The sequence below is a fragment of the Cricetulus griseus genome, chromosome 2 (genome assembly GCF_003668045.3).
Source record: "Cricetulus griseus strain 17A/GY chromosome 2, alternate assembly CriGri-PICRH-1.0, whole genome shotgun sequence".
Lineage (NCBI taxonomy): Eukaryota > Metazoa > Chordata > Mammalia > Rodentia > Cricetidae > Cricetulus > Cricetulus griseus.
In genome coordinates this window covers 144,855,434-144,926,995 of record NC_048595.1, presented here as the reverse complement: position 1 = coordinate 144,926,995, position 71,562 = coordinate 144,855,434, and the positions used below count along the sequence as shown (strand labels likewise).

At 43.7% G+C, this 71,562-nt stretch overlaps 2 protein-coding genes across 2 annotated transcripts; one reads left to right on the top strand and one right to left on the bottom strand.

The window, feature by feature from the left end:
• Positions 1-23,431: 23,431 nt before the first annotated feature.
• Positions 23,432-26,919, bottom strand: Rpl7 (ribosomal protein L7). Its single transcript, XM_027398815.2, has 7 exons — positions 26,771-26,919; positions 25,972-26,080; positions 25,582-25,748; positions 24,872-25,009; positions 24,665-24,774; positions 23,873-24,082; positions 23,432-23,496 (listed from the first exon to the last, which is right to left on the bottom strand). The coding sequence occupies exons 1-6, from the start codon at positions 26,782-26,784 to the stop codon at positions 23,874-23,876; spliced, it is 747 nt and encodes a 248-aa protein (XP_027254616.1). The 5' UTR covers positions 26,785-26,919; the 3' UTR covers positions 23,432-23,496; position 23,873.
• Positions 26,920-27,707: 788 nt separating this feature from the next.
• Rdh10 (retinol dehydrogenase 10) lies at positions 27,708-55,705 on the top strand. Its single transcript, XM_027398814.2, has 6 exons — positions 27,708-28,717; positions 30,243-30,478; positions 51,079-51,177; positions 52,220-52,365; positions 54,183-54,314; positions 54,399-55,705. The coding sequence occupies exons 1-6, from the start codon at positions 28,429-28,431 to the stop codon at positions 54,520-54,522; spliced, it is 1,026 nt and encodes a 341-aa protein (XP_027254615.1). The 5' UTR covers positions 27,708-28,428; the 3' UTR covers positions 54,523-55,705.
• The last annotated feature ends 15,857 nt before the right edge of the window (positions 55,706-71,562 follow it).

Genomic DNA, 71,562 nt, shown 5'->3' with positions numbered 1-71,562 from the left:
GCCTCAAAAGCCACAGAGAAACCTTGTCTCGAAAAACAAAAACAAAACAAACAAACAAACAAAAAAATTTAGTTAGCCAGGTATGTCGGCACACACCTTAATCCCAGCACTCAGGAGGGAGAGACAAGCCAATCTGTGAGTTTGAGGGCAGCCTCGTCTACATAGAGACTTCCTGGAAAGCTGGATCAACAGAGTGAGACCCTAGCTTTAAAAAAAAAAAAAACAAACAAACAAAACTCTTAGAATCACAATTCAGACTCCATTCTAAGAACTTCCTGTTTATCTATAGAAGTAGAGATGACTGGAGAACTTTGAGCTTCAAGCCAGCCTCCTGTTCCCTTTCAACAGCCCCAGGACTGGCGAGGCAGAGACTTAACCCTGCTTGTTGCCAGTGGCCGGTGGGAGAGGCGCTCAGATGGACTTCTGAATATCTCATACTGGAATGGCCTCCTTGAGGCATTTTCTCCTGCTGGGGCCGAAGCAAATGTTCTTAAAACTGGATTTTTCTAGAACATCCATTAATGAAGACCCATTACACCATAATCTATAAATTTGTATCTATGTTTGACATTTTTATGATAAAAAGTTTGTCTGAAGGTCCACATTTGAGAGCCTGGCATTATGGTGAACAGCTTTAACCCCAGCACTCGAGAGACAGCGGCAAACTGGTAAATTCAAAGCCAGACTAGTCTCCATGGGGAGTTCCAGGACAGCGAAGGCTACAGAGAGAAAGAGAAACTGTCTACATGATATATGCTGTAATCCCAGTACTGGGAAGGTAGGAGGACGAGGACTTTAAGGTCATCCTTGGCTAATTTGAGACCAGCTTAGGTGGTATAAGACTGTCTTCAAAAAGCTTTTTTTTTTTTGAATAAAGAAAAAGAAATTTAAAAATACAAATTAAAAAATAATAGTTGGGTAGTGGTGGCTCAGGCCTTATTTAATCCCAGCACTCAGGAGGCAGAAGGAGGTGGATCTCTGAGTTTGAGGCCAGCCTTGTTTACAGAGTGAGTTCCAGTACAGGCTCCAAAGCTATAGAGAAACCCTTTCTCGAAACCTGGCCCCCAAAAGTCCACACTTGCAAGTATCTACAACTTCAAGAATCTATTGATATAATAAAAAAAAAAAAACACTAGTCCAGCGGTGGTGGAAAACCACCTTTAACCCCGGCATTTGGGAAGCAGGGAGAGGTGGGTCTCTGTAAATTCAAGGCCAGCTAGGTCTATTTAGAAAGATTCTATCTCAAACAAACAAACAAACAAACAAAAACCTGCACATTCCACACCATATATGTAGAGGTCAAAGAAAAATCTGTGGGAATTGGTTCTCTTTCTGCTTTGTGGGTCTCTGATATCTAATTTAGGTCAGTAGGCTCCTTTATCTGCTAAGCTGTCTCACTGGACCCAAACCAATGCTTTTTCTCATGTTTCTCATAAACATAATCTCTGCCAAGGTAGGCAAGCAGAGGAAATAGTTTAGTGCTCTAGGATTCCTCATTTGCTTTGGGGTTTGCACACACCCCCTCTTGTTTGTTTTGTAATTTTTGTTTTTTTTTAAATCATTTTTTTATTTGAATTAGAAACAAGATTGTTGGGCCGGGCGTTGGTGGCGCACGCCTTTAATCCCAGCACTCGGGAGGCAGAGGCAGGCAGATATCTGTGAGTTCGAGGCCAGTCTGGTCTTCAGAGCAAGTGCCAGGCAGACTCCAAAGCTACACAGAGAAACCCTGTCTCAAAAAACAAAACAAAACAAAACAAAACAAAACAAAACAAAAAAAGAGAGAGAGATTGTTTTCTAAAACCCTACCTATCACATATTCTTTCTTCTATTCTTTCCCTGACTCAACCTTTCTTCTCCCTCATGACCTCTGCATCCTTCCCCTTCTGCTCCCTCATGACCTCTGCATCCTTCCCCTTCTCATTCTCATAGCTCCACCCCCCTTCCCATGCTGCCAATTTGCTCAGGGGATCTTGACCCTTTCCCGTTCCTTCTCCAGGGGACCATGTATGTCTCTCTTAGGGCCCTCCTTGTTTACTAGTTTCTCTGGCAGTGTGGATTGTAGGCTGGTAGTCCTTTACTCTATGTCTAAAATCCACATATGAGTGAGTACATATCATGTTTGTCTTTTTGTGATTGGGTTACCTCGCTCAGTTGGTTTCTTCGAGTTCCATCCATTTGCCTGCAAATTTCAAGATTCCATTGTTTTTTTCCACTGAGTAGTACTCCATTGTGTAAATGTACCACATTTTCTCTATCCATTTTTCAGTTGAGGGGCATCTAGGCTGCTTCCAGTTTCTGGCTATTACAAACAGTGCTGCTATGAACATCATTGAACAGATGTCCTTGTTCTATGAGTGTGCTTCTTTTGGGTATATGCCTAAGAGTGGAATTGCTGGATCTTGTGGTAGACTGATTCCCCTTTTCTTGAGGAGTTGCCATACAGATTTCCAAAGTGGCTGTATGAATTGGCACTCCCACCAGCAGTGGAGAAGTGTTCCCCTTTCTCCACATCCTCTCCAGCATAAACTGTCATTGGTGTTTTTGATTTTGGCCATTCTGACAAGAGTAAGATGGTATCTCAGAATTGTTTTGATTTGCATTTCCCTGATGGCTAAGGATGTTGAACACTTTCTTAAGTGTCTTTCAGCCATTTTAGATTCTCTATTAAGAATTGTCTATTTAGATCTGTACCCCACTTTTTAATTGGATTGTTTGGTGTTTTGGAGACTAGCTTCTTGAGTTCTTTGAATATTTTGGAGATCAGCCCTCTGTCAGATGTGGGGTTGGTGAATATCTTTTCTCAGGCTGTGAGCTGCTGTTTTGTCTTGCTGACTATGTCCTTTACCTTACAGAAGCTTCTCAGTTTCAGGAGGTCCCATTTATCAATTGTTGACCTCAGTGTCCATGCTACTGGTGCGGAAGCGGTCTCCTGTACCAATTAATTCAAGGGTATTTCCCACTTTTTCTTCTAAGAGGGTTAGTGTGGCTGGGTTTATGTTGAGGTCTTTAATCCATTTTGACTTAAGTTTTATGCAGGACGAAAGGCTTGGGTCTATCTGTAGTCTTCTACATGTGCGCATCCAGTTATGCCAGCACCATTTGTTGAAGATGTTCTATTTGTTCCATCGTATAAATTTGGATTGTTTGTCAAAAATCATAAGTGTGTGGGTTAATATCAGGGTTTTCATCTCTATTCCATTGGTCTACCTATTTTTGTACCAATACCAAGCTGTTTTCAGGACTGTTGCTCTGTAATAGAGCTTGAAGTCAGGCATGGTGATGCCTCCAGAAGTTCCTTTATTGTACAGGGTTGTTTTGGCTATCCTGGGTCTTTTGTTTCTCCATATAAAGTTGAGAATTGTTCTTTCAAGGTCTGTTAAGGATTGTGTTGGGATTTTGATGGGGATTGCATTGAATCTGTAGATTGCTTTTGGCAAGATTGCCATTTTTACTATGTTGATCCTACCTATCCAAGAGCATGGGAGATCTTTCCATTTTCTGGTATCTTCTTTAATTTCTTTCTTTAGAGACTCAAAATTCTTTTTTTTTTTTTTTTTTAATTTTATTTTATTTTATTAGTTCTAGTTAGGGAACAAGCTTATTTCAAGTCCCTTCTCCCTCTCCCTCCCCTCACCCCCAAACTTTCTCCCCCACCCCCAGCCCATCCCCCCAACCCCATCCACCCACTACTCCCCAGGCAGGGTAGGGCCCTCAACGGGAGCTCAGCAAAGTCCACCAAGTCTTCCTATGCTGATCCTGGGCCCTTCCCCATGTGTCCAGGGCCAGAGTGTAACCCTTCATATGGGATGGGCTCTCAAAGTCCCTTTTTGCACCAGGGAAAAATACTAATCCACTACCAGAGGCTCCCTGGAGTGCAGAGGCCTCCTTATTGACATCTATGTTCTGGGGTCTGGATCAGTCTTGTACAGGCCTCCTGGACAGCATCTGGGGTCGATGTGCTCTCCCTTGTTCAGGCCAACAGTTCCTGTGGGTTTCTCCATCCTAGTACAGACCCCTTCGTTCTTCATTCCTCCCTCTCTTCAACTAAATTCCCGATTTCGGCTCATTGTATATCTGTGGATGTCTGTCTCTGTTTCCATCAGCCACTGGGTGAGGGCTCTAGGATGGCATAAAGAGAAGTCATCAATCTCATTTTAGGGGGAGGGTTTTTAGGTTATCCTCTCCACCATTGCCTGGATTGTCAGATCGTGTCATCCTTGTAGGTCTCTGGAGATCTCCCTGGTTCCTGATCCCTTCTCGGGCCTACAGTGGCTCCCTCTGATATCGTTTCTCTCATCTTGCTCTCTTTCCTCTATTCTTCCCCCAACTCAATGTTTCTGCCCCTCCATTTCCTCTCCTCTTCTCCTCTTCTCTTGCTCTTATTGTAGCAGCTCCTTCCCCCCCCACCCTCATGCCCCCAATTAGTTCGGGAGTTCATGCCATTTCCATTCCTGGGGACCATTTAACCCTTAGAGTCCTTCATGTTTCCTAGTTTCTTTGGTGAAGAGCATTATATACTGGTAGTCTTTTGTTCTATGTCTAAAATTCATATATCAGTGAGTACATACCTTGCTTGTCTTTTTGTGACTGGGTTACCTCACTCAGGATGGTTTCCTCTAGTTCCATCCATTTGCCTGCGAATTTCAAGATTCCATTGCTTTTTTCTGCTGAGTAGTACTCCATTGTATAAATGTACCACATTTTCTCAATCCATTCTTCAATAGAGGGGCATCTAGGTTGTTTCCAGGTTCTGGCTATTACAAACAATGCTGCTATGAACATGGTTGAACATATGTCCTTGTTGTAAGTACATGCCCTATTTGGGTATATACCCAAGAGAGGAATGGCTGGATCTTGAGGTACACTGATTCCCATTTTTCTGAGCAACCGCCATACTGATTTCCAGAGTGGTCTTACAAGATCGCACTCCCACCAGCAATGGAGGAGTGTTCCTTTTTCTCCACATCCTCTCCAGCATAGATTGTCATTGGTGTTTTTTATTTTAGCCATTCTGACAGGCGTGAGATGGTATCTCAGAGTTGTTTTGAGTTGCATTTCTCTGATGGCCAATGATTTTGAGCACTTTTTTAAGTGTCTTTCAGCCATTTCAGATTCCTCTGTTGAGAATTCCCTATTTAGTTCTGCACCCCACTTTTTAATTTCGTTGTTTGGTGTTTTGGTGGCGAGAGTCAAAATTCTTACGGTACAGGTCTTTCACGTTTTTGGTTAGTGTTACCCCAAGGTATTTTATGTTGTTTGTGGCAATTGTAAAGGGTGCGGTTTCTCTGATTTTTTTCTCCACCAATGTGTCATCAGTATATAGTGGGGCTACAGATTTTTTTTTTAAGACTTTTTTTTAAATCAGATTTATTATGTTTACAGTATTATGCCTGCATGACAGAAGAGGGCACCAGATCTCATTACATATGGTTGTGAGGCACCATGTGGTTGCTGGGAATTGAACTCAGGACCTCTGGTAGAACAGACAGTGCTCTTTTTTTTTCTCTCTTTTTATTATTATTAATTCAAGTTAGGGAACAGGCTTGTTTCACATGTAATTCCCCTCTCCCTCTCCCTCTCCCTCCCCTTACCCCCATTCCTTCTTCCCCCAGACAGTACTCTTAACCTCTGAGCCATCTCTCCAGCCTACAGATTTTTTTGATTAATCTTGTATCCTGCCACTTTGCTGAATGTGTTTATCAGCTGTAGGAGTTCCCTAGTAGAGTTTTTCTGGTCACTATCATATCATCTGCAAATAGTGAGAGTTTGACTTCTTCCTTTCCGATTTGTATTCCCTTGATCTCCTTTTGTTGTCTTATTGTTCTAGCTAGAACTTCAAGGACAATATTGAAGAGGTATGGAGAAAGATACATACCCTCTTGTAATAACACAGTTAGCAGCCTTTTTCTTCACTTGCATATAACTATGCTCACACACACCCCTCTCTATCAATGCATCTAGAGACTTCAGAAGCCCCATGCCCCACCCATCTGCATCAGACTACATGTACTCCCATCTCTGAAGTTTTCTTATTTGGACAGTTTCGATCAAGTGTACACCCAATGAATCTGGTATGAAAATAGAAGGGCCAGTAGGGTCTGAACTGGTTTGGGGTACATGTGCAGTAAGGCAAAAAAAGAAAACTGTCTTCTAGTAACTTTATAGGAAGGATGCACCATTTACCATCTTATACATATGCATAATTGCATGTACATATGATTAAAATTAGATGCATTATGAGAAAGGGTGCGTCCAATGGAGAAATCATTACATAACCTACCAATCAAAATAGATAGCCAACAAGAAAAGCCCTTTAGTAACCAACTCTTCCTCTTGAGCTCCTTAAAAGGAAGCTCAGAACAATAATCAATGCCCTGTCACTCATGTTGTCCCACCTCAGTGTTGACAGTGTTACTCCTATAATCTACAGTGTTGCTTTGCTCTTCTGAATAAAATCATTTCACTTTTGCAGACACATGTAAGCCCTATGTTCAACTCTTGGATAAGAGGCCAAGAACCTGAACTCACCTGACCCAGGTTTAATATGATGGTCTCTATTCATCCTGCAAATGACATCATTTCATTCTTCTGCTTGTCTGAATAATATGTGCCTTATTTTATTTATGTATTCAGCCACTGTTAGGCTTCTAGGCTGATTCATTCATTGCGGCTGAATGAATAGTGACATACATAATCAGCACAGCATTGCAGGTATCTCTAGTGTATGATGACTTTGACTCTCTCAGGTACGGGTAGATCTGGGGAGCAAATGCATCCCTGTATGAATGAGCAGTCATGGCATGAGCACAGTCATGTTGAGAACCCTGATACCTCAGACCTATGGGAATGTCAAGGCCTTACCCAAGCCAGGCTCAGGGAGTGACAAGGCCTTTCCCTGATCTCTGTGTGGATGCTGACTTCAGGCAGAAAGCTTCATCCTCCCAGACTGAAGCCTGAGACCACCTGCCTGCAGAGACCTCCCACCAAGACTGGTTAATCTACTCATTCACTGTAAATACTTATATGGCTGCTTTGTTTCACACAGCCCACCCCAGTCCCAGCTTTTCTGTATGTGGGTAGCTTAGCGCCTGTTGTTTCTTCATTCACTGTTACCCCAGTCAGGTCAATCCCAAAGCCATGCCAATCTTGGCAGGTAGACATTGCAGTAGTTCTATTTTAAGTTTATTGAAGAATTCTTGGTAAACTTGTTGGATTTCTGTCTATTGTATTATAATATATTGCTTTTCTTTTTTAATTTTGTTTTTAAGATTTTATTTTATGTGTATTGGTGTCTCATCTGAATGTATGTCTGTGTGAAGGTGTCAGGTCCCTAGAATTGGAGTTATAGTTGTGAGCTGTGTAGATGCTGGGGATTGAACCTGGGTCCTTTGAATGACAGCCAGTGATTTTAGCCATTTAGCCATCTCTCCACTTCCACTATCTTGCTTTTCATCTCTATCAGTTTATATCTTCTCTCTTTCTTTTGGTTAGTATGGCTAAGGGTTTATCCATCTTGTTAACCTACTCACAGAGCCAGCTCCCTATCTTGCTGGTTCTTTGTATTGTTCTTCTGGCCTCCAATTCACTGAGTTCAACTCTGACCTGTATTCCTTCTTTCATTCTTCTGGTGTTGGGGTGGTTGTTGTTTTTCTAAGTCCCAGTGTGGATACATCATCAGAATATCTGAGAACTCTCTGTTTTGTTTTTTTTTTAAGATTTTATTTATTTATTATGTATACAACATTGTACTTCCATGTATATCTGCACACCAGCAGAGGGCACCGAATCTCATAATGGATGGTTGTGAGCCACCATGTGGTTGCTGGGAATCAAACTCAGGACCTCTGGAAGAGCAGTCAGTGCTCTTAACCTCTGAGCCATCTCTCCAGTTCCTGTTTTTGTTTTTTAATGTAGGCTTTCATAGCTATACATAACTGCCTTTGCTATATTTCACATACTCCGATAGATTGTGTCTACATTTTATTTTAGTTTTTATTTTATTTATTTATTTATTTATTTATTGGTTTTTCAAGACAGGGTTTCTCTGTGGCTTTACAGGCCGTCCTGGAATTAATTAGCTCTTGTAGACCAGGCTGGTCTCAAACTCACATAGATCCACGTGTCTACATTTTAAATTTTACTCTAGTAGCTTTTACATTTTTCTCCTTATATCTCCAATGACCATCTCACTGTCCAAAAAGGCATTGTTGTCTACACATTTATGTGGTTTGTGTAGTATTTATTGCTGTTGGTTTCTAATCTCATTTCTTTATGACCTGATAAGGTGCCAGAAATTATTTAAAGGGTTTTTAACTTCTTAGGATTTTCTTTGTGGCCTAAAAATAACTATTTCAGATATATATTTTTGAGGAAATTTCCATAAAATCTGTGAAAAATGTGTGTGGTATGAAGTTGTTAGATGAAGCTTCGTAGAGTCTGTTAGCTCAATTAATCTATCATATAGTTCATATCTGAAGTTCCTTCAATTAAAGGGCATTTTCATGGGGCATTTCTGGGTCACCAACCTATTGGTGAGAATAGGGTATTGAAGTCACCCACTATAATTACACTGGGGCCTCCATGTCTCTTTAGTCCAGTAATTTTTGTTTGATTGTTTTGTTCTAGTTTTCTATTTTTTTTTATAATAGGTACATCAACATTTGGTGCATATATTTACACTCATTATATCCTCCCGATGATTTCCCTGCACTAATGCTAAATGGTCTTCTTTCTTCTAATTTTGCTTTTAAGTAAGTCTACTTTATTAAACATGAACACAGTTTATTTTGCTTCCTTCCAGATTCCAGTTGCTTAGATGCTTAGAGTATCATTTTCCATTCTTTCAGCGTGTGTGTGTGTGTGTGTGTGTGTGTGTGTGTGTGTGTGTGTGTGTGTGTGTGTGTCTTTGCTGGTGAGGTATGTTTCTGCCAGAAACAAACAGTTGAATGTTGTTTTCAATCTAATTAGCCAGTCTGTATCTTTTGTAAAAAGATTTACTTATCTATTTATTTATTTATTTGTATATGAGTGCTCTATCTGCATATATGACTTTATGCCAGAAGAGGGCTTCAGATCCCACAATAGAGGGTTGTGAGCCACCATGTGGGTGCTGGGAGTTGAACTCAGCACTTCTGGAAAAGCAGCCAGTGTTTTTAACCGCTAAGCCATCTCTTCAGACTGAAGTCTATATCTTTTAATTAGAGAAATAAAACTATTTACACTTAAGGCTATAATATAAAAGTGTGTCCTAGTTTCTATCATGTTTTTTATCTTTCTAATGTTTGGTGCTCTTTAATTTTTAATTGCTTATCTGTCTTTCTAGTGGGATTTATTCTTTCCTGTTCATTCATGGTTGTGGTTGTTTTCTTCTAAACTGGAATTACAGGAAGTTATGAACCACCCAGCCGAGGTTCTGGGATCTGAACTTGAATTCTCTGGGAGAGCAGTCTCTCAAGTCTCTGCTTTTTATTTTGGGACAAGGTTAAGTTGCTTGGGCTGGTCTTGAACACACTCTGTAGGCAGATAGGCTTCAAGCCTATGATTTTCCCACTCTAGTTTCTCAATCACTTCAGATTAAAGGCTTGCACTTTCTTTTTCTTTGTTCCTGTTTGAATAGTTTAACTCATGAACCTTTATCTTCAAGCCCAGAAATTCTCCCTTCTTGATTTCTTCTCTCGGGGAAGCTTTCCACTGAGTTGTTTTAATTTTGACTTATTCAGTTTTTCATTCCTAAAACTGTGTTTGTTTTCTTTTCAAAAACCTATCTTTATTGAACTTCTTATTCATTTCCTATATTATCTTCCTTAATTAATTCAGGTCCCCCCCTTGGGATTCACTGATGCTTTAAATTTTTTACATTTATTTATTCTTCTCTCTGTGTGTGTGTGTGTGTGTGTACATATGGAACATGTGTGGAGATCTAGGATGACTTGGAGGAATCAGTTCTCTCCTTGTGACACGTGGCTCCCAGGAATCAAACTTGTGTCGTCAGACTTGGTAGCAAATGCCTTTACCTGCTGATCCATACCTCCAGTCTTCATTGGTCTTACATTTTGTTATTTTGGTTTTTTCGGGACAGGGTTTCTCTGTGGCTTTGGAGGCTGTCCTGGAACTAGCTTTTGTAGACCAGGCTGGTCTCGAACTCACAGAGATCCGCCTGCCTCTGCCTCCCAGTGCTGGGATTAAAAAGGCGTGTGCCACCACTGCCCAGCAAAATGTGGGTTTTTTTTGTTTGTTTGTTTGTTTTTGTTTTTGTTTTCTGGTTTTTTGTTTGTTTGTTTGTTTTTGTTTTTTCGAGACAGGGTTTCTCTGTGTAGCTTTGGAGCCTATCCTGGCACTCCAACTCACAGAGATCTGCCTGCCTCTGCCCCCCACCCCCAGTGCTGGGATTAAAGGTGTGCGCCACCAACGCCTGTTCATTGGTCTTTTAAAAAGTCATTATTTTGAGGTTTTTAATCCAGTATTTCATCCATTTCAATAACTTTGGAGCCAGTTTCTGGGGAAATATGAATTTTCAGAGGAGTCTTCTTGCCCGTTTTTTTCCTGTTTCTCACATTTCCATGTTGGATGGAGATATTTCCATTTTTAGGGAAGAGATTTCCCTTGGTGAGATAGCCTATGGTATGAGAATGTTGAAGTGGCAAATATATTTCCTAATGGATTTAGTAGTATAATTTCCCTGTTTATGTCTTGGTTAAGGATTAGTGTATTTTATTTATTTATTTATTTTGTTATTCTATGGGGGGTTTCTCTGTATAACAGCCCTGGCTGTCCTGAAATTTTCTCTGTAAATCAGGCTGGCCTCAAACCCAGAGATCCGCCTGCCTCTGCCTCCTAAGTGATGGAATTAAAGGCATGCACCACCACCGCCCTTAGGATTAGTGCATTTTCAAACAGTGCATACTACTTAGAAATAGTATGCTTTCTCTGAAGTCTCACAGGAGTGGTTCCAGAAGATGTAAACACTGGAATATACAACCTCCTCCTTAGTCACTGCTCTATCTTGGTAAGAATGTGTGTTCTGAAGGATGTGGGCTCAGCCTGTGCTGTGCTCCTTACAGGAGCAGGGTCCATAGACTTTTCAGCTTTTCTCTGCTATTGCTGATGCCAAGGAGCTGGTCTTCTGTACAACTGTCTGTGACAGTTAAAAATCCCTTCCGTTTTATGGCCACCTTGGTAGCCACTAGCTGTTTGTCTCTGACTCCATTCCCTGGAAGATAAATTCCCAGTAACTCTTACTGAACCCCCACCCCCACACACACCCTGAAATGTACAGTTGTGACCATCTGCTGGTTATGCTGTGACTGTTTCTTGGCTTCTGTAACCTTCTTCTGCAAACAGTCAGAATCTTGGCAGAGCAAACAGCTCCTGGCTTGCTTGTACAGATACTCAAAACTCCAGGTCTTCTTGTGGATTTTGCCTTTAAAAATCCTTACCCACTCCCTTCTCACAGCAATCTCAAATCTACCTAAGGGACCGTTGTCCTGCTAGAAGTAATTAATAAATCCTTTAACTATAATTGAATTGAATCTATGGTATTTTCCCAGGGGTCAGGAATGGGATAACACACACAAACATATTTACACACATAAACACACACACCACATGCTTACCCAGAGCCTGGTCCCTGACTTAGAATGTTTACCTCTCCTATTATTTGAGTTTACCTATTTGCTGAAGTTTGAGCCAGGGGAGGTTACGTGTAGGGCAACATATGCTGACTCTCAGCCGGGCTGGGTGTGTACCCTTAGCAGCATATACGCAGCATATACACAACATCTACACAGCATTCTCCAAACACTGTGGGAAGGAGAAAACCAAAACAGTAACAACACCTAGCAATGAGCCAGATGCAGAGATAAAGTAAAAACCAAGCACCAATGAGACAGCACCCAAAACTAAGAACAACAAGTGGGAGGGAGGAGAAACAGTATAAACCAAAGGATTATTGTAACGATTTACCAAAAGATTATTATAATGATTGTATTTCCATATGATAAGAGGTTGTTTAAAAAGAGAGGAAAAAATAAAAATTATAATATTGAAAAAGTAAAAATAGGAGAAAAATACTTTGCTATTCAGAGAAGCTTCCCTCTGGTCTCTGCCTGACCTGGGGTTTCAGAGTTACAGGCACAATCAAGTCATCTTCTTGGGCTGTGGTCTCTATGGAGTGATGTGAATTCTGGCCCCAGAGCTGAGCTGGTGTAGCCCAGAAGCTTCACCCTTCAGCAGCTCACTCTTTCTTATCATTGCTCAGACAGATGGCAAGCCTCCTAGCAGCTTTCACAAGTCAATGGCAGTGTGCAATTTGTCTTCTCATGGCTCTTAAGAAACACTCTTTGTCAACGATGGATGTGCTAGTACGAATTTAGTGTCACATGTGCTTCCTTCTTATGTGACAGCAGTGTTCATTGGCAAGATCAGTGCCCCTTTGTCAGAATTTAACTTCTTCGGCTATTAAATATATACAAATAGATGAATAAAAAGAGCAAAAGGGAAGTCAGTGTGACTCCCCAGATTGTCATAAAAATAGAATACAACTTCCTCCTGGATTTCTGTGGAAACTGTTGAAACTTAGCCCTCACTTGTATGCTAGCTGAATTTAGGTAAGAATGAAGTGCTAATGAAAGCAGAGCCTGGCTTCTTCTAAAAATTGGAAGAAAGCCACCTGTTGATAAATACACCTGCCTTGGGGTTGTTACAGTGCGAGCAACAACAATTCCTATGTATAAAAGGAGCTAGCATATTGGGATCTGTATGTCACTATAGCTGACAAATTGCTAGAAACATGTCTTTTTCTTCTTTTTTATACAAGCTCTGTCTTACTATGTAACCCAGGATGGCTGCAAACTCACAACCCCTTACTCAGACTCTCAAGAACTGCGATTACAGGTGTATATTGTCATGCCCTGCTGAGAGACTATCAGAATAGTCCATTGAGAATGAGGAGATTGACAGTGGATTGCATATCGAAGTTCAGACAAGGAAGAGGGAGTTAAAGGTGACTGTAGCTGTTAATAACTGGGCATGAGAACCTGATCAACACACAGAGTTCCAAGCAACTGAGTTAGAGTGAAGGTTGGCAGGTGATGAGAAACACTCTTACAAAAAAAAAAAAAAAAAAAAAAAAAAAAAAACAAATACAGCAGGACATCCAGTGGACCATACACAACTTGGAACCAAGCAGCAGAAACTGGGGGTAACTGGTTTGGAGACAAGAAGTTAAGAACTATCTATTTACAGATGAGAAGTAAGGCTGGAATCTTTACTAAAGCTGGCAAAGGAGATTTGAGGAAGAGAAAAAAAAAAAAACAGACTATCCTTTAAGATATATGTGGGGTATGAAGATGAGATGCAGAAAAGGCAAAGAGGAGTGACTGGAGAGCCAGACAACCCAGAGCATTACAGAGGCAAGGACCATATCTAAGGACGAGTTAGTGGAGAGAAAGACGTTACTACTTCCTGCTCACACCACCCTCTGAAATGATCACCAGCAGATGACTGAACAAGACTTTAAAGCCTACAAAGTCACAGCACTGGAGTAAAGTGAACCCGGATTTAGTCTTCACTTTGTCCTCTGACAGTTACATGCTCACATGCCTGACTCTCAGAAGTGGACAAAGACTGAATTTTTAAAACACTTTTTTTGTTGTTGTTGCTTTGTTTTGTTTTTTTGAGACAGGGTTTCTCTATGCAGCCCTGGCTGTCCTGGAACTCACTCTGTAGACGAGGCTGGTCTCAAACTCACAGAGACTCACCTGCCTCTGCCTTCCAGAGTGCTGGGATTAAAGGCAAGCACCACCACCGCCCAGCTTTTTAAAAAACACTTTTAAATGTCCAGCAGTCACATGTAATAAACAAAACTCTGCAAACAAAAACTATGATTTATTTTTAATAGTAATAAACATTTTTTTCCAGCCTGTTGGAAAAAGGTAAATCAAGCCCTGCATGATCGCACACTTATAATTGGGAGGTAAGAGGAAGAGGTCAGCTACGTAGTGAGTTCAAGATGATATGAGATTGTCTCTCACACGCATACCCCAAAAGAAAATGCAAATCAACACCAACTTTTGTAAAGGCAAAATTCTGTCAAATTTTTAATGTACATACGTCTAACACAGTAGTTCTGTTTTTTTTTTTTTTTTTTTTTTTTTTTTTTTTTGCAATGGGGGGGCGGGGCGGGGCGGGGCGGAGCGGAGGTCAAAAGCCACAGTATGCATATGGAGCTGGTTCTCTTTCCTCTAGGCTGTGCTGAAAACGCCTTCGATTGCGGAGCCATTTCACAGTCCCCACCCTCACCCCAGCAGCTCTGTGCCAAGGGATTTATTCTACACAACTGTTTCCTTGTGTAAAATGTTCATTGTTGTGTTGTTTGTAAAAGGGAAAAACTGGAACTGTTCACAATTGGGACTGTATAAATTACACCCTCGATAGCCAAAATGAAAGAAAAAAATTGTGGAAAACAGAAAATACGCAATGTATTAAAAGGCAAAGGAAGTGGTAGAAAATAAGGAAAGTCCTTGCGTCCTACTCACACGTCTCTGTGCTGAGTCAGGGGAGCCCCAGTATGCCATAATGTAATTTCAAAAAACACAGAGAACCTTTTAAAACGGTAACAGCAAAAGTTATACGAAACATTATTCTAACATTTAACACGGATTACATATGCACGAGTGCATATAATCCAAGACCGTTTGTTTGCAAAGTTGTTTGCATTTGTCCCTATGGTTTCACCGCCTTTTATGACTCCAAACAGGCTGGACAAACAGTGTGGATGACCAGTACATAAAACAGTCTACCTGCCCAGCACAATTATTTCCTAGTATCTTTAGATCCCAGTGGGGAAAAATGCACCCACAAATATCAGAAATTATATAAGACAGAACTGGCAACATAGTTTTGGTGCATCTAGTTGAGCCTATGCGGGAAACCGGGGACACATATAAGTCAAAGAAAGTAAACACATCTCGGCTCCCAACCTAAGGTTTAAGCTCTGGGAGAGGTGGAGGGCAAAACCTGTAAGGGTGTGTCCAGTAAACAGTGGAGTGCTTTGCTTGTACAGAACCTAAGAGGTGTGGAAAGAATATTCAGGGTTTCAAACTCGTTTCCTGCCATCCGACCCCACAAGTGGAGCAGGCTTGGTCAGGTCCCATGCCCAAGCCATCCTGCCAAGTGCCTCGAGATCAGCTCTGGAGTGGCCCACGTGGCTCTCTAGACGTTCAGTTTCTCCTTAGAGCCCTTCCTGCCAGGAGCCCCAGCTCCCTGAACTCACCGTCCCCGCAGCTGCACCGAGGAGATGGGCTTCTTCAGGTGCCGGACCCGCGGCACCAAGGATGGCTGCTCGGCCAGCGGGGGCAGCGGACAGCGTGGGAGCCAGCGGCGACCTGGTGCGGACCCGAGCCCTCGGCCCAGGCCGGCCGCGACACCGCGGGACTGTCCGCCGCGGCGGGGCGGGGCGGCCGGCAGCCTGCTCGCACTGGCACGACTCCCAGGGCGAGCATGCTCGGCGGCCGGCAGCCCGGCGACGCTCGGAGCACAGGCCGCTCAGCACGGCCCGGTCCTGCCGGGGGCCAGCAAGCGCTTGCAGCTGTGGGCCCCCGCCTGCCCGGTGCGCCGTTGGTTGCTAGGCGCCCGTAGCCTGGGGCCGCCCCGCTGAGCTCGGCCGGTACAGCGGGGAAGAGACCCGGCGTCAGGGAACCGGGCCAGGGTGGATGGTGGGATGGCTAGGAGAGCAGGGAAGGGATCCTTTGTCAGGGTACCAAGCCAGGGCGGATGTCGGGATGGTTAGGAGACAGCTTACACTCTTGCTGCCTCTGGGTCACTGCTGAGAGGGGAGCTATGCAGAAACAAGGCTGACTGACAGCAGTCAGTTCTGACACTCTTCCAAGGGTAGGAGAGAATGGACAGTTGGACAAGGTGGGGAGTTGGGCTTTCTAGACTGCTGACACATCAGATGGTATCAGGCTCATTTTTCAGATTCAAAGAAACTAGACCTTTTCAAGTATTTTGTGCAAGGGCCTTTGAAATCTAGCACTCGCACCTACTCAGTAAGGTTTCAACATCAGCATGCCTCACTGCTCAACACACAGGATACCAGCCCTCAGGTCCTTCTGGTTAAGAAAGCTAACTAGGATTAGACCTGGACAATAATCCTAAAGTAGAGAAAGCTAACCTATCATCTGAAACTAGGGTCATCATGGATGGGCATGTAGACCTCTTGGTGGATCCTTTCCCTAGCATGTACCAGGTTCTGGGTTTGGTGCTTAGCACCACATTAAAAGAGGCCCTGTAATCCCAAGCCCATGGTGGGGCAGGAGGATCAGTTCAAGGTCACCATGAGTTCAAGACCAGTCTAGCATATGTGAGATCCCGTCTCCAATAAATACATGTACAAATATGGGTAAAAGAATTGACAAAAAATAAGGATAATGAGACATATAAAGGATTGGGCTGCATATTAACTTATAAGGGGAGAATTTAGTGGGTGGAAATTAAGAGAAAACATGTCTGGAGTTCATCTCAAAACCAATTATATATTCAGTTATGGGGTTGCAAAGTGGAGAATCACAGAGAAGAGATTACATGGATTAAACAATACACCAGGATCCAAATGTTTCTTTCATGTGCCCTGTTGACTCCTGCACCACACAAACTCTGCCTTTCCCCAACGTTTTTTTTCTGGGGATTTAAAAATCTCCCTTAAATGTTTTTGTTTGTCTCCTTAAAGTTCTACTGCTGAGAAGTCCAAGATTAAGGGGAAGGCGGGGTCAGTGTTCGATAAGGGAGCAGTGCCTTCTTTCAAGAAGGCACTTTCTGGGCATGCTCCAGAAAGACAAATGTCACAAGGTGAAGGGCAAAAAGAGACCAACTATATTACCCCCAGCTGATTTATAAGGCACTGACCGAAGCTCTCAACCTAACCACCAACAAGCTTGTTCCTCTTAATATTGTTGAGCATCAATCATGTTTCTACAAGAACATTCAAAACACAGTAGAAACAGAGGGAGCCAATTCTAGAAAATGTATTTCATATTATTTGCTACTGACATAATGAAATTCAGAGAGGTCACCTTATTTTACTATCTCTCTTTAGAGTCTTTTAAAGTATGCATGTGCACACACATGAGCATATGTCTTTTACACATGAACATATGTCTGAGTGCGAGCATGTTTGTTTGGTCAGAGAACAACCATGGCTGCTGCCCAACTTGTTTGAGACAAGGTCTGTGTTGTTTACAACAATTGTCTGTCTACACCAGACTGGCTGGCTCTCAAGCTTCTGTGGATTCTAACTCTGCCTCCCATCTTCCTGTAGAAGCAAAGTGATTGCAGACATACTCAATCATGTCCAGGTTTTACATGTGTTCTGATGCTTCCAGACCTCACCACTAGGGTAGCAGGCAATTAACCCACTAGGCCATTCCCCTGCCCCCAGCACAAGCTTATCCACATCCCAGTGGATAAGGGCAAAGGGCAAAATGAATTCACATAAAAGTGGCAAACTCACATATTTACTTAGACATTTAACAGAATGGGAAATGCAATTAAATTCTAGCCAAAAAAAAAAAAAAAAAAAGGTTTTTCTCGTTTAAAAACAAAACAGTGATTCTAAGGTAAAGGGTACCTAATCTCTTCCACATACAGCTGGTACAAATATCCTATCAATTACTAATGTAATGTTTGATGACAAGTTACTCATGCTGCACACCTGTAATTTCAGCATGTGGAGGGAGACTGAGGGAGGATTCTGAGGTCAAGGCCAGTCTGGATTACACAGCCTGTCTTTTCCTACCTTCCTTCCGTCCTCCCTCTCTTTCTCTCCGTCTTTTTCTTTTTCTTTTTCTCATAAATTAGAGATGGTGAGATAGCTCGATCACTAGGTAGAAATAAATACTTTCCAGGGCCTGATGACCTGAGTTCCATCCATCTGTGATCCCACAAGATGGCAGGAAAGGAATCCCAGTTTTCCTCTGAGCTCCACAGGCATACTGTGGCATGTGAATAACATACACAAGTACAATTTTTTAAAATAGTAAATTAGGGGCCAGCAAAGAGGTTAAAGATGCTTTCAATGCAGGCTTGATGATCTGAGTCCAATCCTTAGAATCCTCATAAAGGCCAGAGAAGCAACTCCACAAGATTGTCCTTTCCCTAGATGGGTGTGTGTCTGAACATGTGCACACATACACACATGTCCACAGAGTGAATGTACACATGCCTGCACAGCACAATAAATTTTAGAAACTTAATTTAATGGAAAACACTGCCTATTTAGCCTAAGCAGTCCATAATTATTTCACCCCAAGTCTTGGAGACAGTATTAATAGAAATCTGTTATCTCGACAGGCGATGGTGGCACACGCCTTTAATCCCAGCACTCGGGAGGCAGAGGCAGGCAGATCTCTGTGAGTTCAAGGCCAGCCTGGTCTCCAGAGCGAGTGCCAGGATAGGCTCCAAAGCTACACAGAGAAACCCTGTCTCGAAAAAAACCAAAAATAAACAAAACAAAAACAAGAAATCTGTTCTCTTGTTTCCTTTATAAAGGTTTCTAATTTATTTAACATGAATTGTGTCCCTGTAATGTTCTATTATGTTCCATTACTCCTATATAACTGTCCTACATCTACACACACACACACACACACACACACACACACACACACACACACACACACACACACACAGATCCACACTTTGTGGTTAAATCCATGAAGTTACCCTCCACCACAAATACCCAGTAGCCACAATGTGCCAGCTAGTGGGAGGCCTGGAATTTCAAATGTTTTGTAAAGTTGGCCTCAGCAGGGCTCAAGGGAGGCCCAAGGCAGATCTGTCCAGTAGGTACTGGCAGCCTGAAAACATTAGGGCCCTGCTTCTGAGGGAGACCTAATGATAGCATTCAAGAATACCAAGACAGAGAAGTCTTGTTGGGGAAGAGTATGAACTGAGAGGGGTAGATTTAAGAGTGGAGCTTCAGTCCTTGATATTGGGACTAAATGGCTTTTCTTGGCCCAAAGTTATGGGCTGACATTGGAAGTGGAACTATGACTGCTTCAGCAATTCAGCTTTACAAACTTTTTTAGAGAATGATAATAGTCTTCACTTGAAGGCAGGAGACTTGGAATCTTTGCACAAAGCTGTCTGGATTTCATGTTATTAACAGTTTTAAACCAAACCAGAAATGTTTCTGTGTGTGCAAATGTACTGGGGGCCAGAGGACAACTTCATGAGTTGGTCATTCCTCTTCGCCCACTGTGAGCTCTGGGGAGCAGACTCAGGCCAGGCAGCATGAGACTTTACCATGCTGAGACACTTTCCTAGCCCAGCAAAAGGACTAATGATGTCATGTCTTAATTCCAACAATGCAAAGAGGAAACAATGTGAAATCTCTCTGTGGTGTTGAAAGTAAATGTTTTTTTTTTTTCTCTTCTTCTAATAACTTAATGTAATTGGACCAAGTAAGACTTTGCCAAGTTGATTTAATGAAGGATTTGAACTTTCCCAAGAGTGATCAAATACCACTGCTGTTTTAGAGTAGCAGCATCAATTTTATTTTTCTTATACTCAAACCACAGAAGCCTTTTATTATTCTCATTTATGAAGCAGACAGTCACCAAGGCAAAATAATTAAACTATGAATCTTCATTTTTTAACTTTAAATTTTTAAGGTTTTTTTTTTTAAAATTTGAATTAGAAGCAGGATTGTTTTACATGACAATCCCAGTTCCCTTCTCCCTGCTGTCCTCCCTGCCAACTAAAACACTGCTCCCCCTGGATGGTGAGGCCTTCTTTTGGAATAGGACCTAGGCCCACCCCGTGTCTTGACTCAGGGAGTATTCCTCTATATGGAATGGGCTTAAAAAAATAAATAAAAAATAAAATCTAAGATGTGACACACAATGAAGCAGAAGTAACAGAAAAACTAGGTATAAACAGTGCTTAGGAAGTACCCTGGCCCCATGGATTGAATGCAGATGAAAAGCCCTAAGCACTTGAATTGGTCTGGTTGGCTTTTAGAAATCAGTGAAGAACAATTTTAAGCTTTCGTTCGTATTTTAAGTATATTGTCTTGGTGTTTGCAGTGATAGGCACAATGACCAAAAGCAACATCGGGAGGAAAGGGTTTTTTTTCAGGCAGGAACTGATAGAGGCCATGGAGAAGTTCAGCTTACGAACTTGCTCTGCCTTTTTAATATATAAAACATGAAGGACCAAGTGCCCCAGGGGTGGCACTGCCTACAAGAACCTTATCAATCAAGAAAATGCACCACAGGCTCGTCTGGTTGTGGGAGTGGGGTTTTTAAAATAGAGGATCCCTATTCTCAAAATGATTAGTGTTGACAAAAAACTAGCCAGGACATAAATTTTCCTTTTTGACTTAAAACAACTTCCTTAATTGCTACCCTATTAAAATAAAACTTTAAGTCAGTTAATTTACATGAAGTGGCTACAATGCACCAGGAACTTGAATGCTACTTACTGTTTCACAGTGGTTAATAATCAAGCCTTATATTGAGTGTCTAGAAGGGCAACAAAGTTTCAGAGGTGCCAAATGCTTCAAAAAGTTAGGCTTTCCAGTACTTCAGACTGGAGATTATAGCTGAAAAGGTCATTTAGGCATCCCTCTGTGAAATTCCATGCTCCAAATGCTGGAGCCTAGGACCACTATACAGAACAAGACTACAGATATCACAAGATTTTTAAGTAGGATCCAATGGAATGTCTCAGTAGGTAAAGGTGCTTGCCACCAACCCTCATGACCCATGTTCAATTACTGGCACCTCCATAAACACAGAGTAAAAGCAACTTTTATTTTAAAATCTCTTATTTACATGCATTAGTGGTTTTAAGTGTTCCTCATGCACACTTGGTACCCTCTGAAAGGTCCCAAGACCCAGAGTTACAGATAGGTATTGAACTAGGTAGGGTCCTCTGAAGAGCAACGAGTGCTCTTATCCACTGAGTCATCTCTCTTGTCCCATTTATTTTATAAATGAGAAAAGATGTAAGAATAAAAATCAGTTTTCATTTTAAAGGCGGCAATTTTTCTTCAGGATAATGGGTCTGCTGACACCTTGATTCCTCTAGATCTACTTGTCTTCTCTGTTGGATGGATGTGCAAGAGCAGAAACTATATGCAAGTGTTTTCTCCCTTTCCTTTTACTCATACAAACTTTCCAGTGGCTCATGTGGAACTTCAGGTGTCAACACTCATCTCCAGTTGGGTTTGAGGGTGTCTTGTTTGCCTGTGCTCCATATTCCCCAGGCCAAGGGGTCCACAAGCTTGGGAGGGGGTGATTGACTCCCATCTTGCTGTACCCCCCCATTACATACATGGACACCTGACACTTAGGTTGTCTGGCTAGTGTTGCTCCCTGTGCTACCTCCCAGGCCCGACTTCAGACCAAATCAATGTGGATATGGGGTATGAACGCATTAAGTCTCATTCTAAAATTTACTACAACCACAAATGACCTTTTAAAAGCTGGGTGGTGGTGGCACACTTTAATCCCAACAGAGGCAGTGAGACCTCTACAGAGTTCCAGACAGCCAGGGTTGTTACACAGAGAAACCCTATCTCAAAACAAAAGAAACCCCCAAACTAGTCAACAATGGTTAAGTCCAATAAGTGTAGAAAACATAAGAATCTGATCCTATGCACCTACCCAACAGCATTTTCTTCTCTGCTCACTGCTCATCAAGTCACAATCCTGTATTTTCCTGCAGTTCCTTCATCTTTCTAACAGTTTCTGAGCGTCTGGGTACTACATGCAACACCAACCCTAACACAAAAGTATACCAAGTCCACAAAAGGAAATGTAGTTATTCTCTTGTGTCTATTTCACCCCAGACCTTCCTACCTGTGTCTAACTTGCTCAGATTTCCTAGTTTTGGTGATAATGCAGGTTCATAGACTCCTAAGGGCACAATTCTGTAACCATGTAAGCCAATGGTGACACACATCTGTGATGACAGCACTCAGAAAGTTCAGGTTAAAGCAGCCTGGTCTACATGTGCTCCAGGAAAGGCTATCTACTGTTACAAATTAGCCCTAACACCTTGATAAAGAACACCATCCAATAGTTTACTACATTCTTGACCCCGATCTCCTGGAAACCAAGGAGGCACCAAAAGCTAAAATGTGCTGCTTTTCAAGGTAGTAGACATGCAAAGGCTGACTATTAACACTCTGGCTATACTGCTAAGTCAAACCAAGCAGATAGCTAGAGAGGGCTCAGAGAGCCACCTTGCAGAGGACCCAGGCTCCATTCTGTGTCCACACCATGTAGCTACAAGAGCCTTTAACTCCACTCACAAGCACAGGTGAGCATTCATGTTTTTTTTTTTTCCTTTGAGTCCAGGTCTATGCAGCCCAGCTGGTACGGAATTCAGTCACCTGCCTCTGAACTGCTAGGATTAATGTGTTGTTCGTAAAGTTTCTGCATTTCTCTCCAAACTTAGACTCAATTCAGAGAAACTGTCTTCCAGGACCACCAATATCTTGACATGTGACAAGGACCTTTAAACTATCTACTTTAAACCAATAATTTCTCCAACAGTGTCCCCAAATTTAAGTCACCTACTTAACAACACACAAGGCTTTTTGCATAACTAATGAAGACGAAAAACATTTACATTATGTTACATGTTACATTCTGAGGTAATTAATAGTTGCTACTAGGGGAAGGGGAGTCCCATCCCCTTAGTGGTGTAGCCATTGGTAAACTAGCCTTGGTCAGGGCAAGCAACTACATCCTACACTCAGGCAAGCACCCAAATTAAAGTAGGCAACACACATAGAAGTCATAAAATTATAAGAATTTGTGATGAAGGGGTTCAGTGGGAGGGGATGAAAAGACATATACAGAGAAAAAACAACTTAGGTTTTGCTCACCAATTTCACTGCAACTGATAAAATTCTCTGAAATTATATATTTAATGAGTACTTGTAACTCACCCACCTAAGACCAAAAGCTAAAAATATCAAGATGGATGGGTTAGAGATGGCTCAGCACCCATATCTGCTCACACCCATGGGTAACTCCTAATTCCACAAGCATTATGCACATGTGGTACATAGACACATGCAGGCCAAACACTCGAACACATAAAAGTAAAACAAGATGGGACACAAAAAGAACAATACATTCAGGTGTAGGCTGCCAGAAAAATCAAAGCCCGAGACAAGGAACTTCAGCACATCAAACTTACCATTTTCCTAGAAATCACAAATACTCAAAGTTTGACTCATTCAGCATAACTTAAAAGCAAAAAACAAAACAAAACAACAACAAAACCCCCCCACCAAACTGTTTTCAGAGAAACAAATGATTTTTCACAAGATATAAACTGTTAATTCTTTTCATATTCTAAGATTTACTACTAGCCGTAGGTAGGTAGCCAGAGGTAGGCCAACAAAGACTCCAACACATTTCAGTTTGCCAAGCTGTGACTGTTTATTAACTGACCAGATTACAAAAATACCACAGGCAACACCTGAAAGGGGAAAAACAAAAAAAAAACAAACAAACAAAAAAACAAATTAGAGACCGTCCAAGCTACAAGTTAATATCAGTTGTAAAGGAGCATACATCATTACAGGTAGACAGAACCCTGCCACATTAAAATTCAATGATACACCCAGTCAGCATTTAACAGAAAGCATTCAAGATTATGTGCCCTCCCTTAAACATAGTTCTCATCCAGGCAATGGTTGTGCACACCTTTCAATCCCAGCACTTTCAAGGCAGAGGCAGGCAGATCCCTATGAGCTCAAGGCCAGTCTGGCATGCATTAAATTCCAGAACAGGCAGAAATATGTCTCAAAAACCAAACAAAAAAAGACTACTTATGTCAGGACACAATCTCTCACCTTAGTTCATCCGTCTAATAAGCCTGTTTATCTGGTCTTCCCTGTTGCCAGCATCACCACCTTCCACAAAATGAGTTGTCTTTTTCTTCATTCCACCTCGTGGAGAAGATAATTTGAAGGGCCACAGGAAGTTATTTACTTCCTTGAAGCGTTTTCCAACTGTATAGATCTCATGAATTAGATCCTCCATGCAGATGATTCCGTATTTACCTGAAGAACATCTGAGTCTAAGATCACCAAAATTTAAAAAGTCCTCAACAATCACAATTGTAGGCAGAACCAAATAATCAAAGGAGGACAAGGCAGGCGTGGTGGCACACACCTTTAATCGCATCAGCTGGGAGGCAGAGGCAGGCAGATCTGAGTAGCAGCCAGCCAGAGATATGGGAGACCTTGTCTCAAAAGTAAAGATGTGAAGTCTCCTCACATTTATTTTTCTTAAAACCATCAAGGATTTGGGGACTGTGTAAAGATTAGTCATAGAGGACAGGCAGGGGAAATGGTATAGGAAACAAAAGTGCTTGCTTCACAAGAGGACAGGAGTTCAGAAACAGTGAACACCCCCCCCCAACCAAAACAAGATGGGCACGGTGGCCTGCCTGTAGTACTGGCACATGGGAGATAGCTAGGTCAGAATGCGATTCTAGGTTTCAGTGAGACCTAACACCACCACGTAGTAGGAGTGACATCAACTTTAGGCCTCCACATGTATACAAAATAAGTGAAAATGAAATGTGGCCAGAAAACATAACAGTCTAGCATCAACCCCTGCCCCCCCAAAGCACAACTTACCAAGAGATCGAGCAATCAAGGAATTGTCTGTCAAGGCAATTCTCTTCTTATTGATTTTGCCATAGCCGCGCTTGTAGATGAGCTCATTTACTGACTTCAGGTTGGGGTACCTGAAGTATGAAAACCAGGGAAGTGATCAGTAAGGATACAGCCAAAGTATCTAGATTCATCTAGTCATATGACCAATCTACTATAGAGGAAACTCACCCCCATGCAATGTATGGTTCCACAATCCTCAGCATGTTAATTGAAGCCTTGTTGAGCTTAACAAAGGTGCCATTGAAGATCTGACGAAGACGGAGCAGCTGCAACACCTTGCGGACCTTTGGGCTTACACCATTGATACTGCCACAGAAAGAGACCAAAAATTATCCAAGCTTCTACCATAATTTCAAACAAAAACAGACTACACGCAAGTCCCAATAGATTTGCCTCCTTTATCTTTTGTTTGTGCTTTGGAGGCTGTCCTGGAATTAGCTCTTGTAGACCAGGTTAGTCTCGAACTCATAGAGGTCTACGCCACCTTTATCTTTTATCCTCATAACTGTTTGCAGTAAAGACGAACACCTACCTTTGTAGATGTGTTTGCTGCAATACTAGAGTACATTGTAAATTCTTCTTTTTTTTTTTTTTTGGTTTTTCGAGACAGGGTTCCTCTGTGTAGCTTTGGAGCCTATCCTGGCACTCGATCTGGAGACCAGGCTAGCCTCGAACTGCCTCCCGAGTGCTGGGATTAAAGGCGTGAAACAACAACGCCCAGCTTACATTGTAAGTTCTTAAGACAACTGCAGGCAGAACCCAGAACTTAACACAGGCCCTACAAATACACCCTCAAAAACCCGTTCCTCCTTCTCTACTACACCTACAATCCTGTCAATGCCTTAGCACTCCCAGAATGCGATTCAAAGTGAACTTACCCTCGGATTCGGATGACAAATGCCAGTTTGGGTTCTGCAGGCACATAGAAGTTTCCAGCTTTCCTTGCCATCCTAGCCATGCGAATCTCTGTCCGGTACATCTGCCTGTATTCCTTGTGGTAATGCTTTGCCTTTTCATAAATGAGCTTCCTCCGCGCCTTCCGCAGCTGAAAATCAGTCATTCACAATTTAGTTCCCAAACTCAAACAGCAGTATCAGTTCTAGAAAACTGTCTTGACACAGTTTGGAGCAACTTCTTAATATTCGAGACTGACCCAACAGAAGCTCTTCAGCAATTGTTTGTTACAACAACAACAACGAAGCAGCTAAATCTTACTAACATCTTACTCCATTCCCAGTACCAACCAAGGGACCCCCAAGTTTACTTACTGTCTTCAAAGCAAAGTTCTTCCGAAAGCGCTTCACCTTCAACTCTGCGAAATTCCTTCGCTTTTTCTTAAGGGTTTCTGGCACAGCAGGAACCTTCTTTTTCTTCTCCCTATCATTAGCAAACAATATCGTTACTAAGTCAAAAGCCTCCTGGTGGTGTATCAAACTCATCGGGTACTCAGCACTATGCTGTCACCCACTCCAGCCACTGGCATCTCTGTTGTTCTAGCATGTTCTGCTTTAAGATGCAGAGCTTAAGACTTCCTCCTTGCCCGTATCTTCACCTTTTACTACATGCCTTACTTAATGCAAACACATGACACTAAAAGACTAACGCCTATCCCCGATCATCAGTCCCGGCCTCTACTAGAGAAGTCACAAGTCGACAAACCATAGAAACACATGGACTTTTGGGCAAAGGTCCAGCATTCTAAAAGCTCTCCCGGTTCAAGTACCAGTGTCCCACATGTTGGAGGTATCGGCCGGTCGGCAGATGCCTAAGCCAACTTTAGCCAAGAAGGAACTTAATTCCAGGATCCTTGGAAATAAACATTCCACAGTAAAATGGTCCTCCGCCCAAGTGGCGGGTTCCGCACGCATTCTGCCCCGTTTGCTCCTGGGGTTTCCGGGCCTCGGCGCCTAGGCCATCCGCACTCCCTTCCCAGTGTCACACAGCGTCACAAACACTCAGATGGGTAGATAGTGGTGCTGGCTACAATCAGACACTGGAAAAGGGGAGCAAAATGCCTCCAGTTTCGGGGATGGAGGAGGATTCTGGAGAACTGAAGACTCTACTTACGGCACAGCCTCCATGGTTCCAGTCGGAAATCAGAGAGAGGAAGCTGGCGCATGCGCAGTCCCCTTAAAAGTCCGCCAGAGCAAAGCCCCAGGACTTATAGTTGTCCTAAGATACGCCAGAAAAGAATCTAAAATTCAGAGCTCACTTTGCAGGCGCAAAATTAGCCACAGTCTGACTTAGTCACTGCCAATCAACTTCAGGGTAAAACTCGAGGGAAAACAAGTGCACTGAGCACTTTTTTTTTTTTTTTAATGAGCACAACGCTGACACCTTGTCGGCTTGGGGCTTAATTCCCCCAGGTTGCGTTTGACGTTAGGCTCAGGCTCCTCGGAATCCTTGGAACCAAAAGCCACGTCCGTGGATGTGAACTACAAGTCCCAGCATGCATCACCCCATAGCCCGCCGGGCTGGAGGGCGACGTTGACCCCGTTTCTGGGCAGCCTTAGCTCCCCTTAGGCTCTCTAGAGTCTAGGGGTTCACGTCCCCAGAGGGTAGCCGAGATACGAAGTCACTGCCGGCCACCTCCGCGGGCTCTCTGCCCCCTGTGGCCACGCAGCCCTGCTCCCCGACTCGGCCGCGCTCCGAGGTCCTCGTTGCGCCCTCCAGTGGGGCTGTCTTCCGCAGCGCCTGATCGCAGGCCGCGGAGTCCACGATCCCTCGCCTGGCGAAAGTGGCGAGACCGGCAAGAGCAATGACCGGACGGTCCGAGGAAGATGGGGGGTGCTCCGGAGCCCGCGGGACCAGGCAGGAGCCAGCCGCGGTGACCCACGGCAGGGGGCGTGAGCCGCAAAGAGAGGCGCGACCAGGACGGGAGGCTTCGGCCACGGCCGTGGGAGAGGGGCTGCCCCGCTTGGTGGGGCGGCCAGCGGGCGGAGGGGGGACGGGGGGGGGGGGAGGCTGGGCCGGGGGCGGGGTGCGCCCGGGGCGGGGAGGGCCGAGCGGAGGGAGGGCCGATGCCACTGCAGCGGCCGGCGCTTCCCGGCGGTGGGTTATATAGCGCCGTGTGTGGAGCGATCTCAGAGCCGGCTGGGAGCGCTCTGCCTCGCGGGCGTAGCTACGCTGCGGAGCCCGGTGCCCGAGTGACAGCGGCGCGAGTGCAGGGCAGGGGACCCGCGCCGCTCTGGCAGCTCGAGCGGTTGGCAGCCCTCGCGTGCGCCCCACAAGTCGTCCCTCCCCGGCGCTGCCCGCACCCTCCCGCAACTTGAGTCAAGTTGACAACTCCCGCGACCCGAGCCACCCGCACGGCGCGCCCCTGCCCTAGGAGGAGAGGGAGCCGCTGCAGCGGCTCAGGGGGACGTTTGGGTGGCGGCGGCTTGGCCATGAGGCCAGCGCACGACGCCTACTAACTCGTGGCTGTCACCGCCGCTGCAGCGGGACCGGACGGCTGGGCGCTGCGGGACAAGCAAGGGGCCGCCCGCCAGCAGGAGGTGCCGAGCCGAGCAGCGGCCGCGGCAGGCACAGCCCGTGGCCACCGCGCCGAGCTCGGGCGGGACTGGCCCCGCGCACTTCGGCCCCGCACCGTTTCGGGGGCGGACTCGGGGCGCAACCTTCGCGCCCCGGTCGTGGTGACAAGCGCTCCCGGGGCCAGGGGCTGGGCTGTCTGGCGCGGGGAGGGTGAGGACACGGTGCTGGGCTCGCGCGGGACCCGGGGCGTCGCGATGAACATCGTGGTGGAGTTCTTCGTGGTCACTTTCAAAGTGCTGTGGGCGTTCGTGCTGGCCGCGGCGCGCTGGCTCGTGCGGCCCAAGGAGAAGAGCGTGGCCGGCCAGGTGTGCCTCATCACCGGCGCGGGCAGCGGCCTGGGCCGTCTCTTTGCTCTGGAGTTTGCCCGGCGCCGGGCGCTGCTGGTTCTCTGGGACATCAACACGCAGAGCAACGAGGAGACCGCAGGCATGGTTCGTCACATCTACCGGGACCTGGAGGCGGCCGATGCCGCTGCTCTGCAAGGTAATTGCCCTGCGTGCATTGTTAAGTCAAATGTCTCCCCACCCGGGAGGGTCCCCACACCCCACGGCCATGGGCAGCCTCGCTCTCCAGGAAAAGAACACCTACTGATCTTCTGGAAGGCGAGTGGAATTTGCCCCTTGATAAGAAAGCACGATTTTCTGTTATTAGGAGACTGAAAGTGCACGAAACCCTGTTTCTTTGGCACCACTCTGGGGTTTCCTAAACTCTGCCAGTAGTGGAAGGTTGGGGGGGGGGGGGGGTGGGCGGGGAGGACCTTGCTATTACCACAGGTTTAGGTCCGAAAGCAGTTTTCTCAGTCTGACTTGCATGTGGCATGATGGGAAGCTGAAGTGTCTTTGGGAAGTTGTTCCTACAATGGACTGAAGCAGTTATCTGTTTCTGTGAAGTCTGAGCTGCTTAGGCTAGAATTGTATGGTTGGTTTCACTATAACTTTAGCTCCGGGAAATAATTACATTGTTTCCCCATCCTTAAGTGAATGCTTTAGTTACCAACCCAGAGTGACTGAGAATGATTGAGAAAGTGCTTCAATGATTTCAGACTTTTTGTAAATTTCTTTCATGGTTTTGGGGTACCCCAATCTGCTTAACAACTGGTTTGTATCTGAAAGGAAAGTGTAAGCCTAAGTTGAGATCATGATCAGCTATAGATACTGGTCTAGGAAATTTGATGGTGGCTAGATTGACTTGGGCTCCACTCTCCCCCTATGCCTGTCATTTGTTACCAAACTTACCAGAACCTGTGGTTTTTTTTTTTTTTGGTTTTTTTTTTTAATGTATGGTTCAAAATGTTGCATTTTCAAAACTAGTGTGGAGAGGCAACAAATTTGAACATTTGTGCTCTCTGCCCAAACCTAAGAGAAGGCAATAATTCATTTTTTAATAAAGGGATTTTGATTTTATGCTGTTTGAACTCTAATGTGGTAAGCTTGCATATTCTAAACTCCATCTATGAGATTAATTCTCAGGGGAATCAGTTTAAAGACAAACCAGTGACCTCCATGCTTTCATTAGAAACTTCTCAGTCATTTCTTGCCTTTGTATGAGTTCAGATTGTTGCTTGCAATTTGGATTTGTGAGCCCTGGAATGAATTTCTGTTCTGAGGGTAGAGCTCTCTAGCCACTGGCTTCCTCCCTGCCCCCATCTGAAAACAGGAATGTGTAATGTGTGTTATTCTCTGGGCTGAGATCAGTTCTTTGCAGGTGTCTAGCTCCAGCAAGTTGATCCCATGTGGTCTACTTGTATAGGACTTGCCACAATTACATGACTTTCCCCTAAGCAAGGTTGTCCAGTAAATTGCTGTAATTCCCAAAGACTTTCGGTTGGGGGGGGTGGGGGAAAGGCAGCTGTAAGCTGAGTTATTGGCAAGCATTACTGTGTTAGAAATTTGAAGCTCACTGTAGTGTTTTTGCTTTGTATGATTTTTGTCCTACTGACTGCCATGTGGCTCACTTTCTGCACCCCTTCTCTCTTCCCTTCTCCCCACATCTGGACTCCTGAGGACAGCTGGGAATGGTGAGGAAGAAATCCTGCCCCCATGTAACTTGCAGGTTTTTACCTATACTTGTGACGTGGGAAAGAGGGAGAATGTCTACCTGACAGCTGAAAGGGTCCGCAAAGAGGTTGGTGAGGTCTCCGTCCTGGTCAATAATGCTGGCGTGGTTTCTGGACATCACCTTCTGGAATGCCCTGATGAGCTCATTGAGAGAACCATGATGGTCAACTGCCATGCACACTTCTGGGTAAATATAAATGCTGTTGTTTTTATTCCTGGCTCCTCAATGAGAAGGCTGGGACAGAGAGACTCATGTGCTAGCATGAAAGCTCTCTGACTCCTCCACATCTAATGAGCTGTTCCCACCAGTGTCTAGCTGTTTTGAACAGCTCCCCTTCAGTATGCCTTAAGAAGGTAGAAATTGACAATGGGGAGCTACTTTGAAAGATTGCTGTAAAAATAACAAGAGTGACTATAAGCCCTGGCTTTGTTTATTTAGCTTTCTGTTGAGTTTATAAAACCCTGGTTCTTATGAATTCGTAAAGTCAGGGGTTAGGCTTCCAAACTACTGCTCAGCCACATGTTAGAAAGTGCCAGAAATTCTGAGCTCAGCATCTGTGGTTCATTGGGAGTGGTCAGGCCACCCTGGCAGCTACTTAACATACATTGGCCATGCACATCGTTCAGATGGTGGACATCTCAGGACTGTCAGTTTATCTGGTGCCTCTCAAATGAACAGTCATCTTGAAAGGACCACAGAGAGGGATAGGGGATGCATGAGACCTGGTGTGCCAGGGATTCAAACAATCCTGCAGCATTCAGAGACATGGAGGGGTCTTCTGTTCCCAGAGGGACACTGTAACCTGAACTTTTTAGCTGAATTGTCAATAAGGGTAGATGCAACACTTCTCCCTCTAATTCCACGCATGCCATGTTGATTCATCTTACACATATTTTTCTTTGTATTTTCCTTATGTAGCCAGAAATAACCCAGTAAGAGAGAGGTAAGGAGAACTGAGGGTAGCTCATTGGTAGAGTGCTAATGGAGCATGTGCAAGGCCCTGGGTCATATCCTTGCTCTAAGGGGAAAAGGAAGAAAGGATAATGAGACAGGATTTTACCTCCATAGGCAGAGATGTCTTCTAGTGGGACTCAACAAAGAACTGTTTCTCCTAAATAGGTCACATTAAACATCGTTAATCTTTAAGAAACTGATTAAAAACTTAATCTGGCTTCCTCAGTGTCCAAATAGTGCTTGTCTAGTATAGGGCTCTTCTTGGGGCCTAGATGAAGCTTATTCTAATGTTTTATTTGGAAACATGAGCTTTATATCATTTATTTCTAAGCATCTAGAGATGAACATGTGAGTAAGTTGAACTCAACGTTGCATTTTAAATGAGTAAGGAGATCCCCCTGTGAGCACACACATGTACATGTACATAGGTATACAGTAAGTGTGCCAAACAGACAAGCCTTTTGCTGCTGCAGGAACAGGCATCAAGTGTCACAGCACTGACATGGGTGAGTAAAGGCCAACTGAATGGACTTGGCGGTTAATTTATCAAGAATCCTAAGTGTTTATAATTCTGAGTAAAAAAAAAAAGTCCCCAGGCCAGGCATGGCAGCAAACACCTTTAACCTCAGCACTCAGGAGACAGAGGTAGATGGATCTCTATGAGTTCAAGGTTAGCCTGGTCTAATAACATAGTAAGGCCATCTAGCGCTACATAGCAAGACCCTGTGTCCAAAACAAACAAATAAAAACAGGGTCAGCATTTTGAAATAAAAAACAAACTGCCGGTGGAGCATAACTTCCATGTTTGAAAGCTCTGTGGATGATCTGCCACAGAAATTCCAGTTGATTTCAGTTGACTTGTCAGCCTTAGAAAACATACACATCCATTGGAAGATTAATATTAACCAGACACTGATTTTTTTCCCCCTCAATAACCTTTGAGGTGATGCAAGATTTCCTAACTATAAACTTTCACCTTCACCAAGGTCCCTCAAGGTTCACCTTGACTATTCTGCATAATCATTTTGCTAACTTACAAAATTTTAAATATACCCAAGTTTTGTTTTTTTTTTAAAGAAACTGCACAGCCTTCAGTTCAGTGTGTACCACAGAACAACAGCAGATCTTCTTTAGACATAAAATCAGTTCTGATTCAAAGTGTTAAGAAAGACAATCCCCAGCCTCCTGTGAAAGGGTGCAGACTGATGCTAGTGTGTAGCATCCGGCTACTTTCTGACATAAGGAAGAAATCGAATCAGCTCTTACCCTCGATCCCAATTCATGTACCATGGGTGTGCTGCACCTACTTACCCTCCTCACTGAGCTTTGGGAAGTTGCTTAACCACACAGTTTAGGGAGTTCTTGGAAGCCTGGTTGGTAATGACATCACTTTGTATTAAACTATGGGAGGCTCCTGAATTCTCCAGCTGTTTTTCTCCTAAGCATCTAAACTTAAGAATTTATTTTCAATATTGAGTCAGAAAATTCATTTTAGTGTTGGAATTTCTGACTTCTTGCCAGGACTTCACAAACCTTTGGAGAAGTTGAGAGTTAGCAACTGAAACATAAAAGGAGGCTGCTTTTCATCTTTCCAGTGGTTGCTGGGTGGGAGTGGAGAGGGGCTTAAATAGTATTGCTGAGTGCCACTTGAATTCAGCTTCCCTTCTGGTCTTCTAAGTTGAAAACAGTGGTAGGTTGGCTTCCACAATTCTTGTTTCAGAAGAAAAATACCAGTGTGTCTTTTGACTATGCCTGGGCAGGAAAAAGAAGTTGCCCCAGCCAGTTAAAAATGTAGATACTCTGAGCAAAGAGGACATTCAGCTATTTGGACAGATCATCTTGAGCCAGACTTTTAAGATTCAGTCAGTGTCTGTTTTCACAGAATAACAAGTTATGTGTTGACCCTGACTCAGAGTTCAAGTCATGTTCTTGTAGGGTGAACAAGAATAGCATGTGACTTCCACCTTGGAGGTGCCTGGCAAGCTCCAGCTACTGCTCTTACTGCCCGGAGGTCCCTCTTCCTCCACTCCTCCTCTGAGGTCTATTTCAAGATGGTGATGTAAGCTTCCCTCCCAACCCTTGCTTTTACTGGTGTCTTGGATTTGGAAGCTGTAAGGAGCCTTAGACTGTCTCTTTCAACACCCTGATCTCTGGGCCATGCACATACTACGTGAACACTACACACACACACATACACAACTACACCCCCAGCCTAATCCCTTTCCCAGTGAAGCTTCAGTTAAATGAATTATGTAAAACCTTGTTATTTGATTTTTTTTTCCTTTTCTGCTAACATTTTGTGGCATATATTGTCATTTTGTCCTTTGATACACAGTAAGTGCTTTTTGAAATAACTTTATCTACATTGTGCCTTACATAACAAAGTTATGACAGATTGTCTGGTGGCAGTTTGTTATACCCCCACCCCTGGAACTGTACTCTAACTTAGTTAATGAATATTTGATCATATGCAACAGGCTTCTGCTTAAATATTTAGAAGGTGACCTATTGAGAGAGCTTACACGGGTCCATGCTGTGGATTCTGAAAGGGGAAACATGCTGGACTAACTCATGCTGTTGACTTCAAATCAGGGTTGCCTTCCATTCATTGTTTGGGTCTCCTTTTGTTTCTTTCCCACACTTTCCCTTGCCCCACCTGTGAACTCTTTTTTTTCCTTGGCATACTAAGCCTACCTCTGGGTGTAAGGCTTTTGAGAAGACAGCTGTTGTGATCCGTGTGAATCAAACACAAATTGAATGCATGGCAGCCATCATTCATTTTCCCTGTGACTCAGGCCTCAGGAAGAGCCTGTATTGCTTCCTGCCTTATGAGCCACATACACTCCTACAGACTGCAGAGGCTTTTCCATTAGCTCTCACATTTGGCACAGCCCTCCAGTCAGCTATGACACTAACCTTCACAGTTGTTCTGTCACTAGCAGATCTTCCAGGAACCTTCTCTTAGTCGCCAGTCAGGGGATGAATGACATGGTCATTTAGCCAGCCTGGTCTGCTGTGGAACAAGAGCACTGAGAACAAGTGTACATCAACATCTAAGTCATTCACACAAATGCTGTCCGAGTGAGAGGCAAGAACTGGAAAACACACCTCTCTGTGATCCCACCAAGTGACAGACAAGCCTGGCCTCCATACAGTGACTGCAGTCTCATATTTCCTCAAAATAATTAACTTAGCTTCACTTACTATTTATTTTTCTGGAGAGGCCATAGAATCTTAGTTTATTTCTGAGCCAGAGTTTATCTGTAGGTCCTTTTAAACCAAGGAGCTGTGCTTGGCCTTTTTTAAAATGGCATACTGATCCCTGATTACCCAAAAGAGGAAAGCAAAAGCATTCACCCTCAGGCCTTTTATGTGCAGAAGAAATCTTCCATGGTAAAGGACTAAATCTGTCAGATAGCTAGTGAGTAATTTACTTCTATTGATATGGTAGTCAGACAAGGTAATTGGTAGTTAATTAATAGACCACTTAACTTAAAAGGTTTCACAGTTTTAAAATACTAATTACTGAATTCAGCATTTATCTATATCCAAACGTCTAAAGTCTATTTAGTTAAAATCCATCCAAGAAAAGTAAAAGCCCACCAGCTAGATCAGTGTGAGGCAGCACTTAAAGACATTAGCGGGCCACATTGTATCCAATATCTCAAGAATGGTCCCTCACCATTAATGTTTGAGTTCTTATGTGATTTACTGGTTTTTAATCTTATATACTATATTCCTGTATTCTCTGACTAGAGAAATCTAATTTGGCATAAGCTCTCTTAGGCTTAGAATTTAAAGTTGTCATCTCCACCCCAAGGTACTCATAAAATTATTTGTCAAATGCTTTCTCCTTCATACTATAATATTATAAGAATCTTTTGTAGAATATCACTTTCCTGTTTTAGGGTAGCTGATGAAAATGTGGAATTTGTAACCTGTTTATAAGTAAGCCAGAACTGGCTTGTGTTACCCAGTACCCGTCCTGTGTGTAACAGTGTGAAAGCAACAGAAGTAAAGATGCTGTCTGAGCTGAGGTCCACGTTGGCATACCTTGTCAGATTCCTGTGGTAACTGACAACTGATGAGACATCTCTGTAGACTGACAATTGCCTGGCAGCATGTGCGACTGTACGGTGTACACAGCATGAGATCACATGCTTATTGAATTTTGAATTTCTATATTTGATATATGCTGGACCCAAATCTGTTGCTCCTAAAGGTTGAATTTTACAACTTGATAAAATGTACTTTTCAGGGAACAAGATGCTATCTCCTATAGAAAGCATCACTCCATCTCTAATACAGTGTAATCTGTGCCTGGTTATCAGACTTAGGAAGCACTGCTGGGTAGGCAGTGCCTTAAAGTTCTCAGCTGTCTGGACAATTAATTAGCAGTGCTTCCCCCATTGCCTGATGCAGAGGAAAGCCTGTGTTCTCACAGTGTGGCCTTGATCACCTCCTTGAAATGCAAGGGCTTTAGTCACCTTCTCCCCTTTCCTCCACCTTAGCTCTCCACCTTTAAAACATTGGCTCCTCATTGTGGTGTGCTCACACCAGTTCTCTGTGCTTCTATCTAACTGGGTGATCTGTTTCTGTTGCCTAACTGATTTCTAGGCCATTAGCACACTCCTGCTACCCTCCTGGCTGTGTCCCCTGAGCCTGTGAGAATACTAAGCTAACTCCCTCTTCACTCCTTCACCCTGGCTGAGTCACCCAGCTTGACTGCAGTTGCCTATCCTGTGCTCATTCATTGGGTACCAAGTCCTTTGGGATACATCTCCACTTCATCATCTATGCCTCCATTACCTCTCACCCGGACGCTAAAGAACCTCCTGATTTCCTGCTCTGTGTCTATTCCCTGCTGCTCAAGCCCTTGTGTGACCATATGTGTGCTCACAGTGGGAAGTCAAGGACATTATTAGCATGGTGTCTTGAATTTCCCAAAACTGATTTTCATCTAGCTTCCCAGTTCAGCACCTATTATGTCCCCTGGTATGCTCTCAACCTCACCTGGACCAGGCAGCTCACTGTCCTGAAAGAGCCCTGTATAACCGTGCTCCACAGAGCTTCTGCCACTTGAGAATAATTTGTTTTATTGGGAGACAACAGAAGTTAAATAGTCTTTTCAAAAAATGTCAAATGTGGTTTATGCCTGTAAACCCAAATTTTAGGAGGCTGAGGAGGATTGACATGAGTTAGACTCCAGTCTGTTCTGCAGAGTGACTCCATGTCTCCGAGGGACAGGCAGATAGATGCATGTCACACCTTATGAAAGAGAAACAGACTCCAAATGTGTCCACTTGGGCCAGATAATGTCTTTATAAGATGGACAGTCCCCAAATTCTTTGTTCAAGGAATGACCGCTTGTTGTTTGATCACAAGTGACTTTTACTGTTTATCTCCATTCCTTGAAGCAAAGTTGGTATTTGTTCTCTATGGCTGGGAGTTTCTATGCCCAGGGTTTTAATTCATTATCTGCCCAAGTACAAATTAATCTAGAAGACATGTTGGAGTGGGACATTCTCTAACCAATGCTCATGCTAACATGGAGTAGCTTTTTCAGAGAGACTGAATGGAGAGTGAGTGCCCTTGGCAGAGTCTTAGCCTTTCATTGCAGTGCTGGCCCCTGGGGTGGGAAGAGCCACAAACAACTGTAGTTGAACACATAGCAGCCCACATCCTCTCACTTTATTCTTCTCCCTTACATTTGTTTTTGCTCCGATTGTTTGTGAGCCATTCAAGATCTCTGGCAAATTCCAGTGGATTGAGTTTGCGACCTTAGTGAATTAATTTAGTGACAGTCAGAAAATTACTGGAAGTGCTTTAATAATCTCACTTGAGAATTAGGAGAATTTTAAGTAGGAATCCCTTTATGAGAGGCTTTTCTTGGGATAAGGGATATAAATGATAGCAGAGTCACCCAAATTTTTGCTTCAGTTCTTTCAGAAACTAAAATTAAGCCTCTTGAGCTGAGGCAGACAGCCAGCTTGCCTTTCTTCAGACCCACCCCCCCTCTGTGGGTGAGTTTGCAGAGGACATGCTTCATTTATTTACTTGCTTGTTTTGTTATGTTCAGTGATAAGTAGTAGGCAGGTGACTGTGGTACACATAGCCACTGGCCTTGAGAAAGTCCCTTTCAACTGGAAGTCCTGAGAAACAAAAGCACCCCTTGATCAGAAACATGAAAGTTCCATACTAACCATATGACAAGGTCAAAACAGAAGCAAAATATACAATTACCTTTGGGCTATATATATATGTGCTAAGTATATATGAGAAACATAAATAAATTTTGTGTTTAGATTTGAGCCTTATCCCCCAAACCCCTCATCATGTATATGCAAATATGGAAAAATTCTAAACCCTTCTGGTTCCAGGCATTTTGGATTAGGGAAACAACTTGGACCCAAGATGTTTTTGGACCCCCCAAACTGTACTTTGCTAAAGTTCCACTAGGGGGTGTCATGGCAGGGCAGATTTATATCTTATTTCCTACAAACATAAAACATAAGTAGATTTTCCCTAAGAGGAAGGACCCTTTGTTATTAATCTTTAGAGTATGGTTTAAAAAAAAAAAAAGGAGAGAGAGAGAGAGAGACAGAGAGTCGAACAGTCATCAGGAATAGGGATCTACCTCCTGCCTCACTTGAGTGGGTTAAATCCAGTGTTTGAGCCTATAATTCCCAAACTCAGACTAAAATGTGTTAATCAGACTAGATGGGTTAATTAGTGATTCAGAGTATAATGCCGTTGTTAGCTATCCAGAAAGCCTTGGTGTCCTGGAAGCTCTGTTCAGGCTGATGCCCCCCCCCAAGAAAAGCATAATTAGCAGATAACTCAAGGGATGGGAGCTTTGGCTTCTCTCTCTCTCTCTCTGAACATCTAAAGTGGGAAGGCAGCATCAGAAAATGTCCCTGTATTGTGACTTAGCCTTGGCTGGCATGGCCTCCGGGTTGTGCATGGCCTCAGGGTTTAGTCACACTTCCCATGACATACCTGGCTGACCAGTTTCAGTGTCTTGGATCTCTGGGTTTATGCAGGCTTCCACATCCCCCCCTCTCAAGAAGGATTTCACCCACAGGAATGCTGGCATGTTTCACTCGGTGAGCTTCCCAAGTGCGGCCTGTTCTTGAATTCCTTTTGTCCTTTTCATTGTATTTATCAGTTCTCTTAAAAACTCAAGTTCACACCTGTCCGGGTGGTTTACCTAAATGCCAGAAACTAAAATTAAGTGAACAGGGAGAAAGCGAATCTCCTTTGGTAATGACAAAAGTGTCAACAAATGCTACTAGAATGTTTAACAAATAAGGGCCATTACTGGGAACCCTGAGTGTTGCCGCCATCAGCCCCTTCCAATGACAAGGCACTTAGAATGAATTCACATTTGAAAACAAAGCATTACTTGGTCTGTAAAGCTTTCCAAGATCACACGAATGCTTTTGCTCCTTGCATAAAATGTGAATTTGTTGCTTTTCCTTCAAATACCCTAGAACTAGAGTTTTTGAATATTAACAAGGTTTGGTTTCTTAGTGTTATTCTAAGCAATGAGGCTCAAAATAACACTTCCCAAATCAGTGTAACTGGGAAAATATTTGTAGTGTAAGTTACGTAAACACATGGGTATTTTGAGGACAAGTGAAACTTAAAATTCAAAGCTTCAATTTTCCCACCTGCAAATTGTAATTAGCATACTGCCCCCTACTGATTTCTCAAGGGTTTTTAAATGGGTCGCTTCTAAGGTCTCCTGGGAAAGAAACATAGAGGGTAATTTGTGTAATCAGTTATTTTAAATACTTTTGCACAGACTCGTAGTAAAGTATTTTTAACCTGGATTCAAGCATTTTGGTTCATATTTAAAGCAGTTGTTTTCAGCTCTCAGTCCAAAAGGACTGAAGGAAAGAATTAGAAGAGAGGTGTTACTGTGAAGTGTTGCTTCTGTTTCCCAGAATCCCCTGGGATTCTGAAGAAAGGGGCAAGGCGTGTGGAACAACTGTTCAGCAACATGAGCCACAGGCTTCCTCTGGTGCTTACATCCGGGGCTTTTAACCCAGAGTGTGGCTGGTGCTGTGCAGGGAGGGCAGGGGGGACTGGGAACTACTCATAGTAAGAACTGGAAACTGCAGGCAGAGCTTGAAGAAAGAAACAAGAAACAAGCCAGCCCAAAATAGACAGCTGTTCACTGGAACAGCCCACAGATGGATACATCCTTAACAAGCCTCTGTCTATTCACTGTATTGTTTTTATGGCATTTAAACTGGCAGAGTCTTCTAGGCATTCACCTTTCATTTGAGCCTTCTGTCAAGTTTGAGTGAAGTAGCACCATTATCCTTGGTGGCTAGAGCAGTGATCTCAAGGTAGATGGAGACTTCCTTCAGGTCCTCTACAAGGAAGGCAGGCAGGCGGTAGGACCCAGACCCTCAGCCGAAAGCTCCAAGTTAGAACGTGCAAAGTAGTTACTAAATGTTCAAAGCTCTTGTACAGTAGCTTTTCCTGTGAGTCACATACAGTTTTTGCCCTCTGGTATAATGTAAGAATCTTCAAATGTGATTTTTTTTTTATTAGCATGGTAAGTTTAGCAATAACTTATTAACCCTAGCTAATATCCCCAGAAAGTTTGCTCTATAAATTAGACATGCATGTAAAATTCTAGCTTGAAGAATCAATGTCACACTAGAGTTTTATTACCAAAGTCCAGCTCCAGGCTTTTCTGCACCCTTTGTGTAATTTCCCATGGTCTATATTGGAGGTGGCCAGGATCTTGGAGAGTCATGTGGTCACATCCCTGGTCACCCAGCTTCTTTCCTTCCTTCCTTCCTTCCTTCCTTCCTCCCTTCCTTCCTTCCTTCCTTCCTTCCTTCCTTCCTTCCTTCTTTCCTTCACTTGCTGGGGTTATGTCAGCAATGCTGACTGGACCTGAAAGGAAAGCACAGGAGAAAGCCTCTTCTACACAGATGAGCAAGACCCTGTAAGTGCTTGGTACGGAATTTCAGTCACCATGGGTTGAGTTTGTTTTGTTTGCCTAGCTCCTGGGAAATGCAAAAATCTTTATTCTGTTCCATAAGCGTCTTATGGGATCAGAATTCCAGATCACTATGTAAGGCTTCTCGTTAAAATCTTAATCATGGGTTTTCAAAATCCTTCAGTTTCTACCAGCTGATACTGTTGCCAAAACATCTGACTCGAACAGAGGTGATCTTTTCCTAGTAGGTTTTCTCATGGGCTCATCAGAGCCTGGAAGCTGGGGTTGAATTGCTCCAAGGAAAGCAAGGAAATAGAAGGGATACTGAGCTTCTTAGGTCCGCACTGTCCAGACAGCCACACCTTCAGAGCATATGTGGATTTTGAAGTCTGGTGGGTCTTTGAGACATTGTTCTAGTGGAAACGGGGTCATGCTAGTGCAGAAAATGATCCAAGGTAAATAGACATACCACAGACCAGCCCCTCAATCATTTCTCTATACAAGGCACTGGAACCCTTTACCTGATAAATGGTGGCAGCTGGGGGTCTGCAAGAACAGTGCTGGGCAGAGTGGGTGACCCTGCTTTGCTGGCTAACTAGGAGAAGTAGATCCACAGTCACGTAAGTCCACCTTGGCTTGGTAGTTCAGAGCACTAAGTGAGAAGGGCAGCACCAGCCTACCCTCAGAATCTGCATGTGACTGCACTCACCTCTGTCTGGAGAGGAACAGCTTTTCATTCTAACCTCCAGCTTTGTCAATCCCCCTTCCCTTTTTTCTTAAGCTAATCAGCCTGTTAAACTAGGCAAATGCCCTGTTGTACACTGTGGATGGAGCCCACCCTGATCAAGATTTCTTTCTCTGTGTCCCTTACTCTTTCTTTCTGAGTGTGTGTGTGTGTGTGTGTGTGTGTGTGTGTGTGTGTGTGTGTGTGTGTGTGTGTGTGTGCGTGCGCGCGCGGATGTTCATGTGTTGGAGTGAATGCAGATTCACGCATTCCACAACACACCAGTATTTCTGTGGAGATCAGAGGACTACTGTGAGTGTCTGTCTTTACTTCCACACTGTTTGAGGCAGGTTTTTTTGTTCACCGTTAGATACGCCCTGCTGGCTGGCCTGTGATACGAGCTTCTGAGGCTGCTCCAGTCTCCATCTTGCTATTGGAGCTTGGGAAGTACACACAGTACTGTGCCCAGTTTTCCTGAGTCTTACCATTCAAACTAGTGTCTTCCCACTTATACAGCCAACAGTTTATCTACTGATACCACCCAGCCAAGAGTCACTTATTATTTATTTTTCAGACAAAGTCTGAATTGGCCCGGAATTCATTGTCTTCCAACCTTAGCCTTTCAGTGCTGGGATTCCACAAAAACACCAACACTGCCAGCTAGGTTTTTTTCTTTTCATTTAGGTTCAGATCTAGGGTTTGAAAGGGCAAGTCCAGGGTGTCCTTGTTCCCTTGTCTCTCCAAGTCACTTTTGTCTTCTGCTGTAAACTAAGTAGCAGAAAATGAAGAACTGTGTACCTTCCTGCCTAGAACTGAAATGAGCTCTGGCCATGGTTCGATGGCTGGAGGGTGGGGCTGTCACCTGTGCTGCTCTGCTTAAGCCCCAGCCCCTAACCCAGGAATCCAGGGCCCTGGTACTTTGTGGCCATTCAGAATTGCTGAATGACCCGGTTGAGGTGGGAGTGGTGGGGGGGTATTTGGGGGGGTGGTGGTGGAGGTGGTGTCTCACATATACTTGCTATGCTTAAAAGGACATTTTCTTGTTCAGAGTTCACAACTTAATAGTAGCATTTGGGGTGGGTTAGCTGGAGCTGACTAACGTGATTACTGCAACCCTCTTGTTTGTTCCCCTTTGAGTGTCTTTGTCAATCCCCCTTCCCTTTTTTCTTAAGCTAATCAGCCTGTTAAACTAGGCAAATGCAACTCAGGATGCAACTCAGTAGTAAAGCATTTACCTAGTGTTACATGGTACTGAATTCCAGTGAACACATACATACACACACATAGACACACACAAACACACACCCCCACACACAAACTCTTTAACGTTGTTCAGTTCCCAGCTATGTCCTTAGCATTATTGTCCTTCCCAATGAGATTTCTTAGTTGTAAAGTAGTAGTGTGTAAAGCTATAGAAACCAAACATAATGGGACATTGAGCACAAATTTGTAGCTTTTTTTTTTTTCCCCAGTACAGAATGTATGCCTAACCTTAAGAGAAAAGCACTCTGGCTGTATATGGAACATGCTTTACTAATGGCCATGGTCCTTGGAGGATGGCTTTTAAGAGGCAGCTTTGCCTTGGTGGGACATGGCCAAGCTTTGGAAATATTTTTTCCTGTCGACTGGGTGGAGTTGTCATTGAGACAACAGGAGAGGCATGCTGAGTCAGCATTCCCAAGTGCCCCCCCTAAGACACCAAACTTCCTGGTGGTCCTGAGTTTGAGATACTCTGCTCTAGCACCAGATCCCATGCTGCTGCTTAATGCAGTCACCTGGGGAATATGCCCTGTCTGGTGTTTCCCCTTGGGCATTCTGGGATAGCTAGTGGTCTATGGCCTGGACATCAGGAGAAGAACTTCCCAGATTGTTCTGGTGTACAGCAGGATTTGAGAACCACTGTTTATAGGAAAAGGTGGTTTCTGTAATTCTGAAAGTTCTTCAGAGTCACAAGTGTTTTGTTTTTGTGTTGTTAGCTGCTCCTTGCTCAGCACAGGTTCCATTGGCTTTCGGGAGTTAACCCCTTGATTACACTTACCCTGTGTTAAGTAAGGAAGTCTTTTTAAAAACCTGTAAGCACATTAGGAAACAGTGAAGAATGTGAACTATTTGCACTCATGAATTGCAAGGGCTGATGGTCATGGGGCCTTTGGAACAGGGGCAAAGACACCCTGCCACTTGCAGTGGCCTGAGCAATGGCTAAGCTGGCGTGCATGTGCTTGTGCCTTCTGATGTGGTTCCTGGTCACCAGTGCAGAACTACGGTGTCTGCCCTTCAGAAGATCCGGCCTAATTATGGCTTCTGGGAAAAGGCACAAGTGTGAGACATGGGGTTTGGCAACAGTCTGCCACTCATCAGGTGATATGGCTGCAATTTTCTGAGTTGTTTTCATTATTCCATAAGAGTTATTAATAATAGGTGAGGGGCCCAAGCTTGAGAGCTCTTGCACCTCTCCTTTGATCATCTGGGGAATCGGTGGGGAGCAGGGAACGGGGGAAACAACATTTCAAAACCCATGCACACACAGAACTGCCACAGACTCTAGTAAGACAGGAAAAAATGACAAGTGTTTCTCACAGTTTGTAATTTTTAATAGATAAAAGGTATGAATGCATGTTAAACTATGTGAAAAGGTACAGCCACAACAACAAATAAATATTTAATGAGTCGATGTTTTACTGATCACCAGATGCTGGCAGCTGCTGTAATAGAGTTGATTCCTTATTGAGTCATTTACGAGAGGCTTAGGCAAGGAATGCTGCAGTGTGAAGACCTGTGTTGTGATTGCTGGGTGCTATGGGACGAATGAAGGGATTTGTGAGCAGAAAGCATAAATCCTAGAGGTCTCTTTTGTATCACAAATGAGTTCTATCAAGCCACAAAGAGAAAGGTTAAGAATTGGCAGTCATGACTTGTGGGTTCTGGATTCCGAAGACCAGTGCACTTTCCTGTTGTCACTTCCTTCCTGATCTTTCTGTATAGCAGGCAGGTCCTACAGTGTAAGGGAATGTTGGAATTACAGCTTCTGCCCTGGGCTACATTCATCCCATCTTTAGCAGTGGGAAGACAAGTTAATAAAGCATTTATTTTTGCTGAATAACTAATAGTGTCATCATCTAGGTGTTCATTTGAAAAGCTGAGCTTTTATTAGCTTCTTTGGTTGCAGGGCAACTGTAGGAGTCTTCTTATGCATGTGTGTCAAGTATTAACTGCTGCTGATGCTGTTCAATTTTAAACCATTGCCTGTAGCTTCACAGTCAGAAATGTCTTAAAGGCTAGGAACCGGTACACCGGTACAAATGTGACTCTCATGACATTCTTTAGTGTCTCCCCACCCCTTCTCTATTTAACACAAATGTTGGGTCTCAGTGTAATGGACATTAAGATGTACATTGTGTTATGGCTAAGAGAATAGTAGTTCCAGGCTCCAATGTCCTGGGGCTCCAGTGCACAGGTATTCAGAGACTTTCTGCCTCTGCAATGCCCAATGGGACAAGGAGCACAGGCTCTCATGCAGCTACATGACAGCAGAATCTGTCAACTGCATCTCAAAGAATTAACCAGTACATTCCTAGCAAATATACTTTATCAGCTTTAGGTGTTTTTTGTAATAGAGATTGCTTTTATCAAGTAGCACTTTGTATATGGCCAAGTGATATTATTATTATTATTATTATTATTATTATTATTATTATTATTATTATATATGTGATATTATATTTATTGATCAGATACCTTCAAATCTGTAAAATTCAAAGTATTTAGCCATTTATTCCTCACATAGAGTGTAGTGTGTCATCATTTGTACTCTTTGAGCGTATTAATGGTTTATCCTATTAATCTTCCTAACACAATCAGCTATATTTCTAGTGTCTTAAAAAGTCTTCACCAGGGACTGGGAACATGGCTCAGTTGGTAAAGTGCTTTTAAGGATCCAAATATAATGCCCATGGTGCAATAAAAGGCCAGGTGTCGTGCACATTTGTAATCCCAGCCCTGGGAAGATGGAGACAGGAAGATCCCTGAAGCTCACTGCGTGGCCAGTGTAGCCTTATCCCTGAGTCCCAGGTCCCAGTGAGGGGCCTTGTCTGAAAAAAATGAGTGGATGGCTCCTAAGGAGTGGCACTTGAGGTTATCTCTGGCAGGCATGTGGCAGGCACATATACACACGTGGGTGGGGGGTACACCCACACAAATACGCATATACAAAATGTTTTCACTATTGAATCATAGTTTTCCAGAAGCAGTAACTGAGGCCTCACAGAGGAGTGCCACCAGGTTCCATGATGGTCTTGTAAATAAACAGAGTATTCTTTTGTGAGCCTGATAAAGACTCTGGAAGCAGCACAGATAGGTTGAGCACACACAAGGAAAGGTATTTGCCCCTGGGGGACATAACCTTTCCATGTGTGAAATCTTTGCTCTGTGGATTCTCCATGGTATTCCTCCTCCTCTTCCTCTGAAAATTTTCCTTCCCTAAATTGTATATCATGCTATCATTTGGAGACCTGAAAACCCTTAACTGTGTATGTCAGAGCTATTAATCCATTTCTCACTGTAATATAATTCATGATCCAGTTTGGAAATAAGTTTCTACTAGTCCTTGAATATCCGACTGAGAGACAAATACTTTGAACTATTTTTTTAAAGATAGCTTTTCTAAAATTGTTTATAAAATGGTCTGGCAAATGCATAAAAATGTAGTGTGAAACCTTTTTTCTATTGAGAGAAATTAATTTTCCCCTCATTGTCTGTGAACCTGAAATAGCTCAGCTATATGAAACACATTCAGCATGTCTCACCTGCACCTCCCTGGTGCAATACCTCTCCAGATCTCGGAAGTCAGATTTGCTGGGTCCCACATTTCTCCACATCCTTTTGTTGAACCTAATTTGTTCTGACACTGCAGCTGCAGGCTCATGCTGCCCAGTCGTCATTAAGAGCACCAACAGCAATCAGGACAGTGGACTGTTGGAAGTTAATTTGGTGTAAACGTAGTTTTCAAAGATTCCGCAAGCTGCAGCATGCAATGGCCCTATGTAGCCACCTGCTTCTCTGTTAGGAAGGCCCTGCTCAGGGAGTAAACATGACCTGTGCAGTTTCTTCCAGAGTGCCCAGAGCTTTGAAGAGGGACCCTGAGGAACCGTACAGATAGTGGCATGGAATGCCAGTGTTCATCCAATGGCCTTCTTTTTTTTTTTTTTTCTCTTTTCCTTTTTAATCTCGTCACTATCCCTTAGCTGCCAGAAGATTGTAGTATTGGAGACTTGTGATACAATTAATTACAGATTATTGAAGTTCTAGCTGCACACTTTACAGCCCGAGTCAATTATTAAAGAGTTTTCATTTTTACAAATGGTGTGAGGGGGGTAGGGCACAGACACTAAACAGTCCTAGGTCATTTCCATCTGTAAATGTACTGAACCCTCTTGTTTCATGTAAGAGTTGTTGGCATTGTGGCTTTTCTGGTGAAACACTAGATCTCTTCCTGTTTTTTAGACATGTGAACAAGAAGCTAAAGTAGAGTTCAGTTGTGTGAATTTAAGTCAGGATGTAGGAAACCTATCAACCACCGTGGGCATCAGCCAGCTACCCAGCCTAAAAACCCAATCAAGATTCTGTCTCTACGGTTGACTTGACACAGGCCTGATGGTCCGTGGACTTTCTGAGTTGCCCCTTTGGGATCACACATGGAGCACATGCTTGAGTTTGCACCTGAAGTCACTCAGGTGTGAGGCTCAGACTTGCCCTGTCTATTCTTCTAGTGACTCTTTGAGACAAAGGTAAAGATCATGAACCTTAGCTTGAACTGACTGGTGTCATGGCAACTAGCACTTCACCTTTTGCTGGTCTCCACCTCACACATGCTACAATATTTGTGCACATTAATAATTCATTGCCAAGAGCCAGATTTCTTTGTGCTGTCAAGCTGTGTCAAGGACGGAATACACTGTGCTATCTCAGATGTCACCCAGCAGACTGTTGAGGGCAAGAAGAATTAGAAAGGAAAACTAGTTATCTTACTTAAGAAAATTCCTGAAAATGACATGTTTTCTAGTCACCATTTGTAGTGTTTTTCTTACAAAGTAAGAGCCAAAGTTTATTTAGTAGCATACCTCATACCTCAAGCGAGTTTGCTTGTGGCAAGCTGTAATTGCCCATATCCATTCAGGCAACAAGGCAATGGACAGCAGCCCCAGTGTGCAGTCACATGTACTTGACTTCAGCAGGGCCAGGAGCATGGACTTCAGGGACACTGGAGTGGCCCTGCTGTGGGTACTGATAACCTCAGGCTTGTCTCCACTTAGTAAAGGGTAAGGCCTCGTAAGAGTTTGTGCAAATGGCAGGAAACCTGCAGGCTGACTGTGTGGTCTCAGATGGTTTCACCTCTTAATGTCAGCAGCAAATTGTAATGGGCATCACCAGGAGTATAGTGATCTGTAGCTTCACCTATAATCGGATACTTTCTAAATAACAAATAGGTGCCTTCATCTTAAAATGTAAAATATACAAAGGCATATTCTGTTTCCTTATACAGACATTTGCCCCTATTAGGTGAAGAAATCATGTGCTTTAAAATGAATATTGACCACTGGTACTTTAAAAATTAAGACTAGAAAAGGGTTGCATCACAATAAAACACTCCCCCGAATATCTCATAACAAACCACTCAAACCGTTCTCTCCAATAGTGTTTGTAGCGCACACATAAAGACTAACTATATGACCGTATTTGGATCATTTTATTTCTGCACCCCTCCCTTAAACACAAAGTAGCTTTGCTTTCCAGACAGCATTGCTGGTGGGTGGGAAGGACCAAGGACACTAGAGCAATTTGAGACCCAAATCATACTGTTTTGATGCACAGGTGAGTTTAGAATTCTGCTCAAAGTCAGGAATGGAAGAATGGGACCAAATCCTATCTCACTAATTACTGCTCAGCCAGGTCATTACATAGTACCTACAAATAGATGGTGAGGGAATGAATATCTGTCAAGTGGATACGTTTATATCACCTGGAGGGAGGAGGGGACATTAATCAGTTTCAGAACTTTGCAACAAATTATAGTTGAAACCTAGTTGGGAACTTGTCACCTGCCTTTGTTCTGTGCTGGGAATCTGGGTAGCGGCTTAAGACCTGTAGACAGGACCTTAGCATATAAAGCCTGGCCCTCATCAGGATCTCACCTGATCTGGTATATGGGTTTTCAGTAGGCCAGTTGTAGAACGCAGCCACCTAAGCAAGAAGACCAAGATCTTACTGGCATATTAGACTATGTGCAGTTTCTTAGCATTTAATATCAAGTCCTTGTACTACATTAAGAACTTTTAAAACAAAAAAGTTTAAAAGGCACTAAATTTATCCCTGTCTTTCAACACTAGGCAAACTTAATATAGACAATCCCTCCAACTCAGAATGGTTTGACTTAGGCTCCTTTGACTTTGTGATGATTTGAAATGGTAATATGTTCATAAGGAAGTGTGACTTGAATTTTGATCTTTCCCTGGGCTAGCGTTAAATGCTGCAGTCAGTCTGCACTTGTGCCCAGATGTAGGCTTACACAAGTGCTATGAGCACATTTGAGGTGGGCCAGGATAAGCCTGAGTGTTCAGTAAATTTGGTATAGTAAACGCCCTTTCTGCTTACGGTGAGTTTATAGATCAGCTTATAAGTCCCTAGAAATGACCTCAGATGAACCTTTAGAACAGATTTTCCTGGAGCTGAGGCGATGGCTCAGTTCATAAGATGCTGCTGGACAAGCATAAGAACTTGACTTGGATCGCCAGCACCCACATGAAGGCCAGGTATGGTGGTGTGAGTCTAAGTCTGCTGCTGCTTGCAAGGGACACAGATGCATCCCTGGCATTCACCACTCAGCCTGTCTTGCCAATCAGTGAGCTCCAGGTTCAATGAGCGACGCTTTCTCAAAATCTAAGGTGGAAAAGCAATAGAGGAAGATACCTGATGTTGACCACTGTTCTCTGCATGCACCAATGTGCACCTTAACACCACACACATACATACAGAAAACAGTCACATAGTTTTAAATGAGCAAAGCTAAAATACCAGCTTTAGGCTTTTTAGCTCATCTGCAAACATTAATCGTAACTAGACGTTTCAAAGATGTAGATACCCCCCTTTTTTTAATTTTCTTTTAGACAGGGTTTCAGGGTTTCTTTGTTAGCCCTGGCTGTCCTGTAGACCAGGCTAGCCTCAAACTCACAGAGATCCACCTGCCTCTGCCTCCCAAGTGCTGGGATTAAAGGCATGCACTGCCTCTGCCCAGCTCAAAGATGTAAATACTCTTAAGACTTCATACTTAAGCATATATTTTCACTTTAGTTGGGAGTGTATATGTTCCTCTGCAAATTACTCTATTTCAGCTTTGTGATATAACAACCACCTGTAAGTTATGGCACTTGAAGTCAAGCCTTTAAATGACCCGGAATGCCAGCTCTTTTGTGGTATCAGGATCCTGTTTACAGAGAAACAGAGTGGAACGAAAGCATTGGTGTTACTGACAGCAACAGTGTGCTGGTCCCGTGTGGTATGAGGGGGATTTGTAAGACTGGTTGATCAGTGTCTCTGAATGTGTCTGGGACAGCCAGATAAAAATAAAGCAAGCAGAATCAAAACTCTGTAAAATACATAGTGATATGTTAGGGTGAATGATAACAACTTTAAGAAATGTAGATAAAGTCAAGCTGGCCTAGAATAATATTAAACAGTATGACCTGGGGCTGTATTTGAGTGATGTTCATGCTATACAGTGCTCTGGTTCAACCCCTGATATCACATACACAAAGACCAAAATATCATCAAAAAAGAATTACAGGGATTTTAAGTATTACTAAAGATATTATTGGAGATTCCAATGATTTAGAGCATTAGATAATCATTTAAAAACTAAGTAAATGAGCAATTAATATTACACTTTGGTTTATATAGAACTGGAATGAGGGCAGATGAGAGTGAGCTTGGCATGGGTTCTAAAGGAGACCCAAACAAATGGGATGTGGTTTGGGGGATGGGGTGCTCTGTGACAGTCCAGGAGATACTTGACAAAGATTCATCTGGCAACTGCTCCGTGAAGTGGAGCATGGGAAGCTTCAAAATTAATGGAACCACTGTTTTTGATCTTTCACACACAAGTTATCCAAACACTAGAAATTCATGCTTAGACTCTGACACTTTAGCAAGAGAGCGTTGGAAATGGAACACAGCTCTTCTCCAAGGAGGCTGTGCAGTGTTTTGTCTTCTAAGTTTATAAATCATGGGGACCAGTGCTGGCAGTAGACCATAACTCAACAGTAGACAGATTGCTCTTCACTGCTTTCTTTTAAGAAGCAGGTTATAAAACTGTTGGGAGCCTGGTGGGATGGTTTATAGATCATCTTAAGCAATTCAAAGGATCTTTTTGTTTAAATACAGCCTTGTATCTTGGAGACAGGAGACAGTAGTTTAATAAGGAGTCCATGTCACCTCTGATATTGCCACCTTGTTGTGGGCCTGTGCTGTCATCGCAGAGTGGGTGGACTTCTGCCTTTGTGGGAGAGACCCTGAAGGTGCCCCACAGTGATCCTTCGGAATACTACAGGTTCCCTGCACAATTTGTCACTAAAATTGTTCTGTCTTTATCAGTGTTAATGTTCTAAAATACCTTACCTCCTGCTAGTCTACTTTGACTGTAAAACTTTGGGTGCTGTCACAGAGTGCTAGGATGGCTCTTCATTCATGGGTCTGTCACCATGGAAACATTTCCATGAGGAAAGTAACAATATGGGGCACCTGCTGATGGGGAGGCTGGAAGTTGCTCATAGACCAGAATCCAGCTGAACTACAAGGCATGAGCATGAGAAGGCCTCTGACCCAGGAGTGGTTCAGATTAGCAGATCACTATCACTTGAAAGGTGATAAAGAGCCTCTCCTAACGACTTTCTTTTCATCTCTGGACCTCAGCTCTCAAAGTTCTTGGGTTACAGCTTTGTTGGTCACGGCTTATAATAGGCCTAGCAGGGCAATGCCTTGGTGCTAAGTTAGCCAGGCACAGATGGAAGATATTTTCAGATGAACTGGGAAATGTAATATTTACAGCTCCAAGATGGGGCATCGTCAATTCTAACGCTTGCATCTTTCTTCTTTCAGACAACTAAGGCCTTTCTTCCGACGATGCTGGAGATTAATCATGGCCACATTGTGACGGTCGCGAGCTCCCTGGGATTGTTCAGCACGGCTGGAGTTGAGGTTTGTCAGTTCCAAAGTGTTTTCTTCATTCACACAGTTGGTCTTGCAGTGAACACATCACATGAGACCTGCTACCACACCTTCTGGTCAACAGTGTCTCCCTCTAACACAGGGCCAGCTGTGGAGGGGAGGGGTCCTCCTCGGCCGCCATAAAATTCCTGGCACCAATTTACCAAGTTGTCACAGTATAGAGGAGGACAGGCTCACAGAGCCCATTTTCATTAGCAGCCTTGCTAGATGGTAGAAGGCACAGGGTCAAGAATGGACCTGTGGAGTGACAAGGCAGTGTGGGGAGAACAGATAAGTGAGGTCAAAGGCTCACATTGTGTTTTGGTCAACCTGCCAAAAGTGAGCTGCCCGCTGCTAGTTCATTAGATGAGACGCTTATGGCCAGGGGCAGGTGCCATATAATTGTGTAGAACTGGCCTTCTCAACTCATTCTCAACTGTGTTCAAATGATAAAACATGTGCATACATTGTCCTGTAAGACTTTGGTTTCAACCTAGAAAATTGAAAATACCACTTCTTGTAAATATTTCTGTGCCATATGCTATTAAGTTCTAGCTGGAGTTAAGAAGATGTGGTGGCTCTTGCCATTTTAACATCAGATCATTACAGCGTGTAGCCCGAGTTAACTTGTCTTTGTTCTCCTGGTACTAATGTAAACAAACAGGTTTTTCAGTCTCCTCTGCTAAGCAAGAAATCATTTGTAAAGTTTCCAGGGACTTCAAAGGGAAGCTCTCATGTTTTTTCACTCAAGCCTTTTAGCTTTCATAGAACCCTTTGCAGTGGTGTCCCCAAAGTAACATGATACTTGGTTGATGTGGCAAAAAGTGTTCTTCTGTTTCTGTTGTTGCCTGGAAAATGTTGTTTGTGTTCTGAACCACATCACATATATGTCCTTTAAGAAAGTTTCCTTCTCTTTGCTTGTTACCTATAACCTTTTGTGCTAAACATCTACCCAAACAGGACCGGGACACTGCAGATCAGTTGGGAGCTTGTACAAAAGACTCAGCATTTCTGTTCTCTCTCTCTTGCTCAGGATTACTGTGCCAGTAAATTTGGAGTTGTGGGTTTTCACGAATCTCTGAGCCATGAGCTAAAGGCTGCTGAAAAGGATGGAATTAAAACAACTTTGGTTTGCCCTTACCTTGTAGACACGGGCATGTTCAGAGGCTGCCGAATCAGGTCAGTGGGAACCATCTTCTTATTGATAGAGTAACGTTAGGAAGCTGTGTGGAGCTGATCTGCAGTCAGCCAGTCCTGCACTCCAACTATCAGTAGACAATCAGCCTTAGCTAAGTGTGGTGGCAACATCTCTAGGGGCAGGGGCAGGGGCAGGGGCAGGGGCACTGTCACAAGTTGGAAACCACACTAGTCTACATAGTGAATTCCAGGCCAGCTAAGGCTACAAAGTGAGACCTAGCTAAAGAGAAGGAAGGGAAGCTAACTTGTAGTTCTCCAGTTTATGGTCTGTAACATGGATGTGTGAGATTGGCAAGTGAGAGTTTGGTGCCACGCTTACACTAACTCACGGGGATTGACTTTGAGTATCAGAAAGGAATGGGCTTCTCTTCATCTTCCAGGGTTTTTTCTTAGAAGCTACATCCTTAAGAGTTATTTTATTTCTCTACTGTTAGTATTGGCAGATGATGGCTCCAAGAGAAAAGTCCTTAATGTGACTTTAACCTGGATATGAAACAATGTCACTGTCACAAAGGACTGACATGCCTTTTTTGTCTAAAATGACTAAATGTCACACTACAAATTTGAAAGCTTTTTCTCTGGCAAATGTGTATAGCTAGACTCAGCCCAATAAGACAAAGTCATTTAGAGTTAACAACAATGAAATGGAATCCCCTCACACTTGGGAAGGGGGCATTGTGGGAATATAAATATCTAAACATTGGGTTTTACTTGACATACTCTCCACACAATAAACTCAACTGTGAATTGGCAGGAATACTTGCTGAAGTAGAGATCTTTGCTTGGGTGAATATGTGAGGCAAAGGACAATTGTCAAGTCCCCCTGTTGTTGGAGACTGTTCTTTACATTTAATGAGCCCGGTCAGTGATGGAGAGTGATTTGAGTCATTCCAGCTCGAAAAGGAGAATGAGGGAGAGAAGAGAAATTGAATTCTAGGTCTGCCTCTTATCCTTGCATTTACCTGTGCTATGCCATGGGCCTGTGGTGTGTTATTTTGGTTCTACCTGGGAACCTGTCTGTTGCCCAGGGTCCTGTTTCCACTTAGCATAGTGGCAGGTGCAGAGGATCAAAGCTGCGATAAGACAACACGTAGTAAAACAGAAGTGGCATTGTTCTGTATTTCCACGAGATTTAGTAAAATAAAATGAAGGCAGGTCCTTCACCTCAGGGACTCCTTAGAATATAGCTCGGCAGCCCTTTGCCTGCATTGAGAAATGTGGCTCTGACAGTCACATACTGGAAAAGGCTGCATAGTTGCTCATGCACCATTTTGGCTATGCCTAATATAGAAATCTGCACTGCTGTTAGTTTAATGTTTGTAACAAATGCCTCCTGTCTCTATTCAAAGAAAAGCATCAGAGTGATTTGAAATACATCTTGTACAACATCTCAACATCTCTTTTTATAGAAAAGCCAACTCATGAGAAATTGTAACAGGGTTTGAAGTAGCTCACTGTATGTAGTCCATCTTTCCACAGAAAGAAAAACAATAGAAATGGGCCAATGTTTCTTTCATGAGAATTTGAATACAAGATATATTAATTAACATCTTCATTTCGCTGAAAAAAAAGAAAAGCCAACTCATTTTGCTTATCTTTTTCCTAATCTATTTACTAGGTAAGACAAATGAAGTGTGCTTATAATAGGAAAATGTGAGGCAAAACAAAAAAAAACCATGAAGGAAACAGATGTTCTGAACATCTTACCCCTCAGTTAACATCACAGTATTTTGGTGTATTGTTTTCAGTCTTCCATGTTGAGTTAATTCTGAATTTCATTTTTCAATATAAATTTCCAGAAAAGAAATTGAGCCCTTCTTGCCCCCTCTGAAGCCTGACTACTGTGTGAAGCAGGCCATGAAGGCCATCCTCACTGACCAGCCCATGATCTGCACCCCCCGCCTCATGTACATCGTGACCTTCATGAAGAGGTAACTGAGGGCCTGCCCTTCCTGCCCCCAGAGCTGAGAAAACCCATGCCCTGCCGTTTGCTAACTGTGCCCTTTCCTTTGCAGCATCCTTCCTTTTGAAGCAGTTGTGTGCATGTACCGATTTCTAGGAGCCGACAAGTGTATGTATCCCTTCATTGCTCAAAGAAAACAAGCCACAAACAATAATGAAGCAAAAAATGGAATCTAAGAGTGCTTTGTACGGAGTGCCATTTCTGTCAGGAGGTTTCAGTGCACCCACATCAGCAGTACTGACAGTCTCTGGGTTCTAACCCCATGGCGACTTTTTTTTTCTAATCAACTTTTTAAAAAATAATAAAATGTAAATTAACTGACTAGAGTGCTTGAAAAATGTGAGCTTGGATTTTTGCCAATGGGGCCTTTTTTAGGCAGGGCCCTAAAAATGAGTCCAGTATTTAGACAAGCACTATGTGACATCATTATTTTTTTAATGAACAGAAAGTCTAGAAATGATGACTATAGTGTGTTTCATGTGTATGATTCTTCTGGATTCCAAAAGACTTCATTCATTCACTCATTATTGTGAAAGTCTAGCCAACTGGCACCCTTTTGCATTCAAGGACTGACAGTGCTATGTTTTGTCGTGTGTTCTGGGTTCTACTCACACAAGTGTGGGTGGCTTGCTCATGGTGTCTGTGGGTTTAGCTCTTGTAAAGAGGAATGTTTGGTGTCAGTTTGAGATCAGTGCAGTCTGAACATCACAGCAAGCCAGAGGGTCTCTTTCTTATACTTAATGACTAAAAAAATAGGTGGTTTTTAAATTCAATCTCTGAAACACTAAACCGAATGTTTAGAGACCTGGTTAATCAAAAATGGTTGTACATTTTCTACCTGTGCAATTTGCTGCACAGTGCCCTTCCCTCAGGAGCTGCAGAGTTGTGTTTGGGGGAGGGGACCTTGTCTACAAAACACAGTAGCTCTGCAAAGAAAGTTTCTGAAAATGGGAATTTCTGCATTAAAAAGTCCCCATGTTTGTGCCAACTCTGAATTAGTGTGGGGAGCAAATCTTGTGTGAAGTATTGTGGAAGGGTGTAAAGATTTCTTTGAAAGGTTTATTCACATTGTAGAACAGCAAATGACATTTTTACAGTATTTTTTTGTAAAGCAAACTATTTTGTGCCTTGAATTTGGTATATGTGTATTAGTGAAACATTGTAAAAGTGAATCTCTACCTCTGTATCTACATGTGTACCATCCTCTTGTAAATGACTATGAACTATTATGTGATTGCTTTTGTTTGTTTTAGGATGTCTCATTTAAACCGTGACCAATGTTTGAGGTTGTTAAAATAAGCCTACTTTTACTAATCAGGAGGTTTTTCTAGAGGACTAATTAAATACTTACATAACTGACTGTGTTGTTATTAGCTCTCAGCAATATTATAAAGAAAAGCATTGTGGGTGTTTTTCCCTCCTGTCCTATTCTGAGTTACTTAAAGAAAAATCTTTGGATGGGTGGGTGTTGCTGGTGGTTCTCTTGTCCTGCCAGGTTCCACCGCGCTTTCAGCCCCAAATAAACACAAGGACACTATATTCGTTAAAAAACTATTGGCCAATGACTAGGGCTTCTTATTGGCTAGCTCTTTCTTAATTATTAACCCATTTCTATAAATCTATGTATTTCCATGTGGTCTTATTTTACCGGAGAAGGATCCTGATCTGCTACTCCTTTGTGGTCTACATGGCGACTGTGCCTGCCTATCTTTCCCAGAATTCTCCTCATCTCCTCACCCCTCCTATTTTCCTTCCTCATTGGCCAAACAGTGTTTTATTCATCAACCAATAAGAGAAACATACAGAAGTACATCCCCCATCAAATGGGTGGGTTTCATGTAGTCCAATCCCAGTGTCATTGTTGATCTATAGTAGGTACTTCATCAAGGCTTGCTTACAAATGGGAAAAGAAAACCCTCTTGCCTATATTAGTATAGGTGTGTCACTTTTCAGGGTCCCACATCCTGGAAAGGTTCTGGCTCTTATACATTTGAGCATCTCTCTCTCTCTCTCTCTCTCTCTCTCTCTCTCTCTCTCTCTCTCTCTCTCTCCTCTCTCCTCTCTCTCCCCTAGGCCAGACTTCTCTTTATAAATGACAGCCAGCCAGCCACGCTATGAGGCATTGTAACATTATATTTACTGGCTGCTGCTTAATTTTCAATTATGGATTTAAATAAGCACTTTGAAGTAGTGTTCTATCAATGTTGGGTGGGACAGCTATTTTCAAGTTATTGAGGTCTTTTCCCAGCTAGCCTAGGGTATACAAAACCATCCCTGGAGGAATTTCTGCTAATTTAATAGCCTGTTCATCAGCCTTAAAGCCAAGAACAATCCTTGTCATGTTTAATTTTGTTCTCATGTGTTGGAATCTAATCTAATTCTATTTTTCTTTGGTTTTTTCCTTATAAAGTGGTCCATCACCAAGTTCAATAAGCCTACTTCATTTAACTTTTTTGTCTTTTGTTTCCACATCCCATCCAAGTTTAATTGTTTCTGGGGTAACTTGCATTGTCCACCTGTCTTTCCTGAGTTTGGTCTAGTCTGGAAGAGAATGATGTTAATGGCAGATTGAGAACTGCAGATTCCTACATGCTGTCTGTCTTCACCTAGCACCGTATTCAAGTAATGACTAGTGTGTATGTGTGCACCTGTACATCTGTGTTCTTCCTCAACTCCATGCACCCATTGGCCACTTTTGTGATTGCAAGACTATTTCTCTGGCTGGCTGGTCATCTGTACCCAGACCCCACTCCCACCACCATCCCCCTTGCCTCCTCTCCCCTGACTTGCACCTTGACAGTAATGCTGATTCTTGAGTTCTCTTTTCTGTTCATTCATGTGAGTGCTCAGGCCACAGGGCTGGAGGCCGACCTCCTGAGGAGCCCCACTTCTGTCTCTAGCCAGCACTGGCCCTGTCTTCTCTAACTTTCAACTAGTTTGAGGATAATCATATTGAGTAGGACTCAGAATCAAAAGTTTCAAAGCTGACAAAGATAAATTCCAACTATTGTCACCCTCTTGATCTACTGGGTCTGCTACTCTGTCACATAAGATTAATTACTTGACAGGATTGAACTACATAAAGCCACCCACCCCCGCCTCCCCCCACCCCCCGCGCGTGTGTGTGTGTGTGTGTGTGTGTGTGTGTGTGTGTGTGTGTGTAAGTACCCTGTTTTTTTGTGTGTGTGAAAGGCTATACCTCTCTAATTAAAAAAGTGAAGTACCTTTTTCCTTTTTTGTTGCTTCTTTCTTTTCTTTTCTTTCTTCTTTCTTCCTTTCTATTTTTATTTTTTATTTTTTATTTTTTTTTTTGAGACAGGGTTTCTCTATGTAATCCTGGCTGTCCTGGAACTCACTCTGTAAACTAGGGTGGCCTCAAACTCAGAAATCTGCTTGTCTGCCTTACAAATGCTGGGATTAAAGACATGTTCCACCACCATCTAGCAAAAATCTATTTTTGGGTGATTTTGTTTTTCAAGACTGGGTTTCTCAGTGTAGCCTTGGCTGTCCTGGAACTTGTTCTGTAGACCAGACTGGTCTCAAACTCATGGAGATCCACCTGCCTCTGCCTCCTGAGTGCTGGGATTAAAGGCATGTACCACCACTACCTGGCTGTGAAGTGCCTTTTTCAGAGATTATTTTCCAACTAGCAGAAATCATTCTAAATTGCTGCTGACCTGGATCTTGAAGATTGGTTTTGCTTCCAGCAAAATCTAAAATCAGCAGGGATTTGGGGAGGTGGGAGCCCTTACTGTGTTAAATGCATTGCCTACACTACAGCTGCTTATGAAGATGACTGGGGAAAATCAAAGCTGTAAGGGCCAGAAGTTGCCAGGTCTCAGGGCCTGGGAGCACAGAGGCCATGTGTAACCACAGATAGCAGGTACACGAGATATCTCCACCAGGGACTCAGTTTGCAGTTCATTTCAGTGCCAGTGCCTTTCTTTATACATGGCATTCATGAAGCCTCAGGCAGTAGTGAAGCTTCAGCAAAGTGGGGAGGGGGAGACAGGGCAGCTGACATAGGGTTGGTAGCATTCCTGGGAAGCCCCAGAAGTTAACAAATTATATTCATTGTGGCTAAGACAGAACATAGGAGAAAAGTGCCCCCACTCTAAGAAGGTTCCATCTGGAGGATAGCCACCATTCAAGATGGGAACCAGCCCCCTTTGATATGGAAAGAAAGTGAAATATCCAAACTGATGGAATCCACCAGGCTTCTGTGGATTCCTGAGACGCCAGAAGTGAAAAGACACTGGGCAGACACTACAGTAGCCAGGTTGATGGGGAACGGCTGTATGTAAGTCTGGGAGCAGAGAGAGCAGGCATCTTGGGTTAAACTGCACAGACTTAACCCGCCAACCTCGGACTGAAGAGCGAGCAGTATGTTACCCACAAGGAGTCCAGGTGTTTTCAGTGGGAAGAGCAGGCTCCACACAACTTTTGAAACATTTCTTTTTGGGGTGTGCCTGGCAGTGTAAGCCTGTCATCTTGGGAGGGTGGGGCAAGAGGAGCAAAAGTTCTAGAACCCCTGTGCTGCAGAGTTAGTTCAAGGACATCCTGTGCAGCTTAGTGGGGTTATGTCTCAGTAGAAAATGGTTGAGTAAAAGGCTCTATTACTGGGAGGAGGGAAGAGAGTTAAGTTTGGGAAGCAGCATGATCGTCATTGATCTGTAGCTAGACATGGGCCCCTGCCCTCAGGAAGGAGATTGATGCTGGGATTCTGGAGTCACCGAAGCTGAGAAATAGACATATCTAGTTGGGGAATGTGAGATAGTAAGAAGTGATCTAGGGACCCAACCTGGCAGCAGATTGAAGATCAGAACTTCTAAGGAGAAACCCACCTAGAAATGATGACTTCCTACATGGACCCAATCTCTATCCTGAGTGACAGACACTTCAGAAACCTCCATTTGTCCCAAGAAAAAGCATGTGTGTGGCCAGCCCTGAGGAAGGGGCCCACATGGTGAAGAACAGTGTTAGCAGATTGCACATGGTCTCTTTAACCTTCCATTTGGGTTTCTAGTAACTGAACCCATTGTTAAAACACCAGAGGAAATTTTCTTGCTAAGTGAAACCTGGAGGCTGTCTTCTGGCAGTTTTGCTTGCTTGCCTCCAGAAGTGGGGACTGTTTCAGTGTGCAGGCAATGTTTCATGAGAACCCTGGGGCAAAACAAAATACATTTCAAGATTCACCAAATGTATGCGCAGTGGGTTAAACTCATTCTCTATGTGACAGAACAGAAAACGGGAGCAGCTTCTATCAATGGGCTCACAGCAGCGAGTTCCTATCTGGTCCCTGGAGCATTATCCTCACTGGGAGCCCTGCTGAAGGCAGGGCCCAGATCCAGATGTATGTGCCAGCCCTCCAGAGAATGCCAACACAGAGTTTGAGGCCTCAGTTCAGCTCCTACATACTCTCAACTCTTCCAGGATTTACAGTTACTTAGGGATGGCAGAGCACTCAAACATTTCAAGACCTGTGTCTTGGAGGATGATGAAGGACACATAGCCCCTCCTTCCAGCAAGTTCTTTGTCCCAGGGATTATTTCTCATTTACCTTGCTATGTTTCCATAGAGAGCTTAACATAATGCCTTCCAGGAGCTCCGACCAAGCTTTTTAGCTGTGACTGTTGAAATTTTTGTTACTATGAGCCAAAAGCAAGAGTCTTGATTAGCAAGGAAAACAAAGCATCCTCGGCCCAGATTCGAAGCTTGAGGTTTTGCTGTCAGGGTGATTGAAACCATGCTGCAGGGAGAGATGTGTGTGCCTAGCAGCCAAGAAAAATGCCCCCTTCCCTTGCCCATACATCCTGGGTGGTCCTCCTAGACTCCACTGCAGGCCTCCCCTCCCCCTAGAGAAGAGCCAGAAGCCCAGCTCCTTCCCTGCAGACACACACACACACACACACACACACACACACACACACACACACACACACACGCACGCACATGTGCACGCATGTACTTACCCTGTCTTCAGCCAGACCATCTCATCCATACCCTAAGTGGTCCAAGTGCCTGCTGGACAGGTGGTCCTCCTAGGCCCAACACAGACACGTTACGTGTGTCAGCAGCACGGCATCCTGTAGAATTGCTGTGCAGAAAGACTGAAATATGTCCTCCAAGAAGATGCAGGGAAGTCCTAGAAATGTACCCAGATGCGGAAGTAGGATATCTGCAGATGCCATATTGGATCAGAGTGTCCCTAAATTCAGTCATTGTTGTCCTTACCAAAAGAGACTTGCAGGGGTGAGGGATGTGGTCCAATGGGTAGAGTACTTGTCTAATATAAGCAAAAGCCATGGGTACCATCCCTAGCACAGCATAAAACCAGTCATGATATATACCTATAATTTTAGGTGGAGGCAGGAGGATCAGAAATGCAAGAACAACCTGGGATATATGAGTCCCTTTCTGAAAAGGGACAGAGAGGGGTGGGGGGTAGAGAGGTGTAGGGAGAAGTGACAACAGGCAGAGGTGGTGACACTTACAAAGCTAGAAACACCAAGGATTTATACCAAGTACCAGGGGCGAGGGGAAAGGTGTAGGAGTCTCCCTTGGCATAAGAAGCCAACCCTGCTGAAACTTTGATTCCAGATGGCCAGCCTCTAGGACTTTAAAAGACAGTGCTGGGAATGGAACTCGGGACATTGTATGTGGAGGCAGGTCCTCTACCATTGAGCTCACCCCCAGCCTGATGCCTCTCGTTTTAAGCCACTCAGATTGAAATACTCTTCCTGCAGACTCAGTAATCTCAGCATCTGCTGTCAGTTTGAACTCAAGTCCTGCCTTGCCTGTCCAGAACCAGAGGGTCAGACCTCTGTCTTGGAGTTCTTATGTCTCAGTTCCTTCATACACAAACTGTAAATAGCGGGCCCTCCATCAAAAGAGTGGTGAGTGTGTGCAAAATGGACTTGAGCAGTGCCTCCCACAGCTTGTACTCTTTCTTTGTTGTCTGTCTATGTGTCATCTATCCATCTGTCTATTGAGACGGGGTTTCTCTGTGTAGCAGTCTCTGTCCTGGAACTCACACTGTAGAACAGGCTACCCTCAAACTCAGAGATCCACCTGCCTCTGCCTCTCAAGTGCTGGTATTAAAGGTGTACCTTGGCCTTCCTTGTGTGCTTTCAATAGAAAGCTAGGTTGAAACATGAAGATACCCTTACTCAACTTTGTAACTACAAAGGAGCAACTTCACATGTTCACCTAAACAGCAAGCAGGAAGGGCAGTGGCAGTAGTCACACCCCAGTCCATTTCTGGCATCATTTTGTTTCTAGTGGCATGTGACTGTTCTCTGATATTGTCTGGGTGCCATACAGTTCAGTCAATTTCTGACACTCCCCCAGAATGAGCAAAGATGCTATAGTAAGTGGTTCATTTCCACAACACTGTCCCTTTTTCAGATGCCAGCAGCAAAAGTGTGCAGACTACTCACCTAGCTGATTACAAATTCAGAAGCTCCTAAAACCCCAGTCAGGACCACTATTTCCCTAGAATGGCACAAACTCAGGAAAATCCTGTAGTATTTCTGTTTTGTCATGGAAAAGTGCAGATGAACAGTGAGCTAGACAATATGTGATGGGCATAGGGTGTGGGAAGGGGTGTAAGTCCACACTCCCCAGGAACCCAGTGTGCTTAACAACCTAGAATTCCCCACCTTATTATATATAGTTCAAGGGGTTTCTTTTGGTTATTGGTTTTCATTTGTTCTACTCTGTGTTGTCTTTTCTTGCTTTGGGACAGGCATAGTAGTGTTGCTCTTGTAGTCTGAAGCTGGCCTGGAACTTGCTATATAGCCAAGGCTGGCCCTGAACTTCTGATCCTCAGGCCTTCATCTCCAGAGTACTAGGACCACAGACCTTCATCATCACACCCAGAGAGCAGTTCAAGAGGTTTTTGTTGTTTGTTTATTAACAGGTGGATGGAGAGGTACACTTCTTTCTTCCTAGCACTCAGGAAGCAGGGGCAGGTGGACCTTTTTTAATTTGAAGCCAGCCTGATCAATAGAGTACTTCCAGGATAGCCAGGGCTACATAAGGACTCTATATTGTAGGGGACACTGTAGCCAGCCCCTAGCAGGCATGACTACAGTGTCCCCTACACTGTATCAAATAAATAAATAAATAAATAAATAAATAAATAAATAAATAGCTGTTTTATCCAGGCCTTTATTATGGAGGTGTGGGTAATCAAAGTATTGGCCACTGCAGGATGGATTCCATCTCCTCTTCTCTCCCCAGAGTAGAGTAGTGGTTAAAATTCCCTTCACCCTCTGAAAGAAAACTTAAGACCCTGCAAGCACACAATCTCCATTAGCATAAACTCAGATAAAAAGAAAAACTCCTTACCTCCTTAGAAACTCTTGACTTTTAGGAGATCTATGCTAGGAACTGAAGACAGAGATTAGATATGTTCAGAGTTGCATTTAGTGTGTGTGTGTGTGTGTGTGTGTGTGTGTGTGTGTGTGTGTGTGTGTGTGTGTACACAACACAGTACACATGTCCAAATATGTTTTATTATACTCTAGCTGTTGTGCTGGAATTAATTACTATATACCCAAGGACATGACCTCTCTTATTTATTTCAGAAGGCTTGGACCTAACACTGCAGAGAGCCAAATACACAGTAGATGTTCAATAAACGTTGGTCTGTGCTGTCCTGCACTCTTCTGATACCTATATGATCTAGAAATAGGATTATGCCCACATCTGCCTTAAAGGGACTTCCCACATCTTCTGCATATGAGTGCTCTTGTCTTCTCCAGCTCATTGCTTCCAAGGTGCTGCTAGAAGAAAGAAATCTGTGACACATAGGCTTTGGGGGCCTTACCAGTCTCTCCTGGCTGCAGAGTTAGCAAAAGCCAGAGAAGTTGGTGAGGTCGTGTCAAGGGCAATCAGATCAAACAGGGAGAGCCTTTGCAAGCCCTCCTGCTATCTGGCATTTCAGAGACTGAAGCAGAAATTAGGCAAGGTTTTAAAGGGGCAGGCAGAGAGGAACCTATAAAACCACTCAGCTGCAAGTGACAGTGAAAAGCTTGTCTCTGAGGAAAGAGGAATGGAAGTCTGGTGTCTGCAGCCTGACGCTTCATTTCCTCCCTGCACACTCTGCCTCCTGTGCTGGCTGGGCACTGTCAGGTTTTCTGAGCCGGAAGGAAGGATGTTGAGGGTCTTGGAAAAGCCCCCAAAACTGCACCTGAGGCCTTTCCTCCCGAGGGCTCTGGAGCCCAAGTCACTGCCCTCACATTCCTGGAGGCCTGAGAGCCAGGAAATGCACAATGTGGCCAGGGAGTGAAGAAATGAATATGGCTGTCATGGAAAGGGCTGGATGCAGCAAAAGCTGCAGCCCAGGGGAGATTCCCTAAGCATAGTTCCTCCAGCTGCTCAACTTCCTGTGCTCCACCGCCTGGATTGTGTCTCCAGAGACCTTCCCCTGGCCTGCTGAAAAGCTAGGAACCCTGTTCCTTACCTGCAGTGCACACAGCAGTGAACTCAGGAGAAGTGGGGGCTGCAAAGCCCTGGAAGAGAACTTTTGGGAAGGAGTTTCATTCACGCCTCAGAGGGATTGTTTCTGTGAGCCTCAGAGTGGGAAGTTTGTTAAACTGAGACTTTTCTGTTTATCCTCCATAAGGAGTGTCAGTTTGAAATAACTTATCGGAGAAAGGGAGAGGTGTTTTATGGACAGATGGGACACTAAGTGACTTTGAAGATATGTTCTCGAGATGTCAGCTAAAACGGAAAGGAGGTTTGGAGCAGAACCTGCTTGTCAGCCTCCTAAGTGCTCTTTGGCTGCATGGGTTTGCAAGCCCAGTAGATCTGCAATCAGCCTTCATGCTTCTAGAATTTTTCTCTTTGTTTCACACCTCTAAAATCCACTCCTGGGAGGCAGGAAAATAAGAGGGGGAAGGGGTGGAGAGAAGAAGGAAGAGAAAGAGAAGGAAGAGGTGGTGATCTACATTTTCTCCTTCAAATGAAACCTATTGAGGGAGCACACTCCAGCCTTAAAAATGGCTATGGAAAAGGCTAGAATGCCCCACCACTATGGCAGGAACATAAGGAGCACTAGCCCTTGAAAACTTACAAATGAGCCAGGTGTAGTGGTGTATGCCTAGAATCCCAGTATTTGGGACATAGAAACAAAAGGCTCTTGAGATCAAGACCAGCCTGAACCATATAGAGAGATGTGGTCTCAGAAACACAAAGTAAAATAAAATAAAACCAGAAATTGCATGTGAGCCAGCAATTCTGCTTCTGTATATGAGCCCCTCCCCTCAAAACTGAAAGTAGTCTCAATATGTACACTCATTTTTGTAGCAGACTCCATACAGTAGCTAAAAGGTGAAAGCAACCCAAGTAAAACACAACAGACATACTCAGGAATGTTATTCAACCTGAAAGGGAAAAATAAATGAGGGCTAGAAAAATGGCTCAATGGGTAGTTTACCACAAGATCATGAAGTGTGAAGACCCACTTTTGTGTCCCCAGCACCATCTTAAAGGCCGGTCAGGGCAAAAAGCCAGGGAGCCAGGTACTGTAGCTTGTGCCTCCAATTCCAGTGCTGGCTGCTGGACACGGGAAGACCTCTGGGCTTTGCTGGCCAGCTGCTCTTGCCAGAAGGAAGTTAGTCAGGCATGCATAGTGTAGATCTGTGGTCCCATCTGTTTGGGAGACTGAGGCAGGAGGATCCCTTGAGTTCTGAAGTCTGAAGGCAGCCTGGGTAGCATAACAGGACCAAGTCTCATAATCCTCCTCTTCATGATCATGATACATACTCTAACATGGATGAATCTGGAGGGGCTTTGTGCATTGCATAAAACAACCCAGTCACTATAAGTCATGATTCCATTTACATGAAACACCTAGAATCTTTGTAACCATTGAGAAAGAATAAGTGTTTGTGAGAGTTGGTCATGGGAGAGCAATATTGTTTAATAGGTACAATGTTCCAGTGTGGTAGATGGAGAATAACTGGACATTGGTTCCATAGTGACACATATTTTAAATTGTTAAGATGATAAATGTTACCAAGGAGACAAAATGTGAATTTTGCTACATCACTTTTTTAGGTTCATAGGGATTGAATGCAGGGCCTTCTGCATATTACTTGCATGTTCTAGCATTGTTCTTCCCACCAAATAACGTTTTTATTTTAAGAGACATGGATCTCTATGTTGCCTAGAATGGCCCTACACTCCATACACTTGTGATCCTACTGCCTCAACAGTAACTATAGACAGCTACCACTACACTTGGGCACTGCAAAGTGACTAAGTTCTTGTGGATATAGCTATAGACATGTATAAAATTCTAGACTGGCTGGCTTGTTTAGGACATTTAAGAAGTCATAGCTCATGTTCTCCAAAGTCAGTGTCACCCTCACTGTGTATGACAAGAAGGGAATAAAACACAGGACAAACAAATATCTCTTAAGCCAATGCCACTTAGGCCAACAGCACACCAGCTTCCTCATGCTTTGGAAAGTGCTTCACAACAGGAAAGAGCTGGCTGTCCTCTGGTAGATGGAAATGGAGAATTAGTCTCCAAAATTCTCCTAATTTTCCCCTCTATAGCAGATGGCCTGAGGTATAATGAGACACCACAAGGCTGGGTGCTGGCAGGCACCCGAGAGCTTGGAGGCAGCCTGCTGAGCCCAGTGGGGCTCCTGAGCAGCCAGGCAGTAACCCTAGAGCAGGAACTGAGGCCACACATAGTCACAGACCTCCATCCCAGTATGGAATTTGATGCAGATGATCCCCGGTAGGAGCCAGTACCCTCTGGACTCTATTCTCAGTAATTCCTATAGGCCTGAAGCAACACAGCCCAGACACAGAGCAGAACATTTGCTCTTGCTGCTTCTGTGAACTCTCATTGCCTTTGTGGGGAACATCAGTTGGAAGCCTGTACATTGCTTCTGGGAATATACAAGGGTGCAGTCATTCTGGAAATCCTGTGGAAGTCCATGGTTACTGATATCCCAGGCACTAACAGTCATGGTGTAAAACCTCCTATGGTTTTTGGTTTTCACATTATACCTTTACCTTGTCTATTTTTAAATTTAGTTTCATTTTATTTTATTTTTATAGTGCTGGAGAGTAAACATGCTAGGCAAGTGTTCTACCACTGAGCTACATACCTAGCCTACCTTGTCAATTGTGTGAGTGCATGCACGCTCATGTTTACATGGGAGAGGTGCATGCTAGTATATGCAGGTGCATATATGTGTGTACTTGTACCTGTGGAGGCCAGATCGACCCTAGTGTTGTTCTTCAGGAGAAGACCTCTCACTGACCTGGGGCTCACTTATTTGGCTTTGCTGGCTGGGCAGCAAGCCCCAGAGATGTGTACATCCCCACCTCCTTCGCAGTGGGGTTCTGAGCATCTGCCACCGACTTGGTCCAAGTCCTTGAGCTTCAATAGCAAGTGCTTTAGCAACTGAGCCATCTCCCCAGCCCAACCCCATCAGTTTTTAATTATATATCTCCCCCTTCATTTTTCACTCCCACTTACATGCCTTCCTCCACCTCCACTCTTAGGACTTACACGCAGGAGCTCCCCAGGGATCCCTGGATGCTGGCCAGGCATTCTTACCATTTCCCCAACTCCAATTGTGGCTCCCAAGTTCACTCAGCTCAGGTTTTGCCCCCTCCACAGGGCCCCAGGATTATCTGGCTGAAAATACTGCCTCAAGACTGCTGGCACTGACTCTCAGAGGAAGGACTTCCTGAACACATGACAGTCAACAGGTATCTTTTGGGGTCGGGGGACAGGGTTTCTCTGTGTGGCTCTCTGGCTGTCCTGGAACTCGCTTTGTAGACCAGGCTGGCCTGGAACTCACAGAGATCTGCCTGCCTCTGCCTCCTGAGTGCTGGGATTAAAGATGTGCATCACCACTGCCCGGCTAGCTAACAGGAATCTTAGCTGGTTCATCATTGCATTTCTCCTCCCCAGCACCAGAGCCCAGTAACCTGCACATAATTTGTGCTGGGAAAGTATCAATTTAAAGAATATAAGTTCTCATCCCTCAAATGCTAAACAACTCAATTAAAACAAGGAGAGGAGAACTGAAGAGACCTATCTTTAAATAAATGTTCAATGAGCCATTTTCAGGACCTCAACATCTTAGTCATCAGAGAAATGTACCTCAAAACCATAACAAGGCATCATTTTGTGCCCTCTAGGATGGCTATGATAATACTTTTATTCCCTCTCACTATCATCTCTTGGCCCCCTGCCCAAACACACAATATTTTTAACAAAAATAAATGCTGAGGAGAACCTGGGGCCCTGGCACACTATCCCTTGCTTCTAGAGATTGATTTGTATGAAATGTCCAAGAAAAAAAAGCCATAGACAGAAAGGAGATGGATTGCTGTAATTCCTGTAGAAAGCATTTGGAAGTTTAATTGAAAAATTAAACACAGAATTGCCATGTGAACTAGGAATTCCTCTCCTAGGCAAGTATATACTCTAAAGAATTAAAAATAATTTAGACCTGGGTATGCAATATCAGCAATCAGGATTCTTTTTTTTTTTTTTCAGATTTTTTGAGACAGGGTTTCTCTGTGTAGCTTTGGAGTCTATCCTGGCACTTGCTCTGGAGACCAGGCTGGCCTCGAAATGCCCGGCTCGCACTCAGGATTCTAAGACAGGAATTTGAGTACATAATAAGAACCTATCTCAAAATGAATAAATAAAAATTGAAGATAAAGAAAATAGGTATTCAAACAAAAACATATACATAGATGTCCATAAAAGTCCTGGTCCAGATGTTTAAGAAGTAAAGACAATCTAAACAGACATCAAAGGATGAATGGATAAACAAATGTGATATATCCATACAAAGGAATACTATTTGGCCACTAAAAAGGAATGAAGCATTGTACATGATATAACAAGATAAGCTTTGAAAACATTGCGTGAAGTGAAAGAAGCCAGTCATAACATACCATATATATGACTTCACTTTTATGAAATATCCAGTAGAGGCAAATGTATAAGCACAGAAAGATCAGTAGTTGCTTAAGGCAGAGGGTGTCCATGGAAGGATAGGAGTGGTGGTTAATGGGAACTGAGTTTGTCTTTGGGGTGATGAAGTGATCTGAAACTGACCATGATGGTGGGTGTACATAACTCCAGATACTGAAAACCATGAAACCACAAATTTCAAGATGGTAAATTGTATGATATGTAAAATGATATTCCAAATAGAGCTCTTTAAATAAAAACAATACATGAAAAATAATAAGTGAACATGTATAATAAACTTTAAAAATACATTGATAATTATGTATGTATGTATGTATATGTCTGTGTGCCTTCATGCCACATCTCTGGTATGGAGTCTGGAGTTGGTTTTCTCTTCCCGTCACATGGTCCTGGGGATTAAATTCAGGCCATTAGGCTTGGTGGCAAGTGCCTTTACCATCTTGCCCACTCTTAATAAACTTTTAATAGTCAAATGTTGCATTAATGAATGGGAATGCTTATATAAAATCCCAAGGGTTATGATGTGCCACCATTTAAGATTTGCAAAGATTTAACTTCAAGCCTACAAACCGAGAAACTGGGCATACCTGAGGGGTCCCTGCCCCCAGTGCGGAGACTGGATTCTAGCCAGTCTTTGCAGGTGACTTGAGTGTTAACAACCACAAAAATGATGATAAAACTGTTGAGGTTATTTTCTTTGTGAAAAGAGGTGAAAGAGGTGTAAAGTTATCACAGACTAAATGCTGTTCATGCCCTTAGAATACAGCAGAAGTGCCTGCGTTTTCCTGGGAAATATCTAGATTCTATGTGTTGGGAACCCTGGCTCTTTTAAGGGAGGAGGTGATCGGGCATCAAAGGACAGAACATTCCTGTTTGCAGTACTTTGCAAAGGGTCAAGACGCTGGTACAAACAAAACATGCTGGCAGGAAGAGTATCCACACAACTGCCAAGCCTTTGGGGGTGTGGCCCTTGTTTGTGGACAGTTAAGAAAGGATTCTTAGCCTGGCATCATGGTGAACCCCTTTAATCCCAGCAGTTGGGAGGCAGAGGCAGATGAATCTCTGCATTTGAGGTCAGCCTTGTTTACAGTGAGTTTCAAGATAGACAGGGCTACGCAGAGAAACCCTGCCTTGAAAAGCAAAACAGAAAGGAAAGTTGCTGGTGGCGGAAGTGGCAGAGTACAGGAGGGTTGACAGGCAACACTTGATGGCACTGGAAAATGGCTGTCCTGCAGGCAACTACAGAACAGTAAAAGAGGCATTGTGGGAGCTGGGTCCTGGAGCTCAGTCATGGAGCACTTGCCTAGCCTGCATGAGGCCTTGGGTTTGATTCCTAGGACCTCAGAAGGAAAAATGAACAAATATTCTTTATAGGGCTATTGAAGCTATCTATCCCCTTTGAAAACAACCAGACTAGCTCTGCTCAGGAGTGTAGGTGATGGAAACCACAGCTTAGAGAATCCTGCAGGCAAGGACTAATAAGCAAATGTTCAGCCTTACTGACAATCAGAGAAATGCAATTTGAAACCCCAGAGCTAGAGATCATTTCGTGTCTATCATAGTCTGACAGTTGGAATGACTCTCTGGGGTGTGGAGGGAAAGGCATTCCCATCGTTGCTGGTGGGAGTATCCGACCTCCCACTCTGCTAAGATGCACGCATGTGCTAGGTTATCCAGCCACCCACTCCTACAAAGAATGCCCAGAGAAGGAAGGGTTCACACATGCAACCTAGAGGATGTGGCAAGACCGTCTCTCTAGCATGCCTGTGTAAAAAAAATGGAAGCAACCTTTCCAGCAAGAGGAGATTGGACCCATTGTGGCATGTTCATTCAAAACGCTGAGAAAGAAGGAATGACCTGTTTGTATATAAACCAGCATACTGCTGAGTACCAAAAGCAAATGGCAGAAGGCTATATTATATGATGCCATTTATTTACAGTTCAGAAGATGGGGAACTGTTTTGTTGACAATGGATGCATTTATGTGTGCTAAGTACCAGTCCCAGTGTTCTGACTCAGAGGAAGGTCTCATGATGGTGGAGTGTGGAAGGGCTTTGGCTTCAAATGCCTTGCTTTTTATTTAGTTACTTATTTGGTTTTTGACACAGGGCTTCTCTGGCTGTCCTGGAACTCACTCTGTAGACCAGACTGGCTCTGAACTCAGAGATCTGCCTGGCCAAATGCCTTACTTTTAAATACACAGGCAAACATAGTAAAAGGCACCACTGAGTATTTTTGTTAATTTGTTTTGTTTTGTTTTGTTTTGTTTTTTGAGACAGGGTTTCTCTGTGTAACATTCCTGGCTGTCCTGAAACTCACTCTGTATAGCAGCCTGGCCTCAAACTTACAGAGATCTGCCTGCCTCTGCCTCTGCCTCTGCCCCTGCCCCTGCCCCTGCCCCTGCCCCTGCCCTGCCCTGCCCCTGCCCCTGCCCCTGCCTCTGCCTCTGCCTCTCTGCCTCCCAAAGGCTGGGATTAAAGGTGTAAGGTATAACTGCCCAGCATCAGGTGTTCTTTTACTATCCTTCTTTGCATGAATGGAATACTCCATAGTTTTCTAAAGGTAAAGGAGAAACAGGAAGGGAGGTAAAAAGGAGGGAAAGGAGAGGAAGGGAAGAAAGAAGGAATGAAGGAAGGATAGGGCAATTCAGGCATGGTGTCACATCTCTGTAATCCCAGCATAAGCAAGGCTGAGGCCACCTAGGACCCCCCCACACCTCAAAGAAACAAAATAAAATAAACAAAAAACCAAACATAGAGGGGTGGGAGAGAGATGTGGAGTTTGTGTATGCTTGCCTTCTAAAACTCTGTAAGAGGTGGGTGGGAAAGGGTGAATCACAGACAAAGCTCTTAGCTTCCTGAGGTTTGAAGAGGCCTCCCCTACCCCACTCACTTGCACTGCAGGAAAATATTTCCAGGAACTCGGGAACATAGGGAAAGAGGACCCTGCCCTTGACTTGCCAAGACAACATTTTAGGACTGGAGTGTAGCAGAGACCCATGCCAGAGACCCACGCCAGAGGCATGGCTTGTATCTATGCCCTCAGCATGGCAAGGAGGCGGTCTGTGAGTTCTGGCCTCCAGGTCAACCTCCAGCACTGCTTTTGTGTTCTGAATGTATGATGCTAAACAAAGCCATTAGAGAGGCATGGATTCCACCTGGGTGTTGTTCAACATCTAAGAGCGGAAGCCCCACCAGGCAGGAATAATATGTAGAGGGGAATATGAGGA

Excerpts from the sequence above, each read along its gene's own strand:
- Rpl7 (XM_027398815.2), bottom strand. Across the intron at positions 25,749-25,971 it reads AGAACTTTGCTTTGAAGACA|CTGCGGAAGGCGCGGAGGAA; the intron begins GTAAGTAAACTT and ends ACTGATTTTCAG. Across the intron at positions 24,775-24,871 it reads GAACCATACATTGCATGGGG|GTACCCCAACCTGAAGTCAG; the intron begins GTGAGTTTCCTC and ends TTCATACTTCAG.
- Rdh10 (XM_027398814.2), top strand. The coding sequence starts at position 28,429 with ATGAACATCGTGGTGGAGTTCTTCGTGGTCACTTTCAAAGTGCTGTGG. Across the intron at positions 28,718-30,242 it reads CGATGCCGCTGCTCTGCAAG|CTGGGAATGGTGAGGAAGAA; the intron begins GTAATTGCCCTG and ends TCCTGAGGACAG. Across the intron at positions 51,178-52,219 it reads TCAGCACGGCTGGAGTTGAG|GATTACTGTGCCAGTAAATT; the intron begins GTTTGTCAGTTC and ends TCTCTTGCTCAG.